Genomic DNA, 72089 nt, shown 5'->3' with positions numbered 1-72089 from the left:
TTTGCATACTTTATCAACAGTTATATCTGCAGAAAAACAAAAAATTAAAATTGATCCTTGGTTAAACATTGTTCAAACTAATGACAAATGATCTTATATTTCTGATAAGGATATTCCTTCTGCATCCGAGATGAATTTTAATATTAATGATGCTTAATGATGAGTTAACATCAAATTGATTTTAGTCCATGTTCACTGGCAAGAAAATATATTCAAAATGAATTTTCAAATAAAAAATGGAACCGATTTAAAACTTGGGTTTTGGACACTTATAGTGAAGAAGATTTAAACAATATTTCACAAGAATTTTATGAAACTTGTGCTCTACACAATCATATTATGTTCTTTGTGCCTTGGTTTATAACCACATATTTACCTTTATTCATCAACATTCTTGAAAGATCTTACAAAGATGAATCAGGTAAAATTATTAATTCCATTTATCCTCCTCATGCTCCATTTGTTTTACCTAATAATACAGGTATTACTTTTACTGTGTTTCAAAATTTATTGATAATGATGTTGCAGCAGTAACTATAAATGAAATTAATCGTCTTATTTTTCAAAATAATTATTTGGGTCTGTATGTTAAAGTTATTGGTGAACATATTTGTTCTCTCGACAAAAAATTAGATAGTCTAACTAATTTGATTGTTCAAATTGATGATAAGCTGAAATATGTGAAACAAGTTTCGGAACATGCTTCTACGTCAAAACAGCCTGATGTTCCTATTCAAAGATTTCCTGAGATTCAGGATTTTATTCTAAGACCTCTTCACGATCTTGAAAGCCTTTTAGATAAAAAATTTTCAGAATTTGATGCTAGTGCAAAACCTATAAGCCTTGCTAAAGATTTTGCAGATGAAATGGAAGCCACTTTCGATTTCAAGACACAAGTGGAAATGGAAGTTAATAAACTTCATGTATATCCAAAGAAGAAAAGTTGTAATACTTATGCTAGAAAACCTAGTATGCAAACTTACTACTATCCCAGGACAACTCCTCAAGATGTCTTAATAGAAGAAAGAGATTGGAATCAAACCAACACCTCTTATAGTGGATGCGAGATTTATGAATGGAATCTCGATGGTTTGACTGATAGACAGTTAACTATTTTAGTTCATAGGATGCTTATGTATGCTACCATTTGCAAGAATGTTAATAACATTGATAGGACCATTTGCAAGATGATTATTGCAGGATTTACTAGTTAATTAAGAGGATGGTGGGATAATTACATGACCATTGATGCAAAGGCAACAATCATAAATGCTAAGGCTACAGCCGAAAGAGTTGATAACCTAGGATTTGCTTTAGTCAAAAATAGAGAAGACGCGGTTTATACCTTAGTCTTAACCATATTAGAAAATTTACCAATCAATATGAAACCATTAGATCTTTACTAAATGGTCTTAGATGCAGACATTTAGGTGAATTCTGATGGTATAAAGATACTTATTTAAGTCGGGTTACGGAACTACCCGAAAATGATCTTGAACATTGGAAAGCTAAATTTATAGATGCCCATCCTCCTTTATTCGCAGAAAGAGTAAAAAGGACTCTACGAGATCTGCAAGGAATTGTATCCTACAATAATTATACTTATGGAAAGATTATAGGAGCTTGTACTCAAGAAGGCATTAATTTATGCAATGAGTTAAAACTCTCAGACAACTTAAGATGGACAAGCTTAGAGAGAAATCTCAATTAGGATATTTTTGTACTCAGTTTGGATTACCAGATACCTCCAAAGGTTCTAACCCGGAATCTTCTAAATCTGAACCTCATAGTTCACATTGGAAAAGAAGAAAATCTAAGAGAAGGACTAGAGAAGAAAGTGATGAGCGTAGTGCTCATCGTAAATCTCATAGATTTACCAAGGAAAGGTCAAGGCGAGATCTGGATAAGATTAAATGTTATAAATGTGGAAAATTTGGACATATTGCTCCAAATTGTAAGCTTGAAAAGCTTAAGACTCTGGAAATTGATGAAGAGATTCAAATTTTTTTTTTATAGTTTTCTATATACTTCTGGCTCCGAATCAGATTATAATGATTCTGAAGCAAGTTATGCAACAGAAGATGAGAAACCTGAGTCTTCTAGTAAGGTTCAATAAGATTCGAATAATGCTTGCAAATGTCATGGTGATATTTGTCATTGTGAACAAGATGAATTCTATAAGCTACAATCTCAATTTGAAAACACGAATATGTTTACCATCACTGCTGACAATGTGATAGAACTTCTAAAAGAAGTTACTTTATAATACTCTTTGTGAAAAGTTCATTCAATTGGCTGCTGGTAAAACGAGCTCTTCATCTAGTATTTCTAACGATAAAAAGGTTAAAGATGAGTTTAATTATTCTAATCCTTATTCTTTGTCTGAAGTTCATAATAGACTTTATTCTAAACAAACCATGGTTATTCGTGATACCTCTTTTGATGATTTAAAGGGAGAAATTGAACATTTAAAGCAAGAGATCAAATCTCTTAAACAAAACCAGATTATTTGTGATCACCGTCTTACTCAGATTGAGTCTGCTGATAGCAAAGGTAAAAATAAGGTTGACGATTACACTGTTGATGAAAATACTCTGGATATTACTCCTAAACAAAATATGTTTTTAGGAATGATGCAAGTTGTTACAGCTCATAAATGGCATGTTAAATGTACCATATTAATTGATAATGCTTTTTCCATAACTAACACTGCTATGATTGATAGTGGCGCTGATCTGAGTTGCATTCAGGAAGGTTTAGTGCCTACTAAATATTCTGAGAAAACAACTCATATGGTAAAATCTGCATTTGTTCATGCTTTAGATATAAAGTATAAATTATCTAATACTCATATTTTCTAGAATAAAGTTTGTATTCCTCACTTCTTTTTCTTGGTAAAAAATCAGTTATACCCTCCTATTATTCTAGGAATTCCATTTATTAATGCGATTTATCCTTTTACCAATATAAATGCTAAAGGATTTTCTGGTACTTATAAAAATCAAGATATTAGTTATACTTTTATCACTGAGCCTATCTCTAGAGATATTAATGCACTGTTTGAAATGAAGCAAAAGCATATTGTCTATTTACAACTTGAGATATTTAGTATGAATATATTTGATACTTTGAAACCCACTAAAGTATAGGAAAAGATTAAGATCATTTCTGAACAAATGGCCATTGATATTTGTGCTGATCATCCTACTACTTTTTGGAATCAAAAAAAGTATATTGTGACTCTTCCATATGAAGATGATTTCTCTGAGGAAAATATTCCTACTAAATCCCATCCTTGTCAGATGTATACCGAAATGGTTGAATTCTGCAAAAAGAAGATTGATAATTTATTGTAAAAAGGTTTGATAAAATCTTCCAAGTCACCCGGGTCATGTACTGCATTTCATGTTAATAACGCAAAAGAAAAAGAACGAGGTGTTCCCAAGTTAGTTATAAATTATAAACCGTTAAATAAATATTTAAAATGGATTAGGTATCCTATTCCAAATAAAAGAGATTTATTAACAAGATTATCTGATGCTAATATCTTTTCAAAATTTGATTTAAAATTTGGATATTGGCAACTCCAAATATTTAAAGACCATTCTTATAGAATGGCATTTAATGTTACGTTTGGACAATACGAATGGAATGTAATGCCCTTTGGTTTAAAAAATGCTCCCTCAGATTTTCAAAAGATTATGAATGATATTTTTAATCCTTATTTGAATTTCATCATAGTTTATATTGATGATATTTTGGTTTATTCAAAAACTCTAGAAATGCATATTAAGCATTTAGACATTTAAAAAAAAAATAGTCATTCTAAACCAAAAATGAGTCTTTTCCAAACAGAAGTTAGATGTTTACGTCATTTGATTTGTAGAGGAAAAATTACTCCTATATAGCAATCTATTGAATTTGCGTCAAAATTTCCTGATGTTATTACTGATAGAATGCAATTGCAGCGATTTTTGGGAAGTTTAAATTATATTTCTCCCTTCTACAAGAATTTGTCTCGCGACTTAGCTCCGTTATACGACAGGCTTAAAAAAGGATCATAAAAAACTTTTGACTAATAGTCTCACCGATTTGGTAAAAACTATTGAAGAAAGATTTAAGTCACTGCCTTGCTTCACCCTCGCTAATCCTGCCTAGCAAAAACTTATGGAAACAGATGCGTCCAATATGGGTTATGGTGGAATATTAAAACAGATTAACCCGCATGATAAAAATGAATACCTTATTCGGTTTCATTTAGGAAAATGGAGCGATGCTCAAAGAAAATATCCAACGGTAGCTCATGAAATGTTAACCATCGTTAAATGTGTTTTAAAATTTCAGGATGATCTTTACAATCAAAAATTTGTGATAAAAACACATGCTCAGTCAGTTAAATATATGTTTAATAAAGATTTCAAACATGATGTATCAAAATTAATGTTTGCAAGGTGGAAAGCACAGGTAGCACCTTTTGATTTTGAAATTCTATATAAGAAAGGAAGTGATAACTCTCTCCCAGACTTCCTATCAGGAGAATACAGTCAAAATGAGTGAGTATTGTTGCAATTTAGAGAATAATGATATTCCGGTTCTCTGTTCTGTACTAAAAAAAGATTAATCACTATTTTAAGGATTCTTCCTTTAAATCGAGATTTGAAAGAATTAATTGGTTGGAAAATTATAGATGGAATGGTGAAGGAACTTTTCCTATCAATAGAAGAAGCGAATACTTATTATGACGCTTATTGGGAATAAATCTCAATGCTTTATTTGCAGGATGGAAAACCCTTGGGTAACTAAGGGAAGAGGAATGGATAATAACCCATGAGGAAGGGGAAGATCATCCCCGAGTTCATCAAGATCGTCATACGGATCTTTCATCATCTAATACTTCAATTATACAGAAAGGAGGAATGAGTTTATATAACTTAAACTCCATAGTGCAAGAAGAAGCCTCGTCATCAATACATCTGGAAGATATTCCAGAAAGTGATCCATTATATGCTAAACTAGAAGAATTTTTATCACAAAAGGAAGGTGATACTTTTGCTTCAATCGCCAAAGAAGACGTTGATGATATCAAAACATATGAAAAGGTAGAAAAAAGAGAAATGATATTTCTTTTAGAAAATTCTGACATACAGAGAAGAGAAGAGCCTTGGAAAATATTCCAAAGGTATTTAGTTAATGGGCTTTATTTCCCAAGTGAGTCATACAAAACTCGCACATATCATGAAACGCTGTTGATAAGCACAGGTGTTGAATTTCAACATTTTTCAGGATATAATACAAGTGAGAATGTTTATAACTTCTCTAAAATGATTTTCAAACACATCATTCATATTGAAGATTGGGGTATTTCCTCAATGAGTGAAAGACAATTTAGTCTAAACAAAGTCATGGTAAACTTTACCTATTGGGATTATATCCAGGCATTTGATAAAGTCCTCTGTTATAACAATGAGAGGCATAAACATACATGGTTTATTAAAGTATATGTCAAGATATTTGTTAACCCCATACCAAATTGGTTTTTAAACTGGTGGTCATACCACGGGTCAACTATAAAAATATTGCCTGAACCATTTCTCAATTTATACAAAGAATGGGTCAAAGTTTCCCCAGATCTCAACAAGTTATATCATCAAGAATATATTTGCTATTTTCAACAAATTGAACAGATATATTTTTTTTTATAAAATTCTTTGTTCCATGGATTAACAAATGGGTTTCGGAAGTAGATTTCACTAAGAAACAAATCCCCTGCTTATACAGAACTTATTACATGAATTTTTGGGAGAAGTTGATGAAGAAAGATCCTAAAACGAAGTCTATATACAAACAAGAACTACTCCATCTAATTACAAAAACCATTAAAGATTATAAATCGATTCCTAATAAAGGAATTATGACTGATGATTCGACCTCAGTAAAGCATATGGCTAACAAAATTTCTAATCATGATGAACAAGAACAAGATGAAATGATTATGAAGTACCTAGAAGAAGTAAACAAAAGATTCTTCTAAATCTAACTCATTACGCAAAATCAGATTCATCAATGCGTAGTTAAACAAGTGAAAATATGCACGAATCTCAACCATATGAAGAAGAAAGGCCAGTAGATGCACTGAAGAAAGCCAGATATTTTTTGGCAAAACTAAAGGACAAGATTTAGAAGATAAGCACTATCAATAGGAGACGAGCACTACCAACAGTGGATGTACTATTTATAGTTCCCGCATAAGGGACCCTTTATTACTAATTCTAGATGCCTCAAAAGATCTATAAATAAGGGGATTTTATTTTGTAAAGAGGAAGGTTTTAGAAACCGCCTCTTCTTGTTTTTATTTTTCTCTCTCTCTTGTAAAATCTTCGAAGTATTGTATGCTTGCCGGACTTTAGCCAGAGAAATAAAGAGTGTTGTTTGTCACAAGGTACTTCCTTTTATTTTCAGTTTTATCTATTATCTCTAGTTAAGCCGTGACTATGTCCGACTAAAGAATTTTATCTATGCCGGAAAGATAACTTCGACAATATATTTATCATGAAAGATCTAAACTTTATCTAAATATGCCTAAATTTATATAGGGTTTTTTGACTTGGTTACGAGATGGTGGCACAGTCAGACTCAATACAACAAGTTAGTGGTTGTGTCTAACTGACTTCGTCTAGCCAGTTGTGGTCTCAGCCCTATAAGAAGTTAAAAAGGGCGCTTTTCACCCTGTTAGAACTGCTATACACATGGGCTCACTAACAATACGTATTTGAATCTAGACAAACCCCTTGCTTGGGTAAAACGATCAGATCCTTCCATAAATTTATTAAACTATATAAAATTTGTATGTATTTCGATTCAGATTTATTCTTTCTTTGAATTAGGATGCTAACAAGCTAGATTGAAGATGACCGCGCGGACTACCACTCATCTTCTAAGATCTTGTTTCGTTGGTATCAGAGCCTAGGAACTTTGATAGTATATATATAATTGATGTGAAGAATTTCGGCATAGATATATTCTATCTTTTATGGAACAAGGAGATGTTAAAAGTTCTCGTTTATAAGAGGTAGATATACCTCAAAACCTTGATTTGTTAAACAAATGGACTATTTCAAAAGTTAATATAAAAACCATTTATGATTATAGTTGGTTTGATAGAATCTGTAATAAATAGTTGATTAAAACAACTAAACAATCATTGGCGTTAAACTCGTCTGAACAAACTATTCGTTTATTAAATAAACGTGATATTGAATTATATAAATCACAATATAAATTCTTGCATATTAGCATGGTTCAAATTGCTTTTAATCCTTTAACTCTTAATGGGTTACCAGAGACTTTCTTAGCTGCTCTACGAGATGCGTAGAATTTAAATTTTCGACAATCTTTGATGGGTTCGATAGAATCTACGGTGGTCTATAGTCCAGTTTATTTTAATGATCAGCCAAATTTGCAGTTATCTTTGACTGATTCTAATATATTAGATACTTTAACTTTAAATGTTAAAACGCATAGTTATAACTATGCACCTGGATCTGAATTAATTTGTTTGTCTTATAGAATTTATTATAAATTACTTACTACTTTGAATCCTAGATGTAAGTTATATGATACATCTAATCAAACTATTTCGGTAGAAACTAATTTCGCCGGATCTAAGGTCACTACTAGAAGACCTATAAAATAGGAAGAAATTAAGTTTCCTACTACTTGGATTCTAGATTCTATTATACCCCCTGAACAAATGGCCGATGCTGTCACTAATTCTGAATATTCTCATATTATTCAAAAATTCAGTTGGAAAAATTTGTATGCAGTTTGATGATAAAACTATTCCTTATAATAGACATTCATTTGCTTCTGATAGAAGATTGGCAATTCAACATATTTCCACGATAGAACAACCTTTTTATGGTCCAGCTATAAATCGCGCTGCTTCTTTGCATACTTTATCAACAGTTATATCTGTAGAAAAACAAAAAATTAAAATTGATCCTCGGTTAAACATTGTTCAAACTAATGACAAATCATCTAATATTTCTGATAAGGATATTCCTTCTGCATCCGAGATGGATTTTAATCTTAATGATGCTTAATGATGAGGGAATATCAAATTGATTTTAGTCCAAGTTCAATGGCAAGAAAATATATTTAGAATGAATTTTTTAATGAAAAATGGGACCGATTTAAAACTTGGTTTTTTGACACTTACAGTGAAGAGGATTTAAACAATATTTCTCAAGAATTTTATGAAACTTGTGCTCTAAACAATCATATTATGTTCTTTGTGCCTTGGTTTATAACCACATATTTACCTTTATTCATCAACGTTCTTGAAAGATCTTACAAAGATGAATCAGGTAAAATTATTAATTCTATTTATCTTCCTCAAGCTCCGTTTGTTTTACCTAATAATACAGGTATTACTCTTATTGCGTTTCAAAATTTATTGATAATTAGGTTGCCGCCGTAAATATAAATGAAATTAATCGTCTTATTTCTCAATATAATTATTTGGGTCTGTATGTTAAAGTTATTGGTGAACAAATTTGTTCTCTCGACAAAAAATTAGATAGTCTTACTAATCTGATTGTTCAAATTGATGATAAGCTGAAATATGTGAAACAAGTTTCGGAACAGGCTTCTATGTCAAAACACCTTGTTGTTCCTATTCAAAGACCTCCTGAGATTCAGGATTTTATTCTTAGACCTGTTCATGATCTTGAAAGCCTTTTAGATAAAAAGTTTTTAGAATTTAGTGCAGGTGCAAAACCAATAAGCCTCGCTGAAGATTTTGCAGATGAGATGGAAGCCACTTTCAATTTCAAGACCCAAAGTGGAAATGGAAGTTAATAAACTTCATGGATATCAAAGGAAGAATAATGGTAATACTTATGCTAGAAAACCTAGTATGCAAACTTACTACTATCCCAGGCCAACTCCTCAAGATGTCTTAATAGAAGAAAGAGACTGGAATCAAACCAACACCTCTTATAGTGGAAGTGTGATTTATGAATGAAATCTCGATGGTTTGACTGATAGACAGTTAACTATTTCAGTTCATAGGATGCTTATGTATGCTACCATTTGCAAGAGTGTTAATAACACTGACAGGACCATTTCCAAGATGATTATTGCAGGATTTACTGGTCAATTAAGAGGATGGTGGGATAATTACCAGACCCTTGATGCAAAGGCAGCAGTCATAAAAGCAAAGGCTATAGCTGAAGGACTTGATAACCTAGGATTTACTTTAGTAAAAAATAGAGCAAACGCGGCTTATACCTTAGTCTAATGCTAAGGGTATAGCTGAAGGAGTTGATAACCTAGGATTTTCTTTTGTCAAAATAGAGAAGACGCGGTTTACACCTTAGTCTTAACCATATTAGAACATTTTAGTGGTGGATTTACCAATCAATATGAAACCATTACATCTTTACTAAATAGTCTTAATGCAGACATTTAGATTAATTTCGATGGTATAAAGATAATTATTTAAGTCGGGTTATGGAACTACCCGAAAATGGTCTTCAACATTGGAAAGCTAAATTTATAGATGGCCTTTTATTGATAATGAGGTTGCCGCAGTAAGTATAAATGAAATTAATCATCTTATTTCTCAAAATAATTATTTGGGTCTGTATGTTAAAGTTATTGGTGAACATATTCGTTCTCTCGACAAAAAATTAGATAGTCTAACAAATCTAATTGTTCAAATTGATGATAAGTTGAAATCTGATTGTTCAAATTGGAATCAAACCAACACCTCTTATAATGGAAGCGAAATTTATGAATGGAATCTCAATGGTTTGACTGATAGACAGTTAACTAATTTAGTTCATAGGATGCTTATGTATGCTACCATTTGCAAGAGTGTTAATAACACTGACAGGACCATTAGCAAGATGATTATTGCTGGATTTACTGGTCAAGTAAGAAGATGGTGGGATAATTACATGACCCTTAATGCAAAGGCAGCAGTCATAAATGCAAAGGCTACAACCGAAGGAGTTCATAATCTAGGATTTGCTTTAGTCAAAAATAGAGAAGACGTGGTTTATACCTTAGTCTTAACCATATTAGAACATTTTAGTGGTAGATTTACCATCAAGATGAAACCATTAGATCTTTAATAAATGGTCTTAGATGAAGACATTTAGGTGAATTTCGATAGTATAAAGATACTTATTTAAGTCGGGTTATGGAACTATCCGAAAATGGTCTTGAACATTGGAAAGCTAAATTTATAGATGGCTTTCCCCCTTAATTTGCAAAAAGAATAAAATGGACTATACGAGATCCGCAAGGAATTGTTTCCTACAGTAATTATACTTATGGAAAGCTTATAGGAGCTTGTACTCAAGAAGGCATTAATTTATGCAATGAGTTAAAACTCTCTAGACAGCTTAAGATGGACAAGCTCATAAAGAAATCTCAATTAGGAGATTTTTGTACTGAGTTTGGATTACCAGATACCTCCAAAGGTTCTAACCTGGTATCTTCTAAATCTGAACATCATAGGTCTCATCGAAAAAGAAGAAAATCTAGCACAAGGACTAGAGAAAAAAGAGATAAGCTTAGAGCTCATCGTAAATCTCATAGATTTACCAAGAACAGGTCAAGGCGAGATCTAAATAAGATTAAATATTATAAATGTATAAAATTTGGACATATTGCTCCAAATTGTAAAATTGAAAAGCTTAAGACTCTGGAACTTGAAGTAGATATTGAAGAAAAGGTTTATAGTTTTCTATACACTTCTGGTTCCGAATCAGATTATGATGATTCTGAAGCAAGTTATGCAACAGAGGTGAACATGATGAATTCTACAAGCTACAATCTCAATTCGAAGACATGAATATGTTTAACATCACTGCTAACAATGTGATAGAACTTCTAAAAGAAGTTACTGATAATACTCTTCGTGAAATGATCATTCAATAGGCTCCTGGTAAACCGAGCTCTTCATCTAGTATTTGTAATGATAAAAAGGTTAAAGATGAGTTTAATTATTCTTCCCCTTTTTCTTTGTCTGAAGTTCATAATAGACTTCCTTCTAGATAAACCATGGTTATTCGTGATACCTATTTTGATGATTTAAAGGGAGAAATTTAACATTTAAAGCAAGAAATCAAAACTCTTAAACAAAACCAGATTATTTGTGATCACTATCTTACTCAGATTGAATCTGCTGATAGCAAAGGTAAAAATAAGGTTGACGATTATACTGTTGATGAAAATACTTTGGATATTACTCCTAAACAAAATATGTTTTGAGGAATGATGCAAATTGTTACAACTCATAAATGGTATGTTAAATGTACCATATTAATTGATAATGCTTTTTCAACAACTAACATTGCTATGTTTGACAGTGGCACTGATGTGTGTTGCATTCAGGAAGGTTTAGCGCCTACTAAATATTTTGAGAAAATAACTCATATGGTAAAATATGCATCTGGTCATGCTTTAGATATAAAGTATAATTTATCTAATACTCGTATTTGTCAGAATAAAGTTTGTATTCCCTACTTCTTTTTCTTGGTAAAAAATCAGTTATACCCTCCTATTATTCTAGGAACTCCATTTATTAATGCGATTTATCCTTTTACCATTATAAATGCTAAAGGATTTTCTGGTACTTATAAAAATCAAGATATTAGTTATACTTTTATCACTGAGCCTATTTCTAGAGATATTAATGCTTTGATTGAAATGAAACGAAAGCATATTGACTATTTACAACTTGAAATATTTAGTATGAATATATTTGATACTTTGAAACCCACTAAAGTACAGGAAAAGATTAAGCCCATTTCTGAACAAATGGCCATTGATATTTTTGCTGATCATCCTAGTGATTTTTGGAATCGAAAAAAGCATATTGTGACTCTTTCATATGAATATGATTTCTTTGAGGAAAATATTCCTACTATATCCCGTCCTTGTAAGATGAATACCGAATTGGATGAATTCTGCAAAAAGGAAATTGATAATTTATTTGTAAAAAGGTTTGATTAAACCTTCGAAGTCACCCTGGTCATGTACTGCATTTTATGTTAATAACGAAGCAGAAAAAGAACAAGGTGTTCCCAGGTTAGTTTTAAATTATAAACCGTTAAATAAATATTTAAAATGGATTAGGTATCCTATTCTACATAAAAGAGATTTATTAACAAGATAATATGATGCTAATATCTTTTCAAAATTTCATTTAAAATCTGGATATTGGCAGATCCAAATATTTAAAGATCATCCTTATGGAACGACATTTAATGTTCCGTTTGGACAATACAAATGGAATGTAATGCCCTTCGATTTAAAAAATGCTCCCTCAGAATTTCAAAAGATTATGAATGATATTTTTAATCCTTATTAGGATTTCATCATAGTTTTTATTGATGATATTTGGTTTATTCAAAAACTCTAGAAATGCATATTAAGCATTCTGACATTTTTTTTAAAAATAGTCATTCAAAATGGTTTAGTAATTTCTAAACCAAAAATGAGTCTTTCCCAAACAGAAGTTAGATTTTCAGGTCAATTGATTTGTCACGGAAAAATTACTCCTATACAACGATCTATTGAATTCGCGTCAAAATTTCCTGATGTTATTACTGATAGAAAGCAATTGTAGCGGTTTTTGGGAAGTTTAAATTATATTTCTCCCTTCTACTTAAATTTATCTCGCGACTTAGCTCCGTTATACGACAGACTAAAAAAGGATCATTAAAAACCTTGGACTAATGGTCTCACCGATTTGGTAAAAACTATTAAAGAAAGAGTTAAGTCTCTGCATTGCTTAACCCTCGCTAATCCTGCCTGGCAAAAAATTGTGGAAACAGATGCGTCCAATATGGGTTATTGTGGAATATTGAAACAGATTAAACCGCATGATAAAAATGAATACCTTATTCGGTTTCATTCAGGAAAATGGAGCGATGATCAAAGAAAATATGCAACTGTAGCTCATGAAATGTTAACTATCGTTAAATGTGTTTTAAAATTTCAGGATGATCTTTACAATAAAAAAATTGTGGTAAAAATATACGCTCAGTCAGTTAAATATATGTGTAATAAAGATTTTAAATATGATGCATCAAAATTTATGTTTGCAAGGTGGCAAGCACAGCTAGCACCTTTTGATTTCAAAATTCTATATAAGAAAGGAGGAGATAACTCTCTCCCAGACATCCTATCAAGAGAATACATTCAAAATGAGTGAGTATAGTTGCAATTCAGAAAATGGTCATCTTACGGTTTCACAGTAAATGTAATACATGTATTATTACGTAAAACAAACAGAGCTTGAGGAGGATAAATGGAATTAATAATTTTACATGATTCATCTTTGTAAGATCTTTCAAGAACATTGATGAATAAAGGTAAATATGTGGTTATAAACCAAGGCACAAAGAACAAAAGAAAGTACCTTGTGACAAACATCACTCTTTATTTCTCCGGCCAAAGTCCGGGAAGTTTACAATACTTAGAAGATTTTACAAGAGAGAGAGAAAAACGAAAACAATAAGAGGTGGTTTCTAAAACCTACCTGTTTACAAAATAAAAACCCCTTTTTTATAGATATTTTTAGGCATCTAGAAATAGTAATAAAGGGTCCCTTATGTGGTACCTATAAACAGTACATTTACTGTTGGTAGTGCTTGTCTCTAACGAAACAGGATCTCAGAAGACGGGCAGTAGTCCACGCGGTTCGTTGTGGCTTGTTAACATCAAAATTCAAAGAAAGAATAAATCTGAATCGAAATACATACAAATTTTTATATAGTTTAATAATTGTATGGAAGGATCTGATCCTTTTACCCTAGCAAGAGGTCTGTCTAGATTCAAATACATATTGTTAGTGAGCCCATGTGTCTAGCAGTTCTAACCGGGTGAAAAGGGCCCTTATTAACTTCTTATCCGGCTGAGACCACGGCTGGCTAGACAGAGTCACTAAGACAAAGCCACTAACTTGTTGTATTGAATCAGACTGTACCACCATGTCGGAACCAAGTCAAAAAACCATATAAAAATTTATTCATATTTAGATAAAGTCTAGATCGTTAATAATAAATATATTCTCGAAGTTATCTTTTTGGCATAGATAAAATTCTTTTGCCAGACATAGTCACGACTTAACTAGAGATAATAGATAAAATTGAAAATAAAAGGAAGTACCTTGTGACAAACAACACTTTTATTTCTCCGGCCAAAGTCCGGCAAGCTTACAATATTTAGAAGATTTTACAAGAGACAGAGAAAACGAAAACAAGAAGAGGTGGTTTTTAAAACCTTCCTCTTTACAAAATAAAAGCCCCTTATTTATAGATCTTTTGAGGCATCTAGAAATAGTAATAAAGGGTCCCTTATGTGGGACCTATAAACAGTACATCCACTGTTGGTAGTGCTTGTCTCCTGTTGATAGTGCTTATCTGCTAAATCTTGTCCTTTAGTTTTGCCAAAAAAATTCGGCTTTCTTCGGTGCATCTACTGGCCTTTCTTCTTCATATGGTTGAGCTTCGTGCATATCTTCACTTGTTTCACTACGCATTGATGAATCTAATTTTGCGTAATTAGTTAGATTTAGAAGAATCTTTTTCTTTACTTCTTCTAGGTACTTCATAATCATTTCATCTNATGTCTCAAACAGTTCTTCATAAGACTCAATCATGAATGCACACAACAAGACTCAACTTACTCATGCAACGATCAATTGTGCACTCAAAGATTCAAGTTGTGACTTACCATTATCAAAGGTGTTCAAGTTCACAATACTTTCTTCAAATGAAAGTTCAAGTTCAAAAAAAAAAACTCAAATGCTCTTATAACAAAGATGATTCCATATTCAAACACAATTCTTCAACAGTTTATAATGATTAGAAATTTTTCTAGCCATATGCTTTAATGAGGTCGAATCATCAGTCATAATTCCTTTATTAGGAATTGATTTATAATCTTTAATGATTTTTGTAATTAGATCCAGCAGCTCTTGTCCGTATATAGACTTTGTTTGAGGATCTTTCCTCATCAACTTACCCCAAAAATTATGGTAATAAGTTCTGTATAAGCAGAAGATTTGTTCCTCAGTGAAATCTACTTCCGGAACCCATTTGTGAATCCATGGAACAGAGAATTCTATAAAAAAATATATATGTTCAATTTGTTGAAAATAACAAATATGTTCATGATGATATAACTTGTTGAGATCTGGGGAAATTTTGACCCATTCTTTGTATAACTTGAGAAATGGTTCGGGCAATATTTTTATAGTTGGCAGAGACCCAAGTCCTAGTAGCCCTGCCATAAAAACCAATTTGGTACGGGGTTAACAAATATCTTGGCACATACTTTAATAAACCAAGTATGTTTATGCCTCTCATAGTTATAACAGAGGACTTTATTAAATGTCTGGATATAATCCCAATAGGTAAACTTTACCATGACTTTGTTTCGACTAAATTGCCTTCCAGTCATTGAGGAAATACCCCAATCTTCAATATGAATGATGTGTTTTATAATCATTTTAGAGAAGTTGTAAACATTCTCACTTGTATTATATCCTAAACAATGTTGAAATTCAACACCTATGCTTATCAGCAGAGTTTCATAATATTTTCGAGCTTTGTATGACTCACCCGGAAAATAAAGCCCATTAACTAAATACCTTCGGAATATCTTCCATGGCTCTTCTCTTCTCTGTATGTTAAAATTTTCTAAGAGAAATAACATTTCTCTTTTTTCTACCTTTTCATATGTTTTGATATCATCAACATCTTCTTTGGCGATTGAAGCAAAAGTATCATCTTGCTTTTGTGTTAAAAATGCTTGTAGTTTAGCATATAAATGGATCACTTTCTGAAATATCTTCTAGATGTATTGATGACGAGGCTTTTTCTTGCGCTCTGAAATTTAAGTTATATAAACTCATTCCTCCTTTCTGTATAATTGGATTATTAGATGATGAAGATCCGTACGACGATCTTGATGAACTCGGGGATGATCTTCCCCGTCCTCATGGGCTATTACCCCTTCCTCTTCCCTTAGTTACCCAAGGGTTTTCCATCCTGCAAACAAAGCATTGAGATTTAATCCCAATAAGCGTCTTAATAAGTATTCACTTCTTCTATTGATAGGAAAAGGTCCATCACCATTCCATATATAATTTTCTAACAAATTAATTCTTTCAAATCTTGATTGAGTAGAAGAATCTATAAAATAGTGATTAATTTTTTTTCAGTAAAGAACAAAGAAAACAGAATATCACTGTTCTCTAAATTGCAACTATACTCACTCATTTTGAATGTATTCTCTTGATAGGAAGTCTAGGAGAAAGTTATTAGTTCCTTTCTTATATAGAATTTCTAAATCAAAAGGTGTTAGCTGTGCTTGCCACCTTGCAAACATTAATTTTGATGCATCAAGTTTGTAATCTTTATTAAACATATATTTAATTGACTAAGCATCTATTTTTATCACAAATTTTTTATTGTAAATATAATCCTGAAATTTTAAAACATATTTAACGATAGTTAACATTTCAGGAGCTATCGTTGCATATTTTCTTTGAGCATCACTCCATTTCCCNAGATAGGCTCAGTGATAAAAGTATAACTAATATCTTGATTTTTATAAGTACCAGAAAATCCTTTAGCATTTATATTGGTAAAAGGATAAATCGCATTAATAAATGGAATTCCTAGAATAATAGGAGGGTATAACTGATTTTTTACCAAGAAAAAGAAGTGAGGAATACAAACTTTATTCTAGAAAATATGAGTATTAGATAATTTATACTTTATATCTAAAGCATGACCAGATGTAGATTTTACCATATGAGTTGTTTTCTCAAAATATTTAGTAGGCACTAACCCTTCCTAAATGCAACTCACATCAGCGCCACTATCAATTATAGCAATGTTAGTTATGGAAAAAGCATTATCAATTAATATGGTACATTTAACACACCATTTATGAGCTGTAACAATTTACTTCATTCCAAAAAATATATTTTGTTTAGGAGTAATATCCAGAGTATTTTCATCAACAGTATAATCGTCAACTTTATTTTTACCTTTGCTATCAGCAGACTCAATCTGAGTAAGATGGTGATCACAAATAATCTGGTTTTGTTTAAGAGATTTGATCTCTTGCTTTAAGTGTTCAATTTCTCCCTTTAAATCATCAAAAGAGGTATCACGAATAACCATGGTATGTTTAGAAGAAAGTTTATTATGAACTTCAGACAAAGAATAAGGAGCAGAGTAATTAAACTAATCTTTAGAAGCAGAATAACCATGGTATGTTTAGAAGAAAGTTTATTATGAACCTCAGACAAAGAATAAGGAGCAGAATAATTAAACTCATCTTTAACCTTTTTATCATTAGAAATACTAGATGAAGAGCTCGTTTTACCAGCAGCCAATTGAATGATCTTTTCACGAAGAGTACTATCAGTAACTTCTTTTAGAAGTTCTACGACATTGTCAGCAGTGATGGTAAACATATTTATGTCTTCGAATTGGGATTGTAGCTTGAGGAATTCATCATGTTCACCTCTGTTGCTCATCCTCTGTTGCATAACTTGCTTCAGAATCATCATAATCTGATTCGAAACCTGAAGTATATAGAAAACTATAAGTCTTTTCTTGAATATCTTCATCAAGTTCCAGAGTCTTAAGCTTTTCAAGCTTACAATTTGGAGCAATACGTCCAAATTTTCCACATTTCTAACATTTAATCTTATCTAGATCTCACCTTGAACTATTCTTGGTAAATCTATGAGATTTACGATGAGCTCTACGCTCATCTCTTTCTTCTCTAGTCCTTCTCCGAGATTTTCTTCTTTTCCGATGACAACTATGAGGTTCAGATCTAGAAGATACCAGGTTAGAACCTTTGGTGGGTATCTGGTAATCCAAACTGGGTACAAAAATCTCCTAATTGAGATTTCTTTCTGAGCTTGTCCATCTTAAGCTGTCTAGAGAGTTTTAACTCATTGCATAAATTAATGCCTTCTTGAGTACAAGCTCCTATAAGCTTTTCATAAGTATAATTACTGTAGGAAATAATTCCTTGCGGATCATGTAGAATCCTTTTTACTCTTTTTGCGAATAAAGGAGGAAGACCATCTATAAATTTAGCTTTCCAATGTTCAAGACAATTTTCGGGTAGATCCATAACCCGACTTAAATAAGTATCTTTATACCGTCGGAATTCACCTAAATGTCTGCATTTAAGACCATTTAGTAAAGATCTAATGGTTTAATATTGATTGGTAAATCTACCAATAAAATGTTCTAGTATGGTTAACACTAAGGTATAAACCACATCTTCTCTATTTTTGACTGAAGCAAATCCTAGGTTATCAACTCCTTTAGTTGTAGCCTTAGCATTTATGACTGCTGCCTTTGCATCAAGGGTCATGTAATTATCCCACCATCCTCTTAATTGACCAGTAAATCCTGCAATAATCATCTTGCAAATGGTCATGTCAGTGTTATTAACACTCTTGCAAATGGTTGCATACATAAGCATCCTATGAACTAAAATAATTAACTGTCTATCAGTCAAACCATAGAGATTCCATTCATAAATCTCGCTTCCACTATAAGAGGTGTTGGTTTGATTCTAATCTCTTTCTTCTATTAAGACATCTTGAGGAGTTGGCCTGGGATAGTAGTAAGTTAGCATACTAGGTTTTCTAGCATAAGTATTACCACTATTCTTCTTTGGATATCCATGAAGTTTATTAACTTCCATTTCCACTAGTGTCTTGAAATTGAAAGTGGCTTCCATCTCATCTGCAAAATCTTCAGCGAGGTTTATAGGTTTTGCACTTGCACCAAATTCTGAAAATTTTTTATCCAAAAGGCCTTCAAGATCATGAAGAGGTCTAAGAATAAAATCTTGAATCTCAGGAGGTCTTTGAATAGGAACATCAGGCTGTTTTGACGTAGAAGCCTGTTCCTAAATTTGTTTCACAAATTTCAGCTTATCATCAATTTGAACAATTAGATTTGTTAGACTATCTAATTTTTTGTTAAGAGAACACATATGTTCACCAATAACTTTAACATACAGACCCAAATAATTATATTGAGAAATAAGACGATTAATTTCATTTATACTTACTGCGGCAACCTAATTTTCTATAAATTTTTGAAACGCAGTAAAAGTAATACCTGTATTATTAAGTAAAACAAACAGAGCTTGAGGAGGATAAATAGAATTAATAATTTTACCTGATTCATCTTTGTAAGATCTTTCAACAACGTTGATGAATAAAGCTAAATATGTGGTTATAAACCAAGACACGAAGAACATAATATGATTGTGTAGAGCACAAGTTTCATAAAATTCTTTAGAAATATTTTTAAAATCCTCCTCACTATATGTTTTAAAAAACCAAGTTTTAAATCGATTCCATTTTTCATTTGAAAATTCATTCTGAATATATTTTCTTGCCAGTGAACTTGGACTAAAATCAATTTGATAGTCAGTCATCAATAAGCATCTTTAAGATTAAAATCAATCTCAAATGCAGATGGAATATCCTTATCAGAAATATCAGATGATTTGTCAGTAGTTTGAACAATGTTTAACTGAGGATCAATTTTAATTTTTTGTTTTTCTGCAGATATAACTGTTGATAAAGTATACAAAGAAGCAGTTCGATTTCTAGCTAGACCATATAAGGTTGTTCTATCGGAGAAATATGTTGAATAGTCAATCTTCTATCAGAAGCAAATGAATGTCTATTATAAGGAATAGTTTTATCATCAAACTTCATACAAATTTTTCCATCTGAATTTTGAATAATCTGAGAATATTCAGAATTAGTAATAGCATCGGTCTTTTGTTCAGGGGGTATAACAGAATCTAGAATCCATGTAGTAGGAAAATTAATTTCTTCCCATTTTATAGGTCTTCTAGTAGTGGCCTTAGATCTGGCGAAATTAGTTTCTACCAAAATAGTTTGATTAGATATATCATATAACTTACATGTAGGATTCAAAGTAGCAAGTAATTTATAATAAATTTTATAAGAAATACAAATTAATTCAGATCCAGGTTCATAGTTATAAACATGTGTTTTAACATTCAAAGTTAAAGCACCTAATATATTAGAATCAGTCAAAGATAACTGCAAATTTGGTTGACCATTAAAATAAATTGGACCATATCCCACAGTAGATTCTATCGAACCCATCAAAGATTGTCGAAAATTTAAATTTCGCGAATCTCGTAGAGCAGCTAAGAAATTCTCTAGTAACCCTTTAAGAGTTAAAGGTTTAAAAGCAATTTGAACCATGCCAATATGCAAGAATTTATATTGCGATTTATATAATCAATTCACGTTTATTTAATAAAAGAATTGTTTGTTCAGACGAGTTTAACGCCAAGGATTGTTCAGTTGTTTTAATCTACTATTTATTAGAGATTTTATCAAACCAACCATAATCATAAATGGTTTTTATATTGACTTTCGGAATAGTCCATTTGTTTAGCAAATCAAGGTTTTGAGGTACATCTACCTCTTCTAAACGAGAACTTTTAACATCTCCTTGTTCCATAAAAGAGAGAATATATCTATGCCAAAATTCTTCTCATCAATTATATATATACCATGAAAGTTCCTAGGCTCTAATACCAACGAAACAGAAGACAAGCACTACCAACATTGGATGTATTGTTTATAGGTCCCACATAAGGGACCCTCTATTATTAATATTATTATTATTATTATTATTATGAGCTTGGGTAAAAGGAGTTCTTCCTTCCATACAGTCATCAAATTACTTATAAATCTATTTGTATTTAGATTCAAATTTATTCCTTGATTTCGGATGTTAACAAGCTTGATTAAAGATGACCACGCGGACTACTGCCCGTCTATGAGATACTGTTTTGTTAGTAGCAGAGCCTAGGAAGTTTCATGGTATATATATAATTTATGTGAAGAATTTTTTCATAGATATATTCTCTCTTTTATAGAACAAGGAGATGTTGAAAGCTCTCGTTTAGAAGAGGTAGATACACCTCAAAACCTTGATTTGTTAAACAAATCGACTATTCCGAAATTGAATATAAAAACTATTTATGATTATGGTTGGTTTGATAAAATCTCTAATAAACAGTTGATTAAAACAACTGAACAATCCTTGGCGTTAAACTCGTCGGAACAAACTATTCGTTTATCAAATCAGCGTGATATTGAATTATATAAATCTCAATATAAATTCTTGCATATTGGCATGGTTCAAATTGCGTTCAAGCCTTTGACTCTTAAAGGGTTACCAGAGACTTTCTTAGCTGCTCTTCGTGATGCGAGAAATCTAAATTTTCGACACTCTTTGATGGGTTCAATAGAATCTATGGTAGCCTATGGCCCAGTTTATTTTAATGCTCCGCCAAATTTACAGTTATCTTTGACTGATTGTAATATCTTAGATCCTTTAACTTTGAATGTTAAAACGCATGGTTATAACTATGCACCTGGATCTGAATTAATTTGCTTGTCTTATAGAATTTATTTTAAACTACTTCCTACTTTGAATCCTAGATGTAAATTTTATGATACATCTAATCAAACTATTTTGGTAGAAACTAATTTCGCCAGATCTAAGGTCACTACCAGAAGACCGATAAAATGGGAAGAAATTAATTTTCCAACTACTTGGATTCTAGATTCTGTTATACCCCCTGAACAAATGACAGATGTTGTCACTTTTTCTGAATATTCTCATATTATACAAAATTCCGATGGAAAAATTTGTATGCAGTTTGATGATAAAAGTATTCCTTATAGTAGACACTCTTTAGCTTCTGATAGAAGACTAGTTATTCAACATATTTCCCGATAGAACATTTTTATGGTCCAGCTAGGAATCGCGCTGCTTCTTTGCATACTTTATCAACTGTTATATCTGCAGAAAAAAATTAAAATTGATCATCGGTTAAACATTGTTCAAACAAATGATAAATCTTCTGATATTTCTGATAAGGATATTCCTTCTGCATCCGAGATGGATTTTAATCCTAATGATGCTTAATGATGAGTGAACATCAACTTGATTTTAGTCCAGTATCACTGGCAAGAAACTATATTCAAAATGAACTTTCGAATGAAAATGGAACTGATTTAAAACTTGGTTTTTGACACTTATAGTGAAGAAGATTTAAAAAATATTTCTCACGAATTTTATGAAACTTGTGCTCTAAAAAATCATATTATGTTCCTTTTGCCATGGTTTATAACCACTTATTTACCTTTATTCATTAACGTTCTTGAAAGATCTTTCAAAGATGAATCAGGTAAAATTATTAATTCCATCTACCCTCCTCAAGCTCCGTTTCTTTTACTTAATAATACATGTATTACTTTTACTACGTTTCAAAAATTTATTGATAATGAGGTTGCAACAGTAGGTATACATGAAATTAATCGTCTTATTTCTCAAAATAATTATTTGGGTCTGTATGTTAAAGTTATTGGTGAACATATTTGTTCTCTTGACAAAAAATTAGATAGTCTAACTAGTCTAATTGTTCAAATTGATGATAAGCTGAAATTTGTGAAACAAGTTTCAGAACAGGCTTTTACGCCAAAACAACCTGATGTTCCTATTCAAAGACCTCCTGAGATTCAGGATTTTATTCTTAGACCTCTTCATGATCTTGAAAACTTTTTAGATAAAAAAAATTTAGAATTTGGTGCAAGTGCAAAACCTATAAGCCTCGCTTAAGATTTTGCAGATGAAATGGAAGACACTTTGGATTTCAAGACACATGTGGAAATGGAACTTAATAAACTTCATGGTTATCCTAAGAAGAATAGTGGTAATACGTATGCTAGAAAACGTAGTAAGCAAACTTACTACTATCCCAGACCAACTCCTCCAGATATTTTAATAGAGGAAAGAGGTTGGAATCAAACAAACACCTCTTATAGTGGAAGCGAGATTTATGAATGGAATCTCGATAATTTGACTGATAGACAGTTAACTATTTTAGTTCATAGGATGCTTATGTGTGCTACCATCTTCAAGAGTGTTAATAACACTTACAGGACTATTTGCAAGATGATTATTGCAGGTTTTACGGGTCAATTAAGAGGTTGGTGGGATAATTATATGACCCTTGATGCAAAGGAAGCAGTCATAAATGCTAAAGCTACAGCCGAAGGAGTTGATAACCTAGGATTTGATTTATTAAAAAATAGAGAAGACACTGTTTATTCCTTAGTCTTAACCATCCTAGAACATTGTAGTGGTAGATTTACCAATCAATATGAAACTATTAGATCTTTACTAAATGGTCTTAGATGTAGACATTTAGGCGAGTTTAGATGGTATAAAGATACTTATTTAAGTCTGGTAATGGAACTTTCCGAAAATGGTTTAGCATTCTGGAAAGCCAAATTTATTGATGGTTTACCCCCTTTATTTGCAGAAAGAGTAAAAAAGACTCTTAGAGATCCGCAAAGAATTATTCCCTATAGTAATTTTACCTATGGATTGCTTATTGGGGCTTGTACGCAAGAAGGCATAAATTTGTGCAATGAGTTAAAACTTTCAAGATAGCTTAAGATGGATAAGCATAGAGAAAAGTCTCAATTGGGAGATTTTTGTACTCAGTTCGATTTACCATAAGTTTCCAAAGGTACCAACCGAGAAACTTCTAAATCAGAATCTCATAGATCTAATCATAAGAAAAGAAGATCTAGAAGAAGGACTAGAAAATAAAGAGATGAGTGTAGGGTTCATCGTAAAGCTCATAGATTTACCAAGAATAGGTCAAAGCGAGATCTTGATAAGATTAAATGTTTTAAATGTGGAAAATTTGGGCATATAGCTCCAAATTGTAAGATTGAAAATCTTAAGACTCTAGAACTTGATGAAGATATTCAAGAAAAGATTTATAGTTTTCTATATACTTTTGGTTCCGAATCAAATTATAATGATTCTGAAGCAAGTTATGCCATAGAGGATGAGCTACCTGAGTCTTCTAATAAGGTGCAACAAGATTCGAATGATGCTTGCAAATGTCATGGTGATATTTGTCACTGTGAACATGATGAACTCTACAAGCTGCAATCTTAATTCGAAGACATGAATATGTCCACTATCACTGTAGACAATGCAATAGAACTTCTAAAAGAAGTTACTGATAATACTCTTCGTGAAAAAATCATTCAATTGTCAGCTGGTAAAATTAACTCTTCATCTAGTATTCCTAATGATAAAAAGGTTAAAGATGAGTTTAATTATTCTGCTCCTTATTCATTGTCTGAAGTTGATAATAGACTCTCTTCTAAACAAATCATGGTTATTTGTGATACCTCTTTTGATGATATAAAAGGAGAAATTGAACATTTGAACGATGAAATTAAATTTCTTAAACAAAAGCATATTATTTGTGATCACCGTCTTACTCAGTTTGAGTCTGCTAATAGCAAAGGAAAAAATAAGGTCGATGAATCTAGTGCTGAAGAAAATACTCTTGCCAATACTTTAAATATGGATCCAAAACAAAATATGTTTTTAGGAATGATGCAAATTGTTACAGCTCATAAATGGTATGTTAAATGTACTATATTAATTGATAATGCTTTTTCTATAGCTAACATAGCTATGATTGATAGTGCCGCTGATGTAAACTGCATTCAAGAAGGTCTTGTACCTACTAAATATTTTGAGAAAACAACTCATATGGTTAAATTTGCATCTGGTCATCCTTTAGATATAAATTATAAATTATCTAATACTCGTCTTTGCCAGAATAAAGTTTGTAATCCTCACTTCTTTTTTTTAGTAAAAAATTAGTTATACCCTCCTATTATTCTAGGAACTCCTTTTATAAATGCAATTTATTCTTTTACCAATATAAATACTAAAGGATTTTCTGCTACTTATAAAAATCAAGATATTAGTTATACTTTTATCACCGAGCCTATTTCTAGATATATTAATGATCTGATTGAAAAAAAACAAAAGCATGTTGATTATTTGCAACTTGAGATATTTAGTATGAATATATTCGATACTTTAAAATTTGCTAAAGTACGGGAAAAGATTAAACTCATTTTCGAAAAAATGGTCATTGATATTTGTGTTGATCATCCTAGTGCTTTTTGGAATCTGAAAAAGCATATTGTAACTTTCCCATATGAAGATGATTTCTCTGAGGAAAATATTCCTACCAAATCTCGTCCTTGTCAGATTAATACTGAATTGGTTGAATTCTGCAAAAAAAAATTGACAATTTATTACAAATGGGTTTGATAAAGCTTTCCAAGTCACCATGGTCGTGTACTGCTTTTTATGTTAATAACGCAGCAGAAAAATAACGAGGTGTTCACAAGTTAGTTATAAATTATATACCTTTAAATAAATAGTTAAAATGGATTAGATACCCTATTCCAAATAAAAGAGATTTATTAACAAGATTATATGATGCTAATATCTTTTCAAAATTTGATTTAAAATCTGGATATTGGAAAATTCAACTATTTAAAGACCATTCTTATAGAATGGCATTTAATGTTCCATTTGGACAATACGAATGGAATGTAATGCCCTTTGGTTTGAAAAATGCTCCATCAGAATTTCAAAAGATTATAAATGATATTTGTAATCCTTATTTAGATTTCATCATAGTTTATATTGATGATATTCTGGTTTATTCAAAAACCTTAGAAATGCATATTAAGCATTTAGACATTTTCAAAATAATAGTCATTCTAAATGGTTTGGTGATTTCTAAACCAAAAATGAGTCTTTTCCATACAGAAGTCAGATTTTTAGGTAATCTGATTTGTCACGGAAAAATTACTCCTATACAAGGATCTATTGAATTCGCGTCAATTTTTTTTGGATATTATTACTGATAGAACGCAATTGCAACGATTTTTGGGAAGTTTAAATTACATTTCTCCCTTCTACAAAGATTTGTCTCGCGATTTAGCTCTGTTATATGATAGGATAAAAAAAGATCAGAAAAGGCCCTGGACTAATAGTCTCACCGATTGGGTAAAAACTATTAAAGAAAGTGTTAAGTCACTACCCTGCTTAACCCTTGCTAATCCTGCCTGACCAAAGATTGTGGAAACAAATGCATCCAATATGGGTTATGGTGGAATGTTAAAACAGTTCAACCCACATAATAAAAATGAATATCTTATTTGATTTCCTTCAGGAAAATGGAGCGATGCTCAAAGAAAATATGTAACGGTAGCTCATGAAATGTTAACTATCGTTAAATGTCTTTAAAATTCCAGGATGATCTTTACAATAAAAAATTTGTGATAAAAATAGATGCTTAGTCAGTTAAATATATGTTTGATAAAGATTTCAAAAATGATGCATCAAAATTAATGTTTGGTGGCAAGCACAGCTAGCACCTTTTGATTTTGAAATTCTATATAAGAAAGGAAGTGATAACTCTCTACCAGACTTCCTATCAAGAGAATACATTTAAAATGAGTGAGTATAGTTGCAATTCAAAGATTGATGATATTCCAATTTCTCTTATCTTTACTGAAAATAGATTAATCACTATTTTAAAGATTCTTCCTCTCAATCGAGATTTGAAAGAATTAATTTGTTGGACAATTATAGACGGAATGGTGATGGACCTGTTCCTATCTATAGAATAAGCTAATACTTATTATGATGCTTATTGGGAATAAATCTCAATGCTTTATTTGCAGGATGGAAAACCCTTGGGTAACTAAGGGAAGAGGAAGGGGTAATAACTCACGAGGAAGGGGAAGATCATCCCCGAGTTCATCAAGATCGTCATACGGATCTTCATCATCTAGTACTCCAATTATACAAAAAGGCGGAATGAGTTTATATAACTTAAACTCTAGAGCGCAAGAGAAAGCTTCGTCATCAATACATCTGGAAGATATTCCAGAGAGTGATCCATTATATGCTAAACTACAGGAGTTTCTAACTCAAAAGTAAGGTTATACTTTTGGTTCAATCACCAAAGAAGAAGTTGATGATAACAAAACATATGAAAAGGTAGAGAAAAGAAAAATGATATTTCTCTTAGAAAACTCTGACATACAGAGAAGAGAAGAACCTTGGAAGCTATTCCAAAGGTATTTAGTTAATGGGCTATATTTCCTGGGTTTGTCATACAAAATTCTGAAATATTATGAGACTTTGTTGATAAGCAAGAACCTTGGAAGCTATTCCAAAGGTATTTAGTTAATGGGCTATATTTCCTGGGTTTGTCATACAAAATTCGGAAATATTATGAGACTTTGTTGATAAGCACATGTGTTGAATTTCAACATTTTTCAGGATATAATACAAGTGAGAATGTTTATAACTTCTCTAAATTAATTATAAAACACGTCATTCATATTGAAGATTGGGGTATTTCCTCAATGACTGAAAGACAGTTTAGTCTAAACAAAGTCATAGTAAACTTTACCTATTGGGATTATATCCAGGCATTTAATAAAGTCTTTGTTATAACAGTGAGAGGCATAAACATACTTGGTTTATTAAGGTATGTGCCAAAATATTTGTTAACCCTATACCAAATTGGTATCTAAACTGGTGGTCATACCACAGGCCAACTATAAAAATATTGCCTGAATCATTTCTCAAGTTATACAAGGAATGGGTAAAAAATTTCCCTGATCTTAATAAGATATATCATCAAGAACATATTTGTAGTTTCAACAAATTGAACAAATTTATTTCTTTATAGAATTCTCTGTTCCATGGATTCACAAATGGGTTTCAGAAGTAGATTTCACTGAGGAACAAATCCCCTGCTTATACAGGACTTATTACAATAATTTTTGGGATAAGTCGATGAAGAAAGATCCTCAAACGAAGTTCATATACGGACAAGAACTGCTGGATCTAATTACAAAAACCATTAAAGATTATAAATCAATTCCTAATAAAGGAATTATGATTGATCATTCACCTCAGTAAAGCATATGGCTAGAAAAATTTCTAATCATGATGAAGAAGTTAAAGATAAAATGATTATGAAATATCTAGAAGAAGTAAAGAAAAAGATTCTTTTAAATCTAACTCATTATGCCAAATCAAATTCGTCAATGCGTAGTGAAACGAGTGAAGATATGCACGTAGCTCAACCATATGAAGAAGAAAGTCCAGTAGATGCACTGCAAAAAGGCGAAGATTTTTTTCCAAAAATGAAAGACAAGATTTAGCAGATAAGCACTACCAACAGGAAAAATGCACTATCAACAGTGGATGTACTGTTTGTAGGTCCCACATAAGGGACCCTTTATTACTGTTTCTAGATGCCTCGAACTATCTATAAATAAGAGGCTTTTATTTTGTAAAGAGGCATGTTTAAGAAACCATCTCTTCTTGTTTTACGTTTTTTCTTTCTCTTGTAAAAATTCCCTAAGTATTATAAGCTTGCCGGACTTTGGCCGGAGCAATAAAGAGTGTTGTTTGCTACAAGGTACTTCCTTTTATTTTTCAGATTTATTATTTTATCTCTGAGTTAAACCGTGGCTATGTCCGGCTAAAGAATTTTATCTATGCCGGAAAACTAATTTCAAGAATTTATTTATCATGAAAGATCTAGACTTTATTTAAATATGCATAAATTTATCTTTGGTTTCTTGAATTGATTCCGAGATGGTGGTACAGTCAGATTCGATACAACAAGTTATTGGCTTTGTCTTAGTGACTCCATCTAGCCAGCCATGGTCTTAGCCCGATAAAGAGTGAAAAAGGGCGCTTTATACCCGGTTAGAACTGCTAGACACAATGGCTCACTGACAATACGTATTGAATCTCGACAGACCCTTTGCTTGGGTAAAAGGAATCTTCCTTCCATACAGTCATCAAATTACTTATAAATCTATTTGTATTTAGATTCAAATTTATTCTCTGATTTCGAATGTTAACAAGCTAGATTGAAGATGAAATTAATGCTTGCAAGGTTGCAAGCACATCTAGCACCTTTTGATTTCGAAATTCTATATAGGAAAGATGATGATTATTATTATTATTATTATTATTATCAAATAAATTTGGAGAGCCAAAATTGGGTGTCAATAGTCACCTTTTTAAAAAAAATCCCTAATCAAAAGAAAATGACTTTTTATTTTGATCCGTAAACTAGAAATCCGGGTAAGGAATTATGTTGACTGAGGGAATGTATTGGGCATCCCTCGAGTCCGCTGGTTCTAGCACAGTCCCTTTTATTGACTTAAAGTTATCTTAAATTATTTTTTTGATATATTATTACCGATTGTTATTTGTTCGCATTTTTAATAGTAGAAATTTTATTGTTCTCCACTTAGATGCAAAACTGCATTCTTGGTCTTGACATTTAGAGGCATAATTGTCTTCTTTGCATCGCACCTAATAATTCGGTGTTTGAGTCTTACTTAAATTAATGGAAGTTAATTATATTTTTTGGACAAGGTGTGTCAACCCATCTTGAGTTTCTTTTAAGTGTCTCAAAAAATGTGTAATCACATTCTTAATCGGAAGAAATATTTTATTGTTTCTAAATTTTATCTAACGTCAGAAATTTTACATTCTCACATATTTTAAATGAACTGACAAAAATAATATCCAACGCTCACTTCATATAATTAAATTAGCTATGCTAAATTGGTTAAACAGTGACAAGTTGTCCATTTAACTATTCCAAATAAACTTAAAAAAATGAAAATCTATTGACCTAAACCACTAAAAAAAGAAAATGTACCATAAAAATAAAGACCAAGAAAAGCAATGGAATATTTCAGGCGTTAGCCTTATAATTAGGGCATCCAAAAAAAAACATGAACATCGAAACCACTTTAAAATTCAAATATAAATTACGAGTAAAATAACTATTCACTCAGATCAACATCATAAATCAAATAGAGAAATAAAAGAATTACAATGAAGATTGAAGAGTGGACCTTACAAAGCACTTCCAGTCAAAGATACCAACGAACTGATTTCAGACCTCGACAACAACCACAATGTACCTCGAAGCTTCCAGTTCTCTTTGTTTTAGAACATGATAACTTGGTGATTTCATGGTGGTTTTGGGTATTTTGAGTGGTGTTTTTTTATGGGATTTTTTATGAGGGAGTAATTTGATTATTGGAGTTGTTTTTGGACTTGGGGGAGTATTATTCTTATTTGTCATATGATCTATGTTGTATAGTATGAGAGTATGTGTGTGGGTATAGTGCGTTGTGGTTGTACTCTTTTTGTGAGAGTAAAGATTAGGATTTTTTTTTTATATATATAAAAGAAAAGTTAAAAAGCTAATTTAAAATTATAATTAACACACTAACTTATTTGTTAAAAAATAAATTAAAAGAGAACTTATATTTTTATTAGCTTTTATTTTTATTTTTAAATAGATTGAAAACAAAGACTTACCTTACAATGTGATTTTATTTTTGTTATTTTCAAATATTTTAAAATAAAATAAATAAAATAATATAAAGTCAAAATATTTAATTTAGATTTTTATAAAATATTTAAGCTCTAAAACTGGTGTAAAATTTAAGTTTGGTAAAAAAAAATATGTGTCTACAAATATAGTTGAAGACTTATAATATTTTTCTTTGTCTCAACTCTCTCTTTCATTACACTAACCTTAATATAAACTTCTCATCTTTTCTTACATTATTTCTCTTCCACTTTTTCAACCCAAAGGAAGATCACTAATATAAGGTGATAAGTTCTTCCTTGAAATGAATAGGAAGATAATGAGTAGTAATTTGGATAAGTGAATGACCTATTGGTTACATAAGTTACAAGAATAAAGATAGAATTATGGATGTAATGAAGTGTTGGTGATTACATAAGTTAATAACAACTCCCTCTTTCACTACACCAACCTCAATATAAACTTCTCATCTTTTCTTACGTTATTTCTCTCCCACTTTTTAAACCCAAAGGAAGACCACTAATATAGGATGATAAAATCTTCCTTGCAATGAATAGGAAGATAATGAGTAGCAATTTGGATAAGTGAATGGCCTATAGGTTACATAAGTTACAAGAATAAAGATTGAATTATGGGTGAAATGAAGAGTTGGTGATTACGTAAGTCACTAACCGCTTTCTTCCATAATTGATGCGAGTAAAGAGGAACAAATGTAATGTCCACCAAAGGACTTAACATGATATATTATGTGACATATGCTATATTTTTATTAATATTAAAATATCGCACTAACACTTTGTGTTCTCTATGAATATGTCACGCCTCAAGCCTATACTGTTGGAAATAGATACACCTATTGATGGGTTGACTAGTAACTTGCTTCATTCATGAAGTAAGTTATAACTCCACTAAATAACTCCCTATAGTAAAAGAAGAAGAGTTATGTATTCTTGAATGGAGTGGGAGTTATAGGATAAGGGGTGATGTAACTCTTGAATGACTAAGAGTTACAAGTCTTAACCTTGTCCTATAAAAGGGAGGACTTGGGGTCATCCAAACACAACACATGAAAGGAGTTTCTTAGATAAAGAGTAGTTGTTGTGGAAAAATATACAAGATTCATAGTGATCTTCTAAACAATCGCTTAGGCAATTGGTGGTGATAGCAATTGATCCTACAACAAGAAGGTATGTATAATTCTGCATAAATCTTCGAGAATAAATCCATAATTGGTATCAGGGCAATGTTTGTTAGATGTGATTATCTTTTCACCATTGCATCATAAAAAAATTATTGATAAGCGGATTTTCGATTTTATTACATTTCGAAAAAGTTTTTCATTTTTTTTTATAAACGTACTGACTTTCGGCAAAGTTATCTCGTAGAGTGGACTGACAAACTGAACAAGCCATATTTTAATGGAAAGATATTTTCAATAGCTTTCCATCGATATATTATTTGTAAAATTTCGATATCGGATGAAGGATATATGAGTGTTGAAAGTTGGCTGCCAAAGAAGAAGAAACAAAAAACTGCTGGAAATCTCAGCAAGACTTCCCAACTTTCAAGCTCATTTCCTCCCCCTTCATGTTTGCTGATGTGTGCAAGACATATATCAGTGGAAAGATACTTTCCAAACCTTTCCAACGATATATTATTTGTGATTTTTTGACATCGAATAAATGACACATCAGTGCTGAAAGTTCACTGTTTTAAAACATAATTGGGAATTTTTTTAAGTTCTAAAAGTTTTCTAGGCAAATTTCAATAAATAAATAAATAAATAATCCATGATTATGGTTTATGTCATTTGTGTGAGACATGTATATTGAACGATTTATATATATATATATATATATTGAGTGGGAGTTCTTATTGATTGACAATTTTTCTTATTTAGAACTATCATAATTTATTAGCACACAATTAATTTAAAAAATAATATTGGCGTGCTTAAAGTTACATGTGATCAAAGTAAGACAAACATAGACTTTTGAACATGGGCTTCCAGATAAACAATATTAATTTGGATGCAATTTTGCGGCAAATAGAAAAAAATTGTGTTTTGTGGTTATTAGTGCTATGTCTTCTATGTGCGTAGATAAGTTTATAAAATGGATTCAAAGACTATCATTGCTGAATTGAATAAGGGTGAAATATTAAATGGTGATAATTATGACATTTGGCACCGTAAGATTCAATACATTCTTGAAGAGCAAGAGGTTATGGAGACCGTAAACCATGTGATGGTTGAGTTGGCGGGTGAAGACACCCAACAACATGAGAGAAATCTTGAGACATTTCAAGTCTGGAAGAAAAAAATAGTATTGCTCATAGTACGTTGATGAGTAGTATGGTTGATGATCTTATGTGTGAGTTCGAATCTTATCCAATGGCCCAACCCATGTGGATGGCACTGAAAGATAAGTTTGGTGGCAGTTCTGCTACAAAACTTAGGAGGTTGACCATTAATTTTGACACCTATAGACTGCGCCCTAATTCATCGATAAGGCAACATTTAAGAGAGATGTCAAATATGATACGAGAACTAAAATCAACTAGTCATAATCTTTCTGATGAACAACAAGTTCAAGCTATTATAAGATCACTTTCTACTAGTTGGGAATATATGAAAATTCATATGACCCACAATGAAAGCATCAAGTCTTTTGAAGACATTGAACACCTTGTTCTTGAAGATGAGCGTCGTGATGCTTCTAAAGCAATTGATCAAGGTTTTCTAGCTGAATCTACTGGGACTTCTAATCCTAAGCAAAAGAACAAGAACAAGAAAGCATGGAAGAAAAAGGGGTCTGATAAGTGAAATCAGAAGGATAATTCTCAATTTAAGAAGAGAGCAAAATGTGGTGCTAAGAAGATTGATATGGCCAAAGTGGAGTGTTATTCTTGTCACAAGATGGGTCATTTTGCGCGGGATTGGCCGGAGCAGAATAAGGAGCCACAGACCACATAGATAGAGACAAAGGATCATTTCTTGAATACCGCTGACTGCCTTCTAGGAGCAGATGACTTTATGTAGGAAAAAATGCATCAATTGAAGTGAAATGGATTGGAACATGCAAACTAGAGTTGCAAGGTGGACAAATCCTTCTCCTACACGATGTCTTATATGTTCTAGACATTCAGCAGAATTTAGTTTCAGTTGTTTCTCTTCTTAAATTAAATTTCAATGTGAATTTTCACAATAATTCTGTTGACATTATTTATGGCACTGAATATTATGGTTATGGTTACCTTTTTGATGGTTTTATTGTGTTGGACACAATTTGTGGTTTTAATTATATATCTAATAATCATGGTTGTTTTGCTTTAACAACAACTCCAATTGGAGATATAAATATTTGGCATGCTAGACTTGGACATATAGGCCTTCAAAAAATGAATAGATTGGCAAAAGAAGGATTGTTGGGGTCCTTAACTAGAATTGAAATGTCAATATGTGAACATTGTCTAGCAGGAAAAACAACTAGAATACAATTTGGAAATGGAACAAGAGCTGAGTTTCCATTGCAACTCATCCATTTAGATATATGTGGTCCTATGAGTGTGAGGGCGAGGAATGGAGCCTTATATTTAATGAGATGATTATACTCGTCACGATCATGTTTATTTGATCTCCCATACTGTAGTGGAGGTAAATTCTCTCTCGAGCAACTTACCCCGAATCAAATGGGTTCCTCTCGGACACCAACTTGCCGCATGAAGAACAACCTCCACCTTAGCCCACTCACTCTCTCAAGCTGAGTGTGTGGGAGAAGGACTAGGGTTCAATCTCTCGAGCTGAATCTCATGTCGACCCACTCCCACCGGCCATCAATTTAGTAGTCTTAGTTTTACGACCTCTCTCTCGAGCAAGCCGAAAACACAAAGGTGAAATCGTATTTGCAACTACAATTTCATTAAGTTCCACCACAACTACTAAACGAAATTACATTTAAACAATAAATAAACCATCAACAAGCAAGACCCAATAGATAATCTAACCCATATTCACAAAATCACACCCCCAAAAATTGGGGTTTTAACTACACATGTAAAAGAGATAGAAATTTATACCAATATGAGTTTGCATTCAAATGGGTATGAAGATTTAAGTCTCAAAACAAGCAAAGAGTGAAGAATTCACAAGACCCAAGTCCAAATTCTTGGAGTTGAAACCCTTTGAATCTTCATCTTCTTCAAAACCCTCTCCAAACTTAGAACTCAAAATTCTATGTTCAAAATTTCTATATTAAAAATCTGATATTAAGCTACAACTCTCAACGAGTGTTTATAGTTTTCAAAAATCTATGTTGCAGTGGATCATTCGATGCGTTAGTCGAGACACCGATCAACTCGGTGACCCGCCCTTTGGTAGATTTCATCACCATCTTGCTCTATCCTTCATCATCGTCGTGTTTTAGATCATTTGGCGACATAGTAGTGCTTCGCGAAACTGTTCGGTGACATGCCGACCGCTCCTTTTCACTGTCGATTAGATCCTTTCTTTCATGTCTCATCACACTGGAACAAAAGGTGAGGATAAAACCTTTTGGCGATTCGCCGAATTGGTTCGGTGATTCTCAGATCTTCATTTCTTCGTTCTTTCCGCTGCCTTTGTTCCTTTTTTGCTAAGTACTATCCATGCTTTCCCTCAAACTCCAAATACCTAAAACTTAATGGTTTTCATCAGATATTGAGATAAAATATGCATTTGAGGACACTAATTCTATCAAAATATATCCCTAAATGAGTCCAATTTGTGGACTCATCAAGGAATAGGAAATTGTACCTTCTCTTGCTGATCCAAGTGGGAGAATTACTCATTTAGAGAATATTCCACAGGAGAGACATGTGCGGAAGAGTACACGAGGAACTATTCCCTGACGTCGATTTCATATTGAAGAGGACGCATTAATAGTTACTCCGCAAAATGATGAAGAGCCTAATTTAGTTCAAGAGGCTTTATCAGGCCCTACTAAGGATAGGTGGATAGAAGCAATGAAAGAGGAAATGGAGTCCATGAGGACAAATCATCTTTGAAATTTGGTTGATCTTCCGCCAAGTCAAAAGACAATTGGGAATAAATGGATTCTCAAAATTAAAAGAAAGGCGGATGGTGTAATTGAACGCTGCAAAGCTCGTTTGGTAGCTAAGGGGTACACACAACAAGAGGCCATTGATTATGAAAATACGTTCTCTCCAGTTGTGAGATTTAACTCTATTAGACTGATTCTAGCTATGGTTGCAAGTATAAACTTGGAGTTACATCAAATGGATGTAAAGACTTCATTTCTCAATGGGGAACAAGATGAAGAAATTTATATGGAACAACCATTAGGTTTTATCCAAAATGGTCAAGAGCGCAAAGTTTGCAAGCTCAAAAAGGTCTATTTATGGACTTAAACAATCATCTAGGCAATGGTACTTAAGATTTCATCACGTTATTACGTCTTACTATTTTAATATGATCGATGAAGACCATTGTGTGTATATGAAGCGGTCTGAAACTGATTTTGTGATATTGTCCCTTTATGTGGATGACATACTATTAGCTAGAAATAGTCTTACTTTTGTAAAGGCTATAAAGAGTTGGATGTCCCTAAATTCTGAAATGAAGGACATAGGAGAGGCATAATTCGTCCTTGGAGTTAAAATTCATAGAGAGTTGTCTAAGAACTTAATAGCTTTATCACATGAATCATACATTGAAAGAATTCTTGAACGATTTATGATGAGAGACGGTAAATCAATAGACACCCCTATAGCTAAAGGCAAAAATTTAAGCCTTAAAACATGTCCGAAAACTCAAACTAAAAAAAACGCCATGAAGAGGGTCCCATATTCAAGTGCAATTGGGATTTTAATGTATGCAATGTTGTGTACACGTCCCGATATTTTTTATGCAGTGGGTCTTGTTAGTCGTTATCAATCTAATCCAAGACAAACACATTGGAAAGCTGCTAAGAGAATCTAGAGATACTTAAGGCGCACTATTGAACTAATTATGTTATCAAGGAAGTGACTTCGAGTTGGTGGGCTACTCTGATGCTGACTAGGGTGGAGACTTGGATGAAAGAAAGTCCAATTCTGGTTATGTTTTTTTGCTTAACAATGGTACCATTTCATGGATTAGCAAGAAACAAACATATATAACTTTATTAAATATGGAAGCAGAGTTCATTGCATGCTCTACAGCAGTACAAGAATGTGTATGGCTAAAAAGGTTCATGGAACACTTAGGGATCATTGGCAGGCCAATGGATGGAGTGCATTTTTTATGTGATAGCCAAGCAGCAATGGCATATACTAAAGACCATAAGTATCATAGTAAGACTAAGCACATAGATGCATAGTATAATTTTGTTAGAGACATCATAGCACGTAAGGAAATCGCTTTACATTACATTTCTACGCACAAGATTGTAGCGGATCCCTTAACAAAGCCAATACCTAGAGATGTCTTTGTTAAACATGTGAAATCTCTAGGCTTGCGTGGGATGTAAAATGATATATTTCCGTATTTTAACATCTTGATCATAATGTATGGATATCTTTTTGATGTTTTTTATGGTTATTTCATACATTATTATTGATTAGAATGTTCACAATATTAGAGTATGTCGTACAAGTTGATAAGGTTAGCTTCCTCACATGAGCAACCACCTTGGGCACTTATGGAAAGCGAGCCAAGATGAGACATTGTTTCTTAATGCTAAAAAAGGATAGCTAATATATAAGGCACCTTCGATTAAGAACATATTATTTAAAGTCCCCCTAGTAAAAGACTAGGATGAGATCCAAGAGAAATGTTAAAAAGGATCGAAATTATGGATTCCCACTACCAATAATACTCGTAGCTAGATGTGAGATATATCCTAAAAGTACAATAGAGTGGTAGAACTCAGGTCAAGTAAATGATTTACTTGGACCAAGACTTTTAGAGTGTGAAGAAATGAAAATCGACATACACTCTGATAGAACCATCAGAGGCACACTGTAACATGCATTTCATACTGCATGTGTTTCATTACCGCAAATTGAAAGGTAAGTGAATACACCCTACTTCACTTTTATGTGAGACCTTGAATTTTTTTTTTTGTCACTAGTGCCCTTATGACTTTGACAATATCATGAGGTGATGGGTTAGTCTATGCTACTTTAGTATGAATCTAAAGGTTATGAAAATGTGACCTGAAGGAGAAATGCTAGGAAAGAAATTAATCCTGATCTTAGTGATATGTGGGTGAAAGGAAGATCATGTCAAATATACACGCATTTTGCTTGGGTCTAAGACCGGTTCATTATGAAACCTATTTTAGTTAGCATCACAAGTGTGAACACAAGGCATATGAAAATTGAAAATGAAAAGAGGGTTAAAAGAAGCCATATGTGTATATAGACATGTCTGGGGCATCTAAAGCACTTTATATGACATGACAATATATCATAAATGATCATAAAAGGGTGGTAGTCTGCTATGTGGATCTAGAAAAACATTTCTAGTGTAAGAGCTCCCAAACTTAGTGTCTGAGCGGTCACGACAATACACTCTGTATGAATGTCTAAAGGAATTTACTTTTCAAATTAAATCCCTATGTGTTTTCATCCCATCATGTGTGAGTGGGAGATGTTGGAAATAGATACACCCATTGATGGGTCGAATAGTAACTTGCTTCATTCATGAAGTAAGTTACAACTCCACTAAATAACTCCCTATAGTAAAAGAAGAAGAGTTATGTATGCTTGAATGGAGTGGGAGTTATAGGATAAGGGTTGATGTAAATCTTGAATGAAAAAGAGTTACAAGTCATAACCTTGTCCTCTAAAAAGGAGGACTCGGGCTAATCCAAAAACAACACAAACAACACAAACAACACAAGAAAGGAGTTTCTTAGATAAAGAGTGTAGTTGTTGTGGAAAACAATACAAGACTCTATGGTGATCTTGTAAGAAACTGCTTAGGCAATTGGTGGTGATAGTACTTGATCCTACAACAAGAAGGTATGTATAATTCCGCATAAATCTCCGAGAATAAATCCATCATATAACCTAGACGTAACCAACACTCGAGAACCATTGTTGGTTCCCAAGCAAACCTGTGACCTGACTGATTACTTAGCAGAAGACTTAATCAAGAGATATAAGTCTTAAAAACAAAAAAAAAATCAATATTTAAATTCAAAGTAAATACTCAACTGAAATTGGTTATAAATAATTAATAAAATAAGTATAATAGTGCACAAATAACTCAAGGAAAAATAAATAATAAAAAATTCCTCAACTCTATCTATCTATGAAACCTCTAGTGTATAAGATAGGTGTCGGGACAAGATCCACAACACCTCAAAACAACTAACTAAAAATAAATGTGAAGTCACTTTAACTCAATTGGGAGATTCTCTAACCGACAACCATCACTATGAGCTACGTGATGATACAACATTTTTTCCACACTGCCAATCTTGTCCTATATCGTGTTAGGATACAAAACCTCTCACTTAAGTGGATCCATTAAGCTCTGCTCAAAGGAAATAATGATTCATCTAAAAATGTATGATCCTTTAGCCATGTCAGAAAGACATGGTTTACATGGGCTGTGAGTTATCTGAAATCTCCCCCATGACGGGGATCAATACTACTCGTAATAATATATATAGATATACTCTTGCTCAAATCTATAAAACATACACTTTCTCTGGTTTGCGATAATTGCTCAAATTATCCTCTTAAAGAGGTAAATGCTATGAAATATCTCTAAACTCATTGTTCATTTAGAAAATAAGGTTTCTCCTTGCTCAAGGTAAAAATACTCTGTCTGAGTTGAGATAATTACTCAAAAAACCCTCTTTTAGAGGTAACTGCTCTGTACTCAATCTTTTTGAAAACTCTTTTACTTTTCTCAAAATAATAATCTCTTTCTTCATTTTAAAATGAAACATTTGGAAAATAGTTATTTCCCTTATACTCTTTTTCAAACTCGTCTTTACTTTCTCAAAACTCAGTTTAATCAATTATGTTTTGTTTAAAAGATTCTCAATAAGAACTCAATGAATACTCTGGAATAGGCTTCATTCTGAAAAGTAGACATGAACAATAGATTCAATAATCACAATACACAATGTACGACAATTCAATGATTAGAAATAGGAATTCAATAATGAACAACTCAAGAACTCAAAATTCAATATCAAATCATCTCAAGAATACTCAAAACTAAGGATAAAACCCTATATTACTCTTTTACTGATTTGATAGTAGATGTAGGATATGAGGATGGACTAGTCTAGCACAATGATAACCTTACATACTTGGAAGAACGATGTTCTTGCAGAAATCGATGAAACTCGAAAAAAACTTGAAGCATTCGCCTTTTCACTCCTGAAATCTTGCTCTTATGACTTGAAGTGTTAAAATAGGCATAACTTGGCCGTATAGCCCTTCGTGAACCATCGCCTGTCTAACAGGGCCTTACTAAAATGGGCATAACATTTTACTCTAAACTCTAAATGAGGTAAATTTGGTGGGTTTGGAGATAGGGCTTGTAGACCTTTAATTTGATAGGTCATAGGCCACTTAATTCGTTATGTTCTGAGAGATATGGTTATTTTAAGTTTACCTTACACTTAAAAGATGATGGGTGACCTGTACGGACCGAAAAAGCCACCATGGACCATCTACAATCCCTTCCAGGTGACTTACCACGTCGCAACTCTGGATGGTTGGTACCTATCCTAAATGGGCCGTGGACCCCTAAATGGGCCGTTTAGAATTCCGTGAAGGGTCCATTGTCAATTTTGGGTTCGTGGACTTGCCCGTTAGCCCTCTTTAGCCTTTCTGAAAGTTTGAAGTGTTACACGAATGATTCAAATTTAATTTTAAGAGTAGAGTCACAGATGTTATAAATTATTGGGTCTTAGCTTAGAAATATTTAGGGTGTTACAATATCTCCCCCTTGGGATCATTCGTCCTTGAATGACGACTGGACTTAGCATGGAAAGGAAAGGAGTTACTCTTACTATCTTTCTGACTTCTAAACTTGCGTACTAACATAGGTGAACTGATTCATACTAAGAGTTTGGAACTGTTTATAGCACATAGGTCAAGAACGATATATTTATTTGAACATAGGCATGCTCTATTTGAAGTTATCTTACCTGAAACAAAGGTATCTGTGCACAAAGTAAAAATAGGACTATTATTCCTTAAGCAATACAACTGCTAGCTTTCAAGCCCAGCAACACCTCTAAACCATGCCCTCCCTTATGAGACCGCACCTCATTAGTTGCAACTCATAACCCATACAAGGGTTTATGACTACTCTTACCAAGGTCTAAGTTAAATTGTCTGCTCTTAATGTGGTCAAGCCTAATATATAAATCACAAGATGCTAAACGTGAGATGTTTATACTAATCTAAACCACAAGATTCAAGTTTTATGGCTCTATAGAAAATCTCATTCTATGAATACTACTCCTTACCACTACATTCAACCAAACTTCTAGTCCTAGTGAAGAAGAATCTAATGCATTATGTATTCATCCACATGTAATAATACCACATTCAAGCCTAGTACAATAGCCAATCCATGGACTCCTACTAACTAATCCTTCTAAGAATTCCTCCTCCTCTCATCATCTATATCAATTGAAATTTCAAGCATTACTATCAAGAACTAACTAACTATGGTCACCTAACTATTACTTATAGTAAAACTTCATTCATCCTTCTTTCACATTTATAATCTTAGATGGAATAAGCACACTACTGTGACCAACATAAGAAAAATCAACCTTCTCCTTCTATTATCACTTAACTTCTATCATCAACATCACTCTCTAACTAAAAAGGATCACTAAAAGAACTTTAGGGTGAAAGATCACAAGCACGAATCATTCAAGAATTCTGATATAAGATTATGCATGACATAACATTATGTTGATAACCATTGAGATCAAATTATCAATTTGCGATACTGAGCATACCATAAGACATGATCGTTTATATGAATAGGTTCATACCATGAGGCTAATATCCAAAACTTTATGAAGTAAGATTGAGATCAATGGGCTAAAGTCTTTTCCCCTCATTCTCAGAAGTTAGCATAAATGTGAATCTCTCTGAAGTGTATGAGCACAAGTTATGGACACAAGTCTGATATAAGAGACATCAACTTGATTTTGTAACGATTGAACTTTGAGGAATACACTGGAGTATGAATGGATCGATATATCAGTTTAAATCTTTCTGAATACATTACTATCTGATTCTTTACAGTTGACTTGGTTTCTCATCTTATCATCTCCCCCTTAGGTCTAAAACTAACACTTTAAATCTATGGATCTATTCCATCATCTCTAAATTATTATATTTACTCTAATACTCAAGAAGGGATAATCCCATGGCTATTGAACTGTCCATATGAAGGTACTATGATTACTTCTAAGACGTCTTTCTTAGATGCTTCTCTTAACTTCTTCTCGCTTTTACATAAGTCCTTCAATAATCGTTACCCGCATTGACTATATATGATCCCCTCGACCAAACTCTTAAGGGTAATAAATAATGTTTACGTCAGCCTACCCCACATTGTTTTCTCAACTATACTATCTAGGCACACATGGAAAAACATAAACTTGATTAGAAGCTTGTTTGACTAGATATGATTTGGGGTAAACCTCTTAATACTCTTGCTGATCTAATGACTTATACAAACTTCATTGGTATCATCTAAGAGTTATAAGACCATACTTGCATGACTCATATTTATCGAAAAGTAACACCTTAATTCCTCACCTAATTTATGTCAAACCTACTAGATTTGATCTTGAACTAATATCTTCACCCTCATGTTGCTATCCTTTTGACCATGACACTTATCTCAAATTGAAGCTTAGTGTCATTACTAAACACGAATATCAATATACTAACTTAAAACTACTAGATAAAATTAAGAATCACTCACCTACTAAGATCTCATGACAAGTAGTCAATATTTATCTCTCAGTCTACCTAGTTATTGATTTCAACCACATTCCATTTCACAACTTAGCTACTACTTACCCAGTGATACGTTATTGCCTAATTAGTTCTATAACCCTCTGAATATTATGGGGCTCTCCTTTAAAAAATTATAAGCCTAGGTTAGATCTATCACTTTCTGACTACTCTACTATTTTATTAAACACCTATACTTGGTCTTCACTAACACAATGGCACATCGACATAAAATCCCTTATGGTTAAAGTATACTCCAACTCATCCTAAGTAGTAACTATTACTCTACCTTCTATCATGAAATCTACATAAACTCATAACTTCTTAGTAAACCCATAAGGAAAAACTCCTCATTAATAACTTATTGGGTGCATGATTGCAACAACATGATTTACCTCATCAATAACTCCTTTCTTATATTACTATACCTATGCTTGCATTCTTCTAACTCTGGGCACTTCTACTACTACTAGCTCATAATATCTCAAATCATACTAGCTTTCGGGTGGAAATATTACCAAGGCATTCTAAAACACACTCCCTTCTTAAAGAATATCTTCTGAAACAAGATTTTTAAAGAAGAGAATCTGAGGTACATCTTGCTTTTAGCTCAAATGCATGATTTATATTAATAAGAGGACATTCTTTCGAATCTAAAAACTTAACATCACTCACGGGCTTCTCTCAAGCCCCTTTGTAGTCTCATAACTTTATCAAAACTTTTTCTTAGAGTCTCATCGATAAGAATCCGAGCTCTGCTTTTCAACTACCTTGAGTATGAGGGGTAGTCAAATGGATTTAAGAAATGCACGAGTTTGAATAAGTTTCTTATGACACAGTTCTATTATCTAGTTTAGAGTATGAAATAAGGAAAACTGTTCTTTAATGTATGTAGTCCCTCATTGATAGAAGTGGGGTCCTCATAACAATATATAAGATCCTAACATGGATTCATAGACACCCTAGGGCACATGAACTTTGTGCTCTGATACCAAGTTTGTCACACCTCGAGCCTACACTTTGGACATGGTTGACACTCGAGAACCATTGCTCGTCGCCAAGAGAACCCTTGGCCTGACAGACTACGTAGTAGAAGACTTACTCAAGCGATAAAAGGCTTAAAAACAAAATTTTGAAACATTTAAACTCAAAGTAAATACTCTACTTAAACTGTCCGTAAAATACTCAGTAACATAAGTATAATAGTTTACAAAAACATCTCAAGGAAAAGTAAATACTGAAAGACTCGTCAACGTTTTCTATCTATGAAGCCTCTAATGTTTAAGATAGGTGTCGGGACAAGACTCACCACCCATCGAAACACCTAACTAAAAGTAAATATGAAGTCGCCTAAAATGCAATGAGGCTTACCAAAACTTTATGGAGTGTAGAGTGATCTTAACAAAATGCTTTTTGATGATCTTGAACACCTATACCTTCATCATAAAAAGATGCGGGTCGGATGACATCACTACATTTGAATGTATGAGTATGTAATATAGTGAGGTGAAATAGCTAAAAGAAGGGACCAAAATATATAATAATGTACTCAAGCTAATTGTAAAGAAATAAAGGAGTTAAATCGTTTAAAGCTTTAGAAAATACTCTCTGCTCTCTGAACTCAACATAATAAGTGATATATAAAAATACACTTTAACTTTATTGGGAGATACTCTAACCGACAATCATCACTATGAGTTATGTGATGATACAATGTTTTGTCCATTCTTCCAGAACAATTCTATATCTTGCTGGGATATTAAAAATCTCAACTAAGTAGATCCACTAAGCTCTGCCTGAAGGCACTAAGGATTCATCTTAAATGTATGATTTTCTACCCATGTTGGCAAGACATGGTTTATGGGGGCTGTGAGTTGTCTGAACTCTCCCCATATTGATGCTCAATACTACTTTTAATAATATATATACTCTTGCTCAAACATATAAAACATACTCTCTCTCTTGTTTAAGATAATTGCTCAAACTATCCTCTTAAAAGAGGTAACTGCTCTGAAATATCTCTAAACTCATTATTCATTTAGAAAACAAGGTTTCTCTTTGCTCAAAGTAAACATACTCTCTATGGGTTGAGATAAATACTCAAAAAGGCCTCTTTAAGAGGTAACTGGTGTGTACTCAATCTTTCCGAAAATGCTTACTTTTTTTAAAATAATACTCTTTCTTCATGTAAAAATGAAACATTTGGGAAATACTTAGTTTCATTATACTCTTTCTCAAACTCCTTTTTATTTCTTAAAAAGTCAGTTTAAACAATTATGTTTTCTTAAAAGATTCTCAATAAGAACTCAATGAATGTTTGAAACCCTAGCTTTTCTCCTCTTAGAACCTTTCTCTAATGACTTGAAGTGTTGATGAACGTAAAAGAACCGATTTACTCATTCTACGCCCTTAACTAGGTGTAAAACATCATGGTTAAGGTTTAGAATACGGGTTAAAACATCGTAGTTAAGTACAAATGGCCCTAGCTAAAAAAAATTGTCGGAGTGCCCTTCAAGGAAGTCTTCAAAGACTGTTTAATGCTCCACGGTCCATGAAACACTTCATGGCTATATAGCTATCGGTGAACCTTCACCGTGTTGATAGGACCTTACTAAAACGGGCATAACTTTTTACTTTGAACTCTAACTAGGAAAACTTGGTTGCACTGGAAAAAAGACTCAAAGACCTTTAATTTGATAGTTCATGGGCAATATAATTCGTTATATTCTAAGAGATATGATCATTTGAAGTTGACATTATACATATAAGATGATGGGTGACCTGTATGACCACTAAACAAACCATACAAGCCACCATAGACCGTGTAGGGTCCCGTCTAGGTGACTCACAACTTAGAAGCCCTGGATGGTTGGTAACCTTTCCCTAAATGGGTTTTGGACTCCTAAATAGACCATTTAGGGTTATGTGAAGGGTCTATGGCCAATTTTTGGGTATGTGGACTTGCCCGTTAGCCCTCTTTACACGAATAATTCAAATTTTAAGAGTAGAGTTGAAAGATGTTATAGAATTATTAGGGTCTTGGCTTAGAATTTATTGGGGTGTTACCAAATTTATAGCCCACCAGTTGGAGTTATATCTTAAGTTTAGGCTCAGAGGATAGTGGCTAGTGGATGTATGTCCTACTTGGACTATGTACGTGATTTGAGTAGGGAGGTCCCTCTTGTGGAGTTGGTTCCAGTTGTCTATGAGTTTGTAGATATGTTTGACTTACCTGGCCTACCCCTAAATATGTGATATTGACTTTCCTTTTGAGCCTGAGTTGGGTACTCGACCTATTTCTTTTCCGCCATATCAGATAGCTTCTACAGAGCTCAAGGAGCTCAGTGTTTAGCTTCATGATTTCTCAAGTAAGGGGTTCACCAGGCCTAGTATATTGCCTTGGGGAGCTCCAATTTTGTTTGTGAAGAAGAAAGATGGTTCGATACACATGTGTATTGATTATAGATAGATGATTAAGCTGATGGTGAAAAAATATTACCCCATGCCTAGGAGTAATAATTCGCTTGAACCACCGTCTATGCTGGAGTTCACACTGAGTCTGGAGAAAAAGGGGTTAGCTACGGAATCCTAGACAGATTATTAAGAGCTTTTGCACGAATCTCTGCTTGTCGGGCTTGTAGTTACTGATCATCCTGAGGCTCAGAGAATGAAGCCTGAGAATCAAATGATTCTCCTTCACTGCCGGAGTTATGCTCCTATGTCTCAGCTACGGGTGCCTTGCCCTTGCCCTTGCCTCCCTTCGGAGGTGTGTTTTTTCTCTTTGCCTTGGAAGCACATGCTCCCTCATTGGTCACAATTCCCCGTGCCCTTTTTTTGGGCGCATGCCACTATTGTCAAAAAATTTTCTAGCAATATCTGCAAAACACATAGAAAGGTGTTAGAAATGGTTCAAGAAAAGTGCATAAATAAAGTTGTAGAAAGACTCGCCGAACTAGTCGGCGAGTCAGTTAGGCGAGCCAATTCGAGCTCGCCAAGAGTGCCAACTCAATTTTTTTTCAGAATCAAGGCATATTGGCGATGTTCAGGGCGATTTGGTGAATCATCGACACCAATCAGTAAACTTAGAATTTCCCGCCGAATATCTCGGTAACGACTAGGGGGTGCTCTCGGGTCATTACAAACATTGTATCAGAGCATAAGGTTGAGAATAATGTAGGATCCATGTCAGAAGATACCACGTCGAGTAAAGACTTGTTCATGGGTGTCAAGCGCACCACACTTATGAATGGGAGGCTACGAGATGCTTAGGAACTTTCACTCTTTTGTTACTCCATAGTCGTGCCTAAGAGTCTTAACTCTATCTAGTCCTTTTCTTCTAATCCTTCTCTTGTGCTTATAGGCAATGAATACAAGAAGGAACAACGCAAAGAGGGCTGGTAAGGAGAATGTGAATGAGGCGGTACCCCCTCAAGCTCCTCAAAACCCTCAAGTTCCTATTGAAGAAGGGGCTATGTCTAATATTGAGATAAGGTCGGCTATTAATAATTTGACTCAAGTGTTGGTCACTCAAGTTGCTAGGGATGATATGGTGCAAGTGAACCCCAATGCTACCACTACCGCTTCTAGGGTAAGGGATTTCACAAGGATGAATCCCCCTACTTTCTTTGGCTTAAAGGTGGAAGAAGATCCACAAGGATTCATTGACGAAGTGTTTAAGGTTCTAGAGGCTATGGGTTTGTCTCCTTAAGGAAAGGCGGAGTTAGCAGCCTATCAACTCAAAGATGTGGCACAAGTGTGGTATGAACAATGGAAGGAGCGGAGACCTATTAGAGAGTGTTCGATAAATTGGGCTACATTCAAGATGGCTTATCTTGATAGGTTTTTCCCCTTGGAAGTAAGTGAGAGGAAAATGCAAGAATTCATCAACCTTCGTCAATGGGGTATGGGTGTGAAGGAGTATGGCCTCAAATTCACTCAATTTTCCAAGCATGCTCCTACTTTGGTGTCGAACTCTAGAGCTACAATGAACAAATTTGTTATGGGAGTATCCAATGTTGTCGTGAATGAATGTAGGTCGGCTATGCTAATCCCAAGCATGGAAATTTCTCGTCTCTTATTGTTCATGCCGAACAAATTGAGGAGCAAAAGCTTAAGAATTTTGTTAGAGAATTGAAGAGGTCAAGGGCCGATGATGGAAATTCTTCTAAGGTTAGGTTTGAAATCCAAGATAAGCCAAAGTTCAAATAGAGGTTTTCCAACCAAGGTCCTCCTGACACTCCAAGGGTCAACAAAGGTAAAGTGTCTAGCCCCAAGCATCAAGAAACAAAAGGTGGTGGTCCTTATGTTGAGAAGCCTATTTGTACAAAGTGTGGCCGAAAACATGAATGCAAGTGCATCGTTGGCATGGGTAATTGCTATGGTAGTGGTAATAGTGGCCACATGAGGAGGGACTGCCCTATGCTAAAGGCTTAAGGAAGGGAAAATGCTCAAGCACAAGCAAGTGGCCCAAATCCCGATGCTCCTAAGAAGAATCTCTTCTATGCTCTGCAATCCCGAGGTGATCAAAAGAGTTCTTTGGATTTTGTGACCATTATGTTACAAGTATTTTCAATTAATGTTTATGCATTGTTGGATCTCGGTGCCACTTTGTCTTTTGTAACCCCTTTAGTGGCTATGAAGTTTGATATGCTTCCCGATGTCTTAAATGAACCCTTTTTGGTTTCCACCCCTTTGGGTGATTCCATAATTGCTAAAAGAGTGTATAGGGGTTGTCCCATATCATTGCCCACTAGAGTCACTTTGGTTGATTTGGTGGAACTTGATATGTTAAACTTTGATGTCATATTGGGGATGGATTGACTTCATGCTTGATTTGCGTCCATAGATTGTAGGACCCGAATTGTGAAGTTTCAATTTCCTAATGAACCCATTTTAGAATGGAAGGGAGGAAATTTGGTCCCTAGGGGAAGGATCATTTCATGTCTAAAAGCTTATAAGTTAATTTCTAAGGGTTGTCTCTATCACATTGTGAGGGTCAAGGATCTTGAGTCCGAGATTCCTCCTTTGGAGTCGGTCCGCGTAGTGAAAGATTTTACGGAAGTCTTTCCCGATGACTTACCCGGGATTCGTCCCGAATGGGAAATAGATTTCGGCATAGATTTATTGCCAGATAAACAGCCCATTTCAATCTTTCCTTACCAGATGGCCCCAGCGGAGTTGAAGGAATTAAAAACTCAACTCAAGGATTTGATGGATAAGGGTTTCATCAAACCTAGCATATCTCCATGGGGTGCACCGGTGTTATTTGTGAAGAAGAAGGATGGATCTCTTCGTATGTGTATTGATTACCGACAATTAAATAAGGTGACTATTAAGAACAAGTATCCACTCCCTAGGATTGATGGCATATTTGATCAACTTCAAGGAGCGAGTTACTTTTCAAAAATTGATTTGAGGTCGGGTTATCACCAACTTAGGGTGAGAGGTGTTGATGTTCCGAAAACAACCTTCCGAACAAGATACAATCATTTTGAGTTCTAAGTGATGTCCTTTGGTCTTACAAATGCCCCGACGGCTTTCATGGACCTTATGAATCGTGTGTCTAGAGATTTTCTAGACTCATTTGTTATTGTCTTTATTGATGACATCTTGATATACTCAAAAAGTGAGGATGATCACATGAATCATTTGAGGATAGTATTGCAAGTCCTCAAAGATCACCAACTCTATGCAAAGTTTGGCAAGTGCGAGTTTTCGCTAAGATCAGTTGCTTTCCTTGGTCACATTGTTTCTAGTGAGGGTATAGAAATTGATCCTAAGAAAACTGAAGCGGTCAAAAATTGGCCTAGACCTTTGAATCCTTTCGACATCCGAAGATTTTTGGGTTTGGCCGGTTACTACCAGAGGTTTGTTGAGGGATTTTCATCTATTGCTTCTTCATTAATGACCATAACTCAAAAGAAGTTCAAGTTCGAATGGTCAGAATCTTGTGAAAGGAGCTTCCAATTGTTAAAAGATAAGCTCACCTCCGCTCCAGTTCTGACCTTTCCGGAGGGCATCGAAGGGTTTGTAGTATATTGTGACGCTTCCCGAGTGGGTGCGGGTTGTGTCCTCATCCAGCACGGTAAGGTTATAGCTTATGCCTCGAGACAACTCAAGGTGCATGAGAAGAATTATCCAACTCATAACCTTAAGCTAGCGGCCATAGTCTCTGCCTTAAAAATTTGGTAACACTATCTCTATGGGGTACATGTGGATGTGTTTACCGACCACAAGACCCTTCAATATGTTTTTACCCAAAAAGAATTGAATCTCCGACAAAGGAGGTGGTTGGAACTCTTGAAAGATTACGATATTAGTGTGGTTTACCACCTCGGAAAAGAAAATGTAGTTGTAGATGCTTTGAGTCGTGTATCTATGGGTAGTGTGTCTCATGTGGAAGAAGAGAAAAGGGAGTTATCCCGTGATGTACATAGGCTAGCCCGGTTGGGTGTCCGACTTGAAGATTCTCCAAAAGGAGGTGTCATGGTCTGTCATAATTACGAGTAATCGGTTGTTGTTGATGTGAAGTCTAAGCAACATCTTGACCCTATTTTGATGGAACTAAAAGAGTCGGTTCTCAACAAAGCAATAGAAACTTTCTCTCAAGGAGAAGATGGGTTGCTTAGGCACAAAGAGAGGTTATGTGTGTCGGATGTGGATGACCTAAGACTTACAATCTTAGAGGACGCCTATGGGTCCCGATATTCCATCCATCCAGGAGCCACCAATATGTATCGCAACTTACGTGAGATTTATTGGTGGAACAGAATGAAAGAGACATAGTAAAATTTGTGGCTAGGTGCTAAAATTGCTAACAAGTCAAAGCCAAGCACCAAGGACCAGGAGGGCTAACTCAAGATATCGATATCCCCACTTGGAAGTGGGAAGAGGTCAATATGGACTTCATGGTAGGTTTGCCTCGAACTCGTAGGCAACATGTCTCCATTTGGGTCATTGTGGATAGATTTACTAAATCTGCCCATTTTCTTTCCGTCAAGGTTTCTTATTTCGCGGAAGATTATGCTAAGTTGTACATTAAAGAGATTGTGAAGTTGCATGGGACCCCATTGTCGATTATTTCGGATAGAGGTGTCCAATTTACTTCCCATTTTTGGAGGTCTTTCCAAAGTGGGCTTGGTACTCAAGTGAAGCTTAGTACCGCTTTTCACCTTCAAATAGATGGTCAAGCGGAACGCACCATCCAAACCCTAGAGGACATGTTGAGAGCGTGTGTCATTGACTTCAAAGGTAATTGGGATGACCACCTACCTTTGATAGAATTTTCCTACAAAAATAGCTACCACTCAAGTATTGCTATGGCACCCTTTGAAGCACTTTATGGTAGAAGGTGTCGATCTCCGGTTGGGTGGTTTGAAGTGGGTGAATTTGCTCTTCTTGGTCCCGAGGTAGTCTATGAGGCCACGGAAAAAGTTCGACTTATAAAGGATATGTTGAAAACGGCTCATAGTCAGCAAAAGTCTTATGTCGATAATAGAAAGATATCTTGAATTTGAAGTAGGTGATTGGGTCGACTTGAAGATCTCACCCATGAAAGGGCTGATGAGGTTTGGTAAGAAGGGGAAACTTAGCCCCAAGTATGTTGGGCCTTATGAGATCTTGAAGAGTGTCGTGAACATCACTTAGCACCAAGGCTTGAAGGCCTTGCCTCTAAAAGGCCAATTCATGACCAAGACCATCACCACGGACCGTGGTCATGACCACAAATTGTGGGAGGCTCCGTGGTCTTGCCTTGGCCAAGTGTTGGCTTGTGCACGAAAGGGGAGCCACTCTCTCCAATACAACGGGCAGTACCACGGCCCGTGGTGCACTTTCACGGTCCGTGAATGTTTGCCATGGTCCCCGACGGGGACCATTTAAATGAGGAGTTTTGGGACTTTTCCTTTTAAGTCCTATTTAAGTAGAGGTGTTTTGGGTATTTTTAGCGGTTAATTATATATTGGTTTTTAAGTCTAAATTCACAAGTTTTGGTCATTATACACAACACCCAATTGAAATCAAAACTCTCCCACTTCTCTCTAAACTCTCTCTCTAAAAACCGTAGAAGAAGAATACATTAGAGCTAGGGTTTCAAGGTTCTTCCCAAATTGCTTGGAGTTTCTCCGTTGATTCCCAAGGAATCAACTAAGGTATGGTTGCTTATCACTCTTGGGATTCCTTTCCCCAAGAGGTCCCTTCAAGATTAATTTCATAATCTCCAATTTCTAGGTTTTCAATCCAAAAACGTGGGTCTTCTTTCTAAAGTGAAATTGATATTATAAACTGAATTTGAATGATGTTATATAAACAATAATGAATGAATTTATGTTGTATTTGTGGTTTCTTGAAGAATTCACCATGAGACCCATGTTTCTCCTTCTTTTCCTAATTCTCACCCTAGTTTGTGTTAGATATTGAGTGAAGGCTATGAATCGAATGTGATGTTATATAATTCATGTTTGTATGATGATTCTACCCTAGGTTATTTATAATTTCTATGAAATTATGGTTGAGTCTTTGAATGAAGCCTTGAAGGCTATGAAGGGAATATGTCAATTGCTTATATTGATGATGATTATGTATTACTTCATGAATTACCTTGTATTATGTATTGGTTATGAACTGATTGGTGATTGAAGTATGAATGTCCTATGAAGGGCAAGAAGGTATGAAGGTTGGTTCTTCTTTGAACTCAAGTATGAAAGGTGAATTACTTAGATTGTAATAATGTTATACCTAATATGTTGTTGTGTTGTTGATGACCTAGTTTCCTCATCCTTAACCATCTACACTTGAATTAGCTATGAAGTATGTATGTATATTATGGTATGATTGCTATATGATTGAAAGGTAGTTCTCATGATTGTAGTCTAATGTAAAGTGAAAGGTTTACTCACTTCCTAAGTGTCTCTAAAGTGAAAGGATTGTTGCTCACTTATGAACACATATGAGCTATTATGGTAAGATGTTTAGATAAGGGTCTAGTAAAGGCTAATGTGAACTTATGTGATGACTTAAGATGATTAGAAAAGGGAATTTGATGGTTAGCACCGAAAGGGCATGTAAATGAGATGGGGGTCTCACGTTTAGTAAGTCCGACTCCCTACATGGGTTTTCTCACGTTTAGCAAGTCCGAATTATCCATGGTATGTGTTGTCTCATGAGATGGAAATCCCCACGTTTAGTAAGTTAGGATTTCTAGGAGCAATCTCCTTGACCCTTAACTATGTGCCCACATAGGACTTTAGCTTACTTGATCCATCTAGATTGCTATGTACGAATGGTTACACCTTAGGCAAGTGTAAACCCTCTCTTTTCGGTGTGGGAGTAGAACACCGGATCCCATGTAGCTCTCATGGTCTATGTCGGTTATGGTAATATCTCCCTAATGTAAAACTAAATGAAGGTATGAAAGGTGTGAACTCTTACTCGGGCTTTCTTAAGGGTTTCTACATTGTGTAAGGGAGGGTATGGGACTTCTCTTGCACATTGCACTTGTGGGTTCCTAAGAGATGGTTGTAGTAGTGTTCTCTTATGATTATGATGATTATGACTTATATATGTTGAAGCTATGTTATGTTTGATCATTATGAATATGGTAAGTTATGATGAAGTATGATCTTATGTATGTATGTATGAAGTAGGTTGCTTAATGTGATACTTGGCTTTGAATAGGGTTATGGGATTCTATTCCTTGCATTGCACTAGTATTACTTTGGTTGTCTACGTGTTGGGATGATATTATGTTTGTTTGTACTATGATGCTTACTTTGTGTGCATATTGGATTTACTTGGTAAAAGGAATGTTTTGACTAAAATGACCTTTTATGCATGTTTCAATGGTTTTAATGCATAGTAGCCATACTTGGTCCGTGTGTTGTACTAACCCATATTGTCTCTTTTTTCCCCAAACATTTAGGTTCGGGCCGTTGAGGATTTAAGATTACTTCTCAAGACACTTAGAGTTGCTTCCCCAACTTGGTGAGTCCTCAAGTCCGAGGACAAGACCCTATGATCTAGCTTCTATGTTTAGTTCTTTGCTTATGTTGAAAGACATTGTTGTACTTTCCTATTTCTAGACTTCTTATTGATGTAAGGGCTAAGTCCCATTTTTGATACTTCTATGTCTAGATGGTTATGACGAAGTTAGATTCTATTTTTCATATATGAAGTGAAGTTGAACTTCTAAAGTAAAAGTTTAAATTTTTTTGTGTTTTTTTTCTATGATACATGTTATAATGAAGGCTAAGGGCATGTATGAGACCTCTTCGAGGTTGAATACGCCGGTAACGACTAGGGGGTGCCATCGGGTGGTTTTAATCTTGAGTATGACGAAACTTACAAAGCTTGGTTGAAAGACAATTTTCAAGGCATCTCCTTCCTAGTTCCAAACATCTACCACAGTTTGAAGGACAAAGAGTCCAAGGAATTGATATAATTGAGAGAGGTATAAAAGGAAACTCGAGAAATGCATGTTGAATTCCTTTGAAAACAAGAGAAGGAGAAATACGCCCTCGAGAGTGTAACTCAAGAATTAGAAAGCTTAAGGAGCGATTTGGGAGAGCTTAACTCATGGATTGAAGTTAAGAAAGGAGAAATGCAGTTTAAAGATTGGGAAGAGAAACGACGTCGGTGCGACAGATACTTGCTAATGATTTAGTACAGGCTACAACACCACATGGGAAAAAATAAGAAAAGCTAAGCTGTCGGGGACATCTTAGTAGATTTCGCCCCAGTCTGTGTTTTTCTATGTGTATCTATTGTTTTTTGCCCCTGTTTGGGCTTGAGTTTCTTGTGTTACGGTACACTTTTTAAATGACCCCTGTGTGGGTCTTTCCTCCTGTATTTCCCATTTATTCCCTATTTCCCCCGCTTATTTTCACTTTTAGAACATTACTTTATACATGCGAAATTTCCTTTGGGGTAACAAAATGGTTCAAGTCTACACATACATCTTTCAAATACGCTAGGCCTACCTTTAGTACAAAAGGCCCTCCTACTTGTTTAGGATGTGTGTTAGCCTCTTGCATGCTTTAACTATTTAAGTGATATTATTGGTTTGAATGGGGATACTTTAGCCCACTCCTTTTTTAAAAAGTTCTAAAAATCTAGACAAATACAAAATACAAGTCACTACCCAAAATGTTCGACCAAAATTCCCGAAGTATTGAGTTTCTCAGCAAAAAAAAAATCCTACCACCAAATCCTAAGACATTACTTTATCATATCAGGAAAGGTAAATTTGCCGCTAATATGGAATAAAGCCAGAATATCGAGGTGGAGCTGACTGAGGAGGACTAAAGGGTGAAACAACCTCGGTTCAACCAGGAGATCAGAGAAATGGAGGAAAGAAGAATAGAACTAGAACTCATCACCACAGTCACACCAGCAAAAAGTGCAACATTATACGTGGAGATGGCGACTAAGAAGGTGAAATTAGATATCATGGATGAAGAGATAACTGCTATGTGGAAGAAAGACGAGGATATTGCCATGAGGCTTGAGAGGCTACACGAACCCTCTCCTGGATAAAGTAGTCCCTGTCCCCTAACACACTGAACCTGAAGCTGTTGAAGAAAAACCCGAGGAAAAAGTTGTCTATATGCCTCCTTTCCAAATTTGTTTGCAAGAATGGGACGACACTATCACCCTCCAAGTATATGACCAGAAACAAAGCGTGGGAGCAAAAGTCATTTCATGTGCTCTCATTTACGAACGTCTTCAGCCTTCACACATCCTGAAACCCCTCAGGGGAACCACTTCCAAGGTTGAACCGAAGGATGCACATAAGACACGTGCCTACCACACAAATCAAAATTGGCACACAATAGAAGAATGAGTGGAACCGAAGGCCGCGATCCATGACCTGATCAAAATTGGGAAAATTACCTATATGTGGGGTGATAACACTCTCTTAACATATGATCATCCGGAACCCAGTATACCGGTCACAGAGCATACTTTGTTTTACTGTAACTACTTCATGCCTTTTAAGAGAACACGGTGGGATATCTACACCCCTATCAAAAGGGATAATGGAACAATCAATCTCTTTGGAATTGAAATCTGGAAACCTTGCCCTTATCACAATGCCATAGATCACAACATTAGAATGTACCTCGGGTTCCGCTATGATGTGGAGTCCCTAATAAACAAGGGAAGGTTCCAAGTTGAATTTCTCCCCTGATTGGCCATGCGACAGCCATAATGCTTTGACTAGTTAGAAGAAGAAGCCTTGTTAAAGGAACAATCTATGTTTTAGGAGTTTTATCGCATGCTTTCAATTTCCTTATAATAAAAAAATGAATGAATGAAAACCAAATTCCTTTTGTATTCGAACTACGTAGGGCCTGAATTCTCCTTGGGAGATATGTAGGCAGCCTTTCAAGGCGCGACTCCTATCTTTTAAATTTTTCTTTTCCCCTTTTATTCTACAAGGAAATGCTGAACTCACATCAACAGATGCCGAGAGATGTAGCAAGAAGACCTTAGCTCAATGTAATTCAACCTTCCTGGGTCGCTAGTCTCAAAATAAAATGAGTAAATTCCTGCTTATTCAAAAAATCAGTCCCCGTTATTTGTGGGTTAACATGTCCTCAAAAGAAGAAACTCTTATGTGTTTATATGCCTTCTATGTGATATTTTGCATAATGTTGTCATGAATCAAAACTAACAGAATTGCCTTTGAGTTGTTTTCCTCTACAGGTACTTAGATCTGGTTTGTGTCGATAAGTTAGTTGTTTTCCTTTACAGGTACTTAGATCTAGTTTGTGTCGATAAGTTTGCTGATTATCCTTACTTCACAAGATCTAAGGCTCCTACAGATTCCTTCCTCGATCAAAGCTCACAGCAAGAAAAAGCAGTAATAGGCGATAACGATTAAGAGATTGGCCTATCTGATGTTCTTGTGGCTTAGCCCATTATCGCTGATCAGAATGAACTAATTATGCAACTGATGCAACAAATTGAGGAGTTAGAGGCTGAGGCGTAGAGGAACCAAGATCTGCCGAATCAAATTATTTCTATCAACCGTCTAAGGAAGGCCTCCACTCTATTTCCTTCATCCACGTTCAAGAACAAAATATGCTCAGAACCCACTCCCAAAGCCTGCTCAAAATTCCCCCATCATTGATCTAACCTCCTCAAACCCCCATCACACCTCTGCTTCCCACCAAGCACCACCTTATCCTCAAAATACAAATCTTCATACCTTCCCTCCTCCTCAAAATGCCAACCCACATGGTTGCCCTCCCTAACAAAACTAGAATGTCAATAATCTTCAAACCTTCCCGCACCACCAAAATCGGCACACCAATCCCCACACTTTCCCCCAAAATTACCAAAACCCTCAGAATGCCCAGAATCCCTCCATTGCTCCACCCCCACCTCAAAAAACTGCTTTCAAATCCCGGTCCCAAATGAGCATTATGCTAACTATTCCAAACATGATCATTACGAGGAACATGAAAAAAAATGGAAGGCTAAAGAAGAGTCGTCCAAGAAGGATCTAAAGGAGGAAATCTTGAAAGTTGTGAAGGAGTTGCATTACAATCCAGAGATCACCGAATTCACTTAGGAAGATTAATTCATCCATCCACACTTGGACCTTCCTTAAGGGTTCAAAGTGATGATTTTTGACACTTTTGGAGGAACGAAAAATCCGCTGGCTCATCTGAGAGCTTATTATGACCAACACGTAGGAGTTGGTAGTGATGAAGCTTTGTTAATGCGGCTCTTTAGCCGAAGCTTGAAAGGGGAGGCATTAGAATGGCTTACTTCCCAAGATATGAAGAAGTGGTCCAGTTGGAGCGCGCTTGCTAGAGATTTTGCTAAGCGATTTGTTTCCAATGTCGAGATCGTTCCTCATCTCTATTCTCTAGAAAAGATGAACCAGAAGTCAAACGAAAGTTACAGGGAATTTGTATATAAATGGAGAAACGAGGAAGCTAGGGTTCAACCTCCTATGTTTGAGAAGGAAATTGTTGAAGTATTTGTGCGGGTTCAAGAGCCCGAGTATTATGGCAGGATCATATTGCTTGTTGGAATGAAGTTCACTGAGATATTCAAGGTAGGTGAGACTATTGAAGATGGACTAAGAACTGGGAAGATTGCCCGTATTGCTGCCTTGTCCGGATCCTCGAGGTTGCTGAAGAAGAAGATATAAGACGTGTCTTCTATTTCTTTTACATATGGGGGAAAGAAACCCTCAAGAAAATCCTCATCGTACCAAGGTCGTTCTCGACCTTCACAAAGTTCATACCCGGCTTGTTATGCACATGGTGATTACCAAAATACCCCTCCCCGAGTTACCAAATAACTCCTCCTCATATCTACCATACTCCCTCTTTAATTTACCATACTCCATATCATCACTATCGAAACGCCGGCCCCAATTGTGCCAACGTTCAGGCAAATTACCAAACTCCTCCCCTAGTGTATCAAACCCCACCCCCATACTACCAAAATACCCCTCCAAATTACCAAGCTCTAGAGCCAAATTACAAAACTAATTCCTATCTAATATATCCAGCCCCACGCCAAAAGTCTCTCATTTATCGTCAAATGCCTTCCCCTCAACAAGGCAATTATGATTTTCGTCTAAGGTTTGAGAAAAAGCCCGCTAGAAATTTCACTTCTCTCATTGAAAGCCAAACTAAACTATTCGAGCGATTAATCGTGGAATGTTTTATGCATCCAGTGGGGCCTAAGGAGGTTGACACTAGCTCAAGGTTATACAGACCTGATCAGAGGTGCGCATATCACTCCAACGATGTTGGACATGATACCGAGGACTATATCAACCTAAAGCACAAGATCCAAGACCTAATTGACCATAAAGTGGTCTTTCTTGAGACTGTCGCTCCCAATGTCAATAGTAATCGTTTGCCAAATCATGGTGGCGTCACTATCAATATGATAGATAAGGATGATGATTGGTGTGTGACAAAGGCAATAGTTCTAATCACTCCTGATGAACTGGAAATGGTTGTAGCTTCGTTGTGCTTTGGAGAGAAGAAAGAGTTTGTGATTCTGACACCCAAGAAGGATGTTGCCTTGGTGCTAAGAGAAACTCCCGCTCGACCAAGGTTTGTGATAGAAACGACTGCTACCCAGGGTATGACTAGAACCGACAGATGTTACAAACTAGAAGAGTTAGCTCAGGGATTGCATAAGAAGGATCAGTCTAAAAGGCCAGTTAGTGAAGCTGAAGCATAAGAGGTTTGGAGAAAGATGCAATCAACAGATTACTCGATCATGAAACATCTAGAGAAAACAGCAGCTGAGATTTCTATATGGGCCTTGCTGATGAGTTCACAACTGCATAGGCAAGCTTTAATGAAGGCTTTGGATGACACCTATGTGCCCGTGGATACTAACAGTGATAATCTAGCAGCCGTGATAAACCAAGTCGTTCGAGGACACCGCATCAGTTTCTATGACAAAGAGCTGCCCTTTGAAGGCAAGATGCACAACAAAGCTCTACACGTCACAATTATGTGTCGAGACAAAGTTATAAATAGTGTCTTGGTTGATGATGGATCTAGTCTCAACAATTTACCACTTTCGACTCTCAAGCAACTAAACTTCTACTTGGGAAAGGTTCACCAGAACCAAGTCAATGTGAGGGTTTTCAATGGGGAGCAAAAAGACACGTTCAATGTAGTGAACTTGGATACTCAGATGGGTCCTGCAGAATTTAACGTGGAGTATCAGGTGTTGGATATCAATACCAGTTACAATTTGCTTCTAGGAAGATTGTGGGTCCACTTGGCCGGGGCTTTGCCTTCTACCCTTCACCAACTAATGAAATTTATTTCGAAGGACTAGGCATTGGTCATTCATGGTGAAGGGAGCCACTTTAGTTGGTATGGACCGATTGTTGATGATGTCTCTCGAGGTTGTGATTTCTACACGGCGGAGCTGGTAATTGACACCTGTGATGATTTGGCTCCGCAACCCGCTATGCCTTCTGTGTACAAGATGATTGCTACTTTTATGCTCCAGAGTGGTTTCAAACCAGGTTTCAGATTGGGAAGCGCTTTCAAGAAATTGTTGAGCCTATTCAAATCCCCTCAAAAGGAGCAAAGTTTGGTTTGGGTAATGTCCCAACAGATGATGAACAAGAGTGTTGATCGAGCATTGGCTAGGCCAATTCCTCATTTGTACTAGTCATTATCAGTACGAGAATATATCAATGGTGGTGGTGTCGGGGAAGGAATTTGTGGCCTTTTCGAGGAGATTGATGTAGTCATCGAGGAAAAGGCTGGGACATCAGAGATCCGTGATGCTGAACAGAAAAAGCAATTGCAAAAATTGGACCTCCACGCCAATCCTAATTCCCTGCTCATCTGGGTAGAAAGGACATGTGTTTATGTTTGTTTTTAAAATTGGTGGTAGTCCGGAAGAGGCCAAAGCCCCACCCTTTATGCAGTGTTTACATCTTTAAGATTTTTAATTCCCCGTGTGATGTTTAAGAAAGCAGAATGGCAGTGGCCATGTCCAAAGTTTGTGCCTATTTTAAGTTTAAATGAAAGCCTCTTTGATCAAAATATATTTATTTACCTAGCTAATTATATTTTACTTTTATAACATTGTTCCTTTATGATTTCAGTAATAATAATTTAAAACCTGCCAATGTCGTGTCATGTCACGAGCCGAACGAACAAAATAAGGTAGGTGATGATGTATGCGAGGAACATGAAGAAGAAAATAGGGTACCTGAACATGTTGTTGAGGAGTTTAAAAATTTGAGAACCAGCAGAAGCTGAATTTGGAAGAAACTGAGACTGTGAATCTTTGATATGAGGAATGTGTAAAAGAAGTCAAAATTAATATGCATTTGACTGAAGCTCAAAGAAGGGTCCTAGTTCTCTTGCTTAGAGAAAACATCAATATATTTTCCTGGTCTTACAGAGATATGCCAGGACTAAGTGCGAACATGGTGTCTCATAAACTGTCGATCAATCCAGATTTCAGTCCGGTAAAGCAGAAAACCTAGAAATTCAAGCCAAAGTTGAGGTTTGAAGATCAAAGAGGAAATTACCAAGCATATCGAGTCCCTAGTGGTTGAATTAACACAATATCCGACTTGGTTGGCCAACATTATTTCGGTTGCCAAGAAAGATGGAAATAATAGAATTTGTGATGACTACAGAGATCTCAATAAAGCAAGCCCGAAAGATAATTTTCCATAGCCAAACATTCGCATTCTCATTGATAACTGTGCCATGCATGAGATACTATCATATGTGGATTGTTATGATGGTTATGGAGTCATCAGATCCTCATGGATGAAGAAGATGCAGAAAAGACAGTCTTCATTAGGCCCTGGGAAGTATATCATTATCGAGTGATGCCTTTTGACCTTAAGAATGCCGGTGCTATTTATATGGGGGTTGTGACAACCATCTTTCATTATATGATTCATAAGGAGATCGAGGTGTATCTAGATGATGTCATAATTAAATCTGTCAGAGTTCGGATCACTTGACTCATTTGAGGAAATTCTTTGATCTCCTACATCGGTACAATTTGAAGCTAAATCCCGCTAAATATGCTTTTGGAGTGCCATCTGGCAAATTGTTAGGGTTTATAGTCAGTAGGAGGGGCATAAAGCTTGACCCTTCCAAGATCAAGCAATTCAAAAGTTACCTCCCCAAAAGGCCAAGAAAAAGGTAATGAGTTTCTTGGGAAGGTTGAACTACATCAGCCGGTTCATAGCTTAATCCACCGTGGTGTTTGAGCCTATCTTCAAATTGTTGAAAAAAGATGCCCTGATCAAGTGGACTAGAGAATGTCAAACTAGTTTTGATGCCATCAAGAATTATTTGTCCAATCCACCGGTGCTGGTTCCCCCGCGAGAAGAAAGTCCCTTGTTGCTGTATCTATCTATCTTGGATAATGCATTCGGATGTGTGCTTGGTTAGCATGATGAAACTCCAATTTGATTGCACGGACAAAATGGTAGAATACGGAGCTCGTATCCTTGGTTTGTAGATGGCGATTGACATGAGCGTTCATGAATTACTGGTAATCAGAGATTCAGATTTGTTGATTCATCAGGTTCAAGGACAATGGGCCATGAAAAACCCAAAGATCACACCGTATGTGCAGTATATACAGAAGTTGTGCAAGAGATTTCACAAGATTCAATTCAGGCACACTCCCAAGACACATAATAAGTTAGTCAATCCTCTTGCCACAATCACATAAATGGTTAAACATCCAGATACAAGTTACATTGATCTAGTAGATGTAGAGGTAAAAGAGCATCATGTTCACTGTTCACATGTTGAAGTAGTATCAAATAGTTTGCCTCTGTATTTCGACATAAAGAAGTATTTGGAAACCGAAACTTATCCCAAGAATGCAACGTTCAACTAGAAGAAATCAATATGTCGTATGGCTAAAAATTTCTTCCCAAGTGGGGAAATCCTTCATAGGAGGACTCCAGATTTAGGTCTTCTCAGAGGCGTTGATGCTAGTAAAGCTACAAGGCTTCTGAAAAAGATATATGTTGTAGTTTGTGGTACTCATATGAATGGACCTTGGCTAGGAAGATCCTCTGAGCCAGTTATTTTTGGATGACTATGGAGCATGATTGCTGCAAGTTTGCGCAGAAATGTCATAAATGTCAAGTGCATGGTAATTTGATTCGAGTGCCACCTCACGACCTCAATGCTATGAGTTTACCTTGGCCGTTTGTAGCATGGGGCATAAATGTCATCGGTCCAATAGAGTCAGCCGCGTCTAATGGACACATATTCATTTTGGTTGCCATTGACTACTTCACCAAGTGGGTGGAAGCAGCTTCGTATAAATAGTGACCAGGAAAGTTGTAGCGGATTTCGTTCGCAACAATTTGATATGTAGGTTTGGAGTATCAGAATCCATTATTACTGATAATGGAGCGAATCTCAGCAATCAGTTGATGAAAGAGAAATGTAAACAATTCAAGATTACTCACCGAAACTCAAATACTTATCGTCCCCAAATGAATGGAGCTGTAGAAGCCACTAACAAGAATATCAAGAAGATTTTGAGGAAAATGATTGACAATCACAGAGGTTTGCACGAGATGTTGCCATATGCTTTGTTGGATTACAAAACGACTGTCAGGATGTCAATTGGAGGTACTCCATACTTTTTAGTATATGGAAAAGAAGCGACTTAACCTGCTGAAGTTGAGATACCTTCAATGAGAATAATCCAAGAAGCTGAATTGAATGATGCTGATTGGGTTTGCAAGTGGATTGATCTGTTAACATTGATTGATGAGAAAGGAATGGTTGTTGTTCGTCATGGTCAATTGTATCGGCACAAAATGATTCGTCCTTTCCACAAGAAAGTAAGAGCCAGGATATTTGAAACTGGTCAGTTAGTTCTCAAACGTATTTTTCCTCATCAGAATGAGTATAAAGGAAAATTTGCACCAAATTGGCAAGGACCCTACATGGTTCACAAAGTGTTATCTAGAGGTGCGTTGGTCCTGTTGGAGATGGATGGCACCGAATGGCTGAAACTGATCAACTCAGATGATGTCAAGAGATATTATGTGTGAAGTTTCAATGTGTATTTCTGCTATTTCTCTGTAATCGTTCTATTTTCTTGTAATCACTTTGTTTAGAATTTTATCCCCTTGTAATGAACTATGCCTGACCTGAATTCTTAAGAATGAGATACGAGGCAGACTTTGTCGGCCTCGGTCACCCCTTTTACCTCTTTTAATGTTTCCTTTTGTATCTGAACTACGTTCGACCTGAATTCTCAAGAATGACATACCTAGGCGGCCTGTGTCAGCCTTGGTTTGTTCCTTGTTTTATTTTCTTAGTTCTGTTAATCCTCAAGAGAGGAACTATATTTGACGTGATTCCTACGTCAATGGGATGTGTAGATGCTACAACGTCTTGGTCATATTTGTCGTAACATTTCTGTTTTTCTTTACAATGGAAACTAGGATAGAATTTTTGAGAGAGACTAAAAAATTCTCAAGAAGAAGATCTCTCTAACAAGTCAAGACTGAAGTTATGTTGAGAATAGCAACTGGGACAAATTTTTTGAGAGGATCTCAAAAATGGTTTTTTCATGAACAGTTCAGTATACACCAAGACATTTAACTAGGACAACTTTTTATGAGGATGACCTCAAAATTTTCATTAGAGTTCATCGGCAATTTAGAGCAACTTTGAATACTTCCTAGCTAGTATTCAGATAGACCTTGAGGCATCAACTTCAAAGACGTTCGCTAAGTTTTGCGTGACATGCCACTTGGCAGTGACTTTCTCCATATATTACTTTTGAAAACCTATTTTTCTTAAACCCTTTCTTTCATGTTTTAATTATTTTGCATAAAAAATGTTTTGTCGTATCTATCAAGAAGCGTGAGATCAGGGAAAGAAGCCGGAGATAGCAAGACAAGGAGCAGGCAACCGAAGATATCGACACAGATCAGTTTTATTTTTAAAAAAACTAACAATTTTTTTGTGAATGCAGGTCTATAAGTTTGCCTCAAGATCAACATATTCCTCCATTCAATGAATATGGAGAAGTCAAAAGGGCAAGAATCTCCCCAAAATTGACAAGTTTTCTATGGATGCAGCTTTATGCTTCTTAAGATAAATAATTGACAATATAAGTAGCATTGTTTCACTCAGTTCTCAGCAAGGCGAAGTACATAACGAACATGCCACTATGTTCGAAGATGAAACAAATGAAAACCCGGAAGAAATCAATTTTACAATTTTCCATAAACTAAAGATACCTGGAGGACGTTATTTGCATCATATTATCAGACATGATAATATTACTACTCTAAGGGTCATTTCTATTGTATTGTCGAATGGGATGATACCACTACCCGGAGAGTCATTCATATCGTATTGTCAAATCAGATGATACCACTACTTTAAGGGTCATTTTTATTTGTATTGTCGATTAAGACGATACCGCCACCCAGAAGATCACCTATGTTGCTCGGTGAAGCATAATCTTCGTTCGGTACAAAGGAGACATTATCAAGAGAAAGAAGTCATGCATCGCAAGAGAAAGAGTCATGCATCACTAGATAAAGGAGTCATCTATCGCAAGAGAAAGAGTCATTTATGACAAGAGAAATGAGTCATGCTTCACAGAGAAGGAAATCGTGCATCGCAAGAGAAAGAAGTCATGCATCGCAGGAGAAAAAAGTCATGCATCAGAAGAGAAAGGAGTCATGCATCGCAAGAGAAGGAAGTCATGCATCACAAGAGAAATATTCAAGCATTGTAGAGAGGAAGTCATGCATCGCAAGAGGAAGATTCATGCATCACAAAAAATCAACATCGGCTACATCATTTTCATTCGCAAGAACAATATCAAGATAACCATCAACAATGACGTCAAGAGCACTATCAACATATTACATCAACCTATTTTATTACTTCGACATCAAATGAAGAGTACATTTAAGATTATATTGAAAATATGAGTCACGAGCTTTATTTGCTTTACGTCAAACCCGAGAAAGTTAACGTCAAATGTTCAAGGAGAAAATTAAGTGTCAACATGGTAAAAGACACTATCTCCCCATTTGAATTGCATTTTTTATGCTAATGAGTTTTATCTCAGTCTTTGTCAAGAGCATCCGAGAGGATGAATTCTCAAAATGAACCATAGGTGCGGACGACATAAAAAAGGATGCAGCACAATGTGGAACTTTTTCTTAGCAGTGAACTAGGACATAGTCCAAAGAGGAATACAAAAATTTTAGGACACAAGCTGGGAACCACACCCCTATCAGAAGGCATGTGGTTTTTCTTTGAGTTTATCGATTTCAGCTTTGCATCTGAAAAAGTTTGGTTTCCACCGGAAGAAGCTTTCTAATCCCAGTGACAATGCGCCAAGAGCTTTGGATATTATGTCCCTGTAAGTTTTAAACTATTGGTGTGAAGCACGCTACATTCATGGCTAAGAGGATGCAAGCCTCCTTTTCATACTCGACTTACTTTGTCGCTTTTCGATAACCGAAGGTCAACTTGCATAATTGATTTCCTTTTCAACCAATTGAGTCGAACTACAAGAAGCCTGATTCCCTAGGTTGAGGGATATGTAGGCGGGATCAGTGTTGAAAGGTCAGCTGTATTCCAATATTCGCTTTTAAATCTTTTCTCGAGCAGTCCAATCCCTTCATAATTCGGTATGGGGATGGCTTTTGAATTCTTTCAAAATCATGCGTGAAATCAAACCTATCGAACTACAAGTTGCCTAAATTCTCATATAGCCTGAGATATGTAGGAAACCCACTTCCGAGGTTCGGCCATGATCCCTAAAGACCGTACCAAATACCTTTTTCAAAAGACGAAGATGTGGTCGGTCAAAATTGGATTAGTCAATTTCATTTTCATCGAATTTCTTGCATCAATCTGAGTAAAACAAGGGAGAGTTATTGACACCCAATTTTGACCCTCCTCGATAATAATTAATTTCCGAGCTTCTTAATTTTTAAAACTATTTAGAATAATTAGCTTTATATATTTCAAATAGTTTCAAGGTTATTTTAAGTAATTTCAGTCGATTTTTATAATATTTAAAATAATAAATATATTTCATATATATATATATATATATATAATGAGTATATTTTATAAACATTTGAAAATCATATCAAAAGTTTTCTACATTATTAAAATAAATATTTTATTAATTTAGTTTTTGTTTGAATTATAATTTTAAATTGTGAATTAATTAGTTTGTATTTGAATTAATTTTTGAATAAGTAAGTTAACTATTTTATTTTTCTAAGATTAAGAAGCTTATTAATTATTATTAATTCATTTTATTTAACTTTTGGCCAAATTCACCAACTAAATTCAAATCAGCTATGTTTTTAAACTTCAATTGGTTATAATTGTAATCCTTTGTAAATGCAATTGTAGCCAAATCTAAATCTTTTAGGCAACCCATCTTAAGACCAACTTTGGGCCACATTTCAGCAGCCCAATACCCATTATCCGAAATTTCCAGCAGCCCTACTCTTTGGGCTAATTCCTATTTCTCCAAATTCAGCCGCCCCATCCCACACCCTTAGCTCCGACCCAGCCTAATTCCCAATTCCTCAAGAGATCAGAAACGTCCAAAAGCAGCTCAAAACCAGTAGGAGGCAACATTCACGAAAAAAAGAGTACACAACCACTCAATAATGCCAAACGACAATCCAAATGCATGAACAACGAAATGACCCTGTACGCGCTTCATTCTCCTCAAGCGATAGCGAGTTCACGGAAGAAGCATCAAAGCGCGATAACGGCACCAAACGGCGATCACACTACGTCAAAAACACAACTTTCCACATCTCCTTCGTTAGTCCAGTACAATCTCATACAACTTTTTTCGCAATTCCAACTACCTTTTCTCTGCAACAGCACCATCTAATCGTCCTTGTGGCTACAAGATGGATCCATGTCGAGCAGCGAGTACAATGGATTGATCTGAGTCATCCACCTCGCGCCTTTCCCTTTTAGATTTAGGTGAATTTGAAGCAAAATTCAGCTTTTCCCATTTTTCTTGGGGAGATTTTCTAATTTCAAAATGGTTGGGCCTTTTTCTTATCCTGGTTGTCAACCTTTTCCCCCCAAAAAAATGTGAACCCTAAAATCTCCTATATATATCCTCTTACTCATTGAAAGGGGTAGGAAAAAAGATGGATTTTTGAGCAAAAGATACACAGAATAGTTTAAGCAAAATATAGCTAAAATACATACTAAATACACTTCAAGAAAAAACAAAGGAGATACTTAGTTTCGGTGGTTGAGATCTATATTTCTGCCTAAACACCTCAACTGTTGTTCGTGTTCGAGTCTTGGCTTGGTGAAGGTCGTCGTTCTAACTTGTCATTGTCTTAGTTCGTTGCACTTAAAAAAGATGAACTCATTTGGAATTATGAATCTTTTATTTGATGTTCCATTTATTGTGAAGTGAAATGGTCTGTTGGTCTACTTTCTTCCTTTCTCAAATGCATCTGTTCTCTTCTTGGTTCATGACTTTTGTCTGTTCAAAGGTCGTTAGGTTTTGAATCAGTGCATCTTAGTTGTTTAAAGTTTAAAATGATTCTTTTCTAGTAAATTTACGGCAGAAAATTCTGTGAACCATTGAACTCTAGTCCCTCTTTTATTTTCGTATCGACTTTGTCTCCATTGTTTTGTTGCTCATTTGGCTTAATATTGGCTAGGATGGATGAAATAATTTTTGTGGTTGTTATTTCAATCCTTCTCTTGGTCCGTTAATGTCGTTTTCTTTCCAAAATAGAAGTATAATTTTAAACTAGTTAATATGGAACTTGTATTTTGTTTTGTCAAAGGCTCGTCAATTTATTAGCTTGTTTTCTTCGTTTTTTTAAGTCCCATGATTGTTTTAAATGGTAGCAAGACATGTTAGACTCGAGTTTATGTTTCTATCTTCCTAAATGCCTAGTCAAAAATGCTCACCATTTGTAGTTAAATTCATAAGATATGGAGTCGGATTATTGTTTCGATTGTAGTTTGCTTCAATCCTTTCTTTCCTTTTAAAGTCAATGCTTATTTCTCTTATCTGATCGATTTTTTTTTTCTGTTTTAAGTCTTCGGTGTTTGCCCATGTTTAAAAATTTTGATATGTGTATTTGAAGTATGCACTCCTACCGGTGGGATTTTTCTAAATATTGGTGAGGTTTTTTAAAAATTAGACTGCCCTAACCATTTTTTTATAGCTGTTTTAAGTTGCTTCTTTGTCATTAATTGTTCAGTGCTTTGTATTTAGTTTACATGTTTAATGCAATAATCTGTAGAATCTTAATAATCGGTTTTTGTCAAATTTTTATTTTGAAACATGAGTTAGTATAGTTGCATGTTATCTCCTCGTCCTCTAATTACCTGGATGCATGACAATGATTATCTCCATTCTGCCTTTTCATATGCATATTGTTAGTCAATAATTTAATTCATTAGTATGAGTGACCATCTAACCCTCTTAATCATTGCTTTAAAATTGTTGATTTCCAATATGTTTCGGTATGATTCCCTCCGGTAGGATTATATGTTAATTTCTACCTTTTTAGTCAGTAGATATTTTACAACAAGTCAGTTTTCCTTTATTTATCTCAAGTTGGATTGCATATTAACCGTTTCGTCATTTTATTTGCATGTGAAATCTGCCCAAGTCCTTACGGACGCTATCTCCTATCCTTGCATTTCGAGAGAGCCATAAATGCTTAAATTCCTTCTTTATCGAGTCTGCCATCTGTACAAATCGATGAGCAGATCGGAGAATTGAAAAAGACTGGGCCAAAGGCCCACTCTTTATTTCAAAAGTTGTATTTTGTTATTTTGGGCCTAAGCCCTCTCATTGCAACTATTATTCCTTGATTATTGCTTAGGACAGGTACTAAAGCATTAAATGGGCCTAAAGCCCAATGAAAAATTAACTTACTATTAGTTTCTTTAGGACATGTGTGAAAATTTGCCCAAGGCCCAAAATAGAAATTAGGCCCAAGTACTGGCCCAGGCAGACCGATCTAGACTTGGGTCCAAATCTTCCTTCCTCCTCTATTTATTTGCAACTATGTGTTTTGTATTTATTTAATTTTAAGTTTTTTCCTAATCAATGCCCCAAAAGATATCCATTTTTGAATTAACTATTTAAAGTCAAATGAATATTTTTACTTCCTCTTATTCAAGTATGTGTATTTTCTTAAAACTGTTTAGCTAATTAGTTAATTATGGGATAACCACATATTAGCGGGTATTTCGGGTGCTTTCAAATCCTTCCCGAAATGCTAATATGAACCCCGAACCCTCTTTTAATATTTTCATTAGATTTCTATTTTAGTCTTTTGGAAAAATAGTTTTCTTAATTTACTTTAAAAATTAAATGACGATTCTTAAACCATTCTAATCATTTTTTAAATAGAGCATGTCCCACTTTGCTACCATTACTTCCGTTAACGCTCATCTCTTCCTCTGTTTAACACAAGAAACACAAAACCAAAAACTAAAATAAGTAGATTCAACTTAGAAGATCACAATTCAACTTCACTAAAAGAATTTTAAACAACACCACTCCGCGGTAGCGGCGTCATTTTGATGAATTTTAACGTTTATCAAATATACTACATCTAATTCTAAGTGCAAACGATCGTTAAGCAATACATAACTGAACAATTGAGTTGGGGTCAAATCCCACAGGGAGCGGTACATGTTCAAATTCAATCAAGAAGTACGAATGTGATCTGACTAGATATATCAATAGAAATTATCGAAAGAGACATGAAACAAATGAAAAGGGGTGACACGAATGTCAGATAGGGGTTTTTTGTTTGCAATTATCAACTACAACGCAGTCACAAACAATTTGAAATAACACTAATGAGAGGAATTCTCGAGATTTGATCGATTATAGGCAAATTTCAATATATGCGTAATTGAAACTACTAGTAAATAGCTAAAAATCAGTGGGTAGGCTAGACTATAAGGGAGATAGCTTTCTCTTCAACAACTATCCCGAATCAGGCGATTTCTTTTGAACATCAACAAGCATAGCAATGAAGTACAACCCACACCTTAATTCATCCACTCTCCCAACTCAACCCAATACCTACAAATCATTAATCAATAATCTTAGTTCTAAAACCTCTCTCTCTCGCAAGCGAAGAACACATGGTTAGAACTGGATTTGCAACTACAATTCATAAATTAAACCACAACTAATGATTAAACCCACTTCAATATAGCATATAAACTAGTAATTAACAATACTCATAAATTAATTCAACCCATAATCACATGATCATACCCCAATAATAGGGATTTTAGCCTAAGATCATAAAAGAATAAAAACGGATACCAAATCGATTAGCCATCAACTGGGTAAGAGTAATTAAGCCTTTACAATGCTTCAATTCGCAGAAAATTTGAAACCCACTTGAAAAATCTCCAAATTGAGTCTCAAAAACCTTTCAATTCTACTAACAAACTATCAAAAAATCGAGATAAAACTATTCTAGAATAATTCAGCACACTAAGTTAACTATTAAAAATATAATTTATAGTCACCAAAAATAAGCCATGAAAGGCCATTAGGTGAGGTAAGTCGTGCTCCCCGAGTGGTTCGGCAAACCGTCATCTACTCTTTCTATTGCTTTTTTACATTGGCTCTCAGCATCATCAAGTCCTGTAACTTTAGGTGATCACTCTTGGCATCGCAGAACTGCTCGGCAATTCATCGACTACCTCTTTTTTGTCGCCCACTTGGTTTCTTCCCTCATGGCTGGTACACTGAAACTTTAGGCGGTCAAAATAGCCACTCGACGATTCTCCAAGTGCTCCTGGTGATCATAAGGCTCACCTTTCTTCACTTTTCCAATTTTTTTGTTTCTTTTTGCCTGATAGTTTCCTTGCTTTGCTCCTAAATCCATATACTTAAAAATCAAGGCTTTAATATCAAATTATGACACAAATTAAGCATTTGAGGACACTAAATCTATATAAGAAATGCCCCAAATGATTCCAAATCTCAGATTCATCATGAATTTGTTGTGGCTAAGAGATTCTATAGAAAGTGTCCCATCTCCTTACTCCATAGATTCTTTTATGTTGATCTTGTAGAGCTTGATATGTTAGATATCAATGTTATTCATGGTATGGATTGGCTCCATTCTTGTTATGCTTATATTGATTGTAGAACCCTAGTGGTTATGTTTCAGTTTCCTAATGAGCTCGTCCAAGAGTGGAAAGCGGTAAATTCTATGCCTATGGGTTAGGGATACTAATTCTGAAACACATATTTTTGAGTCAGTCCCCATTGTAAATGAGTTTCTAAAAGTGTTTCCCGATAATCTACCTAGTGTTCCTCCCGATAAGGAAATATACTTCGGTATTGGCCTTCTGCCAGATACACAACCTATCTCTATTCCTCCTTACTGTAATGGTTTGGAAATATTAAAGGAATTAAAGGAGCAATCGAAAGATTTGTTGGATAAGGATTTCATTAGAGTAAGTATCTCTCTATTGGGTGCTTCAGTTTTATTTGTTCATAAGAAGAATGGTTCTGTTTTAATGTGTATTATTTAGCGGCAACTGAACAAAGTTACCAATACGAATAAGTATCCTCTTCGAAGGATCAATGATCTGTTTGATCAACTTCAAGCAGGGAGTTACTTCTCTAAGATTTACCTCCAATCAAGTTATCACCAATTGAGGGTGAAGGAATGTGACATTTCAGATATGACTTTTCAAAATTTGCATGGTCACTATGAGGTTTTTGTTATGTCATTTGGGTTGACTAATGCTCCAGTCGCATTCTTGAACTTGATGAATAAAGTGTTTTTACAATACCTTGATATGTTTGTGATTGTGTTTATAGATAATATGTTGATTTACTCACGAAGTGAAGATGAGCACGTAGATCATTTGAGAATTATGTTGCAAGTCCTCAGGGACCGAAAACTATCTACAAAGTATAGTAAATGCAAGTTTTGGTTGAGATCCATGGATTTTCTTGTTCATATTGTTTCTTGTAAAGGTATTAAGGTAGATCCATGAAGGTGGACACAATTAAGAATTGGCCTAGACCTTTATCTCCTTTTGATATTCAAAATTTCTTGGGTTCGGTCGAATATTATAGAATATTTATGGAATAGTTTTCTTTGATTGCCTATCTAT

The sequence above is a fragment of the Solanum stenotomum genome, chromosome 1 (genome assembly GCF_019186545.1).
Source record: "Solanum stenotomum isolate F172 chromosome 1, ASM1918654v1, whole genome shotgun sequence".
Taxonomy (NCBI): domain Eukaryota; kingdom Viridiplantae; phylum Streptophyta; class Magnoliopsida; order Solanales; family Solanaceae; genus Solanum; species Solanum stenotomum.
This window is presented reverse-complemented; position numbering follows the sequence as displayed.